Source organism: Dendropsophus ebraccatus, chromosome 5 (genome assembly GCF_027789765.1).
Source record: "Dendropsophus ebraccatus isolate aDenEbr1 chromosome 5, aDenEbr1.pat, whole genome shotgun sequence".
NCBI lineage: Eukaryota > Metazoa > Chordata > Amphibia > Anura > Hylidae > Dendropsophus > Dendropsophus ebraccatus.
Window position 1 is genome coordinate 137679844 of NC_091458.1, and position 72089 is coordinate 137751932.

Sequence of the window (72089 nt, forward strand, 5' to 3'; positions counted from 1 at the left end):
GTAGCTAGATTGCGCATATACGACTTTTTGATCGCTTTTTATTAAATTTTTTCAGGATATGATGCGACCAAAAATGCTCAATTTTGCGCTTTGGGATTTTTTGGCGCTTACGCCGTTTACCGAGTGAGATCAGGAATGTGATTAATTAATAGTTCGGGAGATTACGTACACGGCGATAGCAAACATGTTTATTTATTTACTTTATTTATTTACTAGTATATACACTTTGATCTCTCATTGAGATCTTTGCTGTATAGTTGTATAGCAGAGATCAATGAGATCGGCACTCGTTTGCTTTCGGCTGCTGCAGCCGAAAACAAACGAGTGCCGAGCCGGGGTCGGCGCCATCTTGGAGCGGTCCCTGGCCGGCAGCAGTAACGGAGATCGCTCCTCCGGGACAACGTCCTGGAGGAGCGATCTCCCCCACTAGACACCAGGGAAGTGCTGCAGCAGATTACCTGATTAGCAGGCACAGCGATCACACCGTGCCCGCTAATAGCCGCGGTCTCGGGCTACACGTGGCACCCGGGATCGCAGGGGTTCAGAGTGGGGTCGCCGCGCCACACTTCAGCTACCAGGGGGATGGTGGGGACTGTAGTCATGTAACACACACTTCAGCTACCAGGGGGATGGTGGGGGCTGTAGTCATGTAACACACACTTCAGCTACCAGGGGGATGGTGGGGGCTGTAGTCATGTAGCACACACTTCAGCTACCAGGGGGATGGTGGGGGCTGTAGTCATGTAGCACACTTCAGCTACCAGGGGGATGGTGGGGGCTGTAGTCATGTAGCACACTTCAGTTATTGGGATGATGAGGGTTGTAGTTGCACTTTTCCTTCTTTCACCTGTTCATCCCCCACTTATGTCTGCCCCGGCCGGGAGTTATCTGAGTAATCTTTGTATTTTACATTTTTTGTAGCTTCCATCTCAGCAAATTGCTCAGCTTTTATGTCCTTGCTAGTAAGTATCATAGCACCATTCAGATCCATGCTGCATGCGGATGCCATCAATAGCGCTGCTCAGACAAGATTCCGCTCACCTGGGCTGTCTAGCGTTTCTTTACTCTTCATATAGGTAAGTTATAATCAGGGTACGTTCACACTATGAAATTTGAGCAAAGAACTGCCCGCAGATTCCACTGTTTGCCTCGTACGCTCCTGCTTGAATCTCCGCCTGTCCCATAGACTCCATTCTATGCTTAGGCAGATTCTGATGTCTGCCCAAAGAATTAACATGTCAATTCTTTGAGCAGAGGGCGACGGAAGCGCAGGCGGGTGAGTCTTCCCATAGAGACACTGTGTGACAATGAGGCAGGGAATCCACGGCAGAATTTCGCTAGTTTTACTCATTGTTTACAGGCCTCATACACCTTCCTCCCTCTGCCCCCCCCAATAAACCTTCCTCCCTCTGCCCCCCCCCCCATAAACCTTCCTCACTCAGCCCCCCCTCATACACCTTCCTCCCTCTGCCCTCCCCCTCATACACCTTCCTCCCTCTGCCCCCCCTTCATACACCTTCCTCCCTCTGCCCCCCCTTCATACACCTTCCTCCCTCTACCCCCCTTCATACACCTTCCTCCCTCTGCCCCCCATAACCCTTCCTCCCTCTGCCCCCACATACACCTTCCTCCCTCTGCCCTCCCCCATACACCTTCCTCCCTCTGCCCCCCCCCCTCATACACCTTCCTCCCTCTGCCCTACCCCATACACCTTCCTCCCTCTGCCCCCCATACACCTTCCTCCCTCTGCCCTACCCCATACACCTTCCTCCCTCTGCCCCCCCCATACACCTTCCTCCCTCTGCCCTACCCCATACACCTTCCTCCCTCTGCCCCCCCCATACACCTTCCTCCCTCTGCCCCCCCCCCATACACCTTCCTCCCTCTGCCCTACCCCATACACCTTCCTCACTCTGCCCCCCCCCTCATACACCTTCCTCCCTCTGCCCTCCCCATACACCTTCCTCCCTCTGCCCTACCCCATACACCTTCCTCCCTCTGCCCCCCCCATACACCTTCCTCCCTCTGCCCTACCCCATACACCTTCCTCCCTCTGCCCCCCCCATACACCTTCCTCCCTCTGCCCCCCCCATACACCTTCCTCCCTCTGCCCTACCCCATACACCTTCCTCCCTCTGCCCTACCCCATACACCTTCCTCCCTCTGCCCCCCCCATACACCTTCCTCCCTCTGCCCCCCCATACACCTGCCTCCCTCTGCCCCCCCCATACACCTGCCTCCCTCTGCCCTACCCCATACACCTTCCTCCCTCTGCCCCCCCCATACACCTTCCTCCCTCTGCCCCCCCATACACCTGCCTCCCTCTGCCCCCCCCATACACCTGCCTCCCTCTGCCCCCCCCATACACCTGCCTCCCTCTGCCCCCCTTCCCCCTATACACCTGCCTCCCTCTGCCTCCCCCCCCCCTATACACCTGCCTCCCCCCCCCTATACACCTTCCTCCCTCTGCCCCCCATCATACACCTTCCTCCCTCTGCCCTCCCCCATACACCTGCCTCCCCCCCCATACACCTGCTTCCCCCCTCATACACCAGCTGTAGCTGAGGCTTCTCCCCGGCTGGAGCACACTGCTCAGCACTTCCCGCCGTTCCCTTCCTGACCAGGAAGTCTCCTCCCTCCCGCGGCCTCTATGGACTTTGCTTCTTGCGGTTCTTCCTCCTGTGGCCGCAGAGTATGGGCGGCGCGGTGTCTCTCAGGCTCCCCCGTGCGGCCGGGGCGCATCCTGTGGGCAGCACAGACATCCTGGTGGGAGCCGGAACTGAGGTGACAGTGAGGGGTAATGGCGCAGGAGATGACGGCCCCGGGATATGGCGCATAGACCTGTAGGAGTTTATGCTTCTCTTCTCTCTTCCTCTCAGGGCTGCTTCTTCCGCCTCTTCTACCCCTGCAGTCCGTCAGCCGCTCAGAAAACGCATCCTCCGTGGTTTCCTCGTCCTCAGTATCTGTCCGGTCTGCTCGGGATCCGGGGCTGGGAGGGCAGAGCCGCTCAGTACGGAGCCGCATTACTATTAGGTATTCACAATTATACCTGAATGTTACCAGCAGGTGGCGCTGTGGCCTCATTACTACTAAGTACTCAATATTCCCACTCACAGTCATTCTGAATGTTACCAGCAGGTGGCGCTGTGGCCTCATTACTACTAGGTACTCAATATTCCCACTCACAGTCATTCTGAATGTTACCAGCAGGTGGCGCTGTGGAGATTCGGAAGATTATCCTGTGATGCTCTGTACTACAAAGCTTCCCCATAGTTCCCTGGTATCTGCAGTAAGGCTGCGTTTACAGTGTCTGGTATCTGTGACTATTATATCTTGAAGGGGTTTTTCACAAAAAAATTGTCCTTCAAATCAACTGGTATTAGAAAGTAGCAAAGATTTGTAATTTACTGCTATTAAAAAAATCTCAAGTCTTCCAGTACTTATCAGCTACTGCATGTCCAAAGTGGTATATTCTTTTCAGTCTGCCACAGTGCTCTCTGGTGCCACCTCTGTCCATGTCAGGAACTGTACAGGGCAGCAACAAATCCCCATAGAAAACCTCTTCTGCTCTGGACAGTTCCTGACATGGACAGGGGTTCCTGCGCTGATTCCTACCGAACATGTTAATTAGCCATTTAAATGCAACTGTCAGAACTGCTGTATTTAAATGCTATGAAAAAAACCATTTCTGGTCTTTAGTGGATGAATCAACTGGCCCCTCCCGCTGATCCCGACATAGCACTCCATTGCTATGGGCTCCAGCAATCCATTGTATTAAAGCTCTTATCTCATGGATCAATGCAGTATGTATATATTGCATTGATCTTTATAAGAGATCAGTGTAGTAATAATAGTAGTGTCTCAGGGGGACTACGAATTAAAGGGGTAGTACTGCATACATAATGTGTGTTATGTATGTGAATGGCCCCCTTCCCTGTGTCCCCCACCCCCACCCTGGAAGTGTGGTGCATTATACTCAACGCATTCGTGTCGACCCCCGGCCGCCATCTTGTGACAATGACAACATCTTCAGGAGGCCGGCCAAACCACTCATGCTGGTCCCCCTTTGCCACGTCATCAGCTGCTACAGTTATGCTCAGCCAATCGCGTCTGAGCAGCTGATGACACGGCAAAGGGGGACCGGCATGGGGGGCGGCTGGAGCGGGGTCGACACGAATGCAGTCAGTATAATGCACCACACTTCCAGGGTGGGGGGGAACACGGGGAAGGGGGCCATTAACATACATAACACACATTACAAAGAAAAGTCATGTCTCGATCCCCTCAAAATACCTGTAGTGTCTAGCAGGGGGAGCAGTGTATGTAGACATTACATGGTAAAAATAACTGGGGCCTTTCCTGTGCTTTAGGTACAAAATTCAGCTACTGTGTATATATCCATATAATGATGTGCGGTGTGAATACACATATAATAATGTGCGTTGTATATATCCATATAATGATGTGCGGTGTATGTATCCATATAAGAATGTGCGGTGTATATAATATAGAGGTAAAACTCCGTTATAAACAGCGCCCGCAGTAACCTTCCAACCTTCCAGGGAGTCCCCAGATTCCTGTATCATGGAATGAAGACTTCTCGCCAGGTGTAGAGCGGAGGCCGCTTATCATCTTCTCTCATGGACTCGGGGTTTTTAGGTAAGATGGGTAATATACAGAGCTGTATATATGATGGACGGGTAACATACACAGCTGTATATATGATGAGGGGGTAACATACAGAATAGAAATAAGGCTTTCTGTATTTTTTCCACCTGGGTCGGGTATGTAGATATTACATGGTACGTCTGGTATTCTCATCTCAGCTGATATAGTTATACCTGCACATACAGACATCTAGTCTTAGGGTCCTATTACATGGAGCGATGATTAACGACTAACCAGGGCCGGATTAAGGATGGTGGAGGCCCCGGGCGACAACCCCCCCTCCGCAAAAAAAAACGATACCACGATCTATACAGATGGCTGCTTACTGTAGGCGACTTAGCACAGACCCCTCCTCACTCCTGGCTGTATGGCTCAGCATCCTCCTATGTTATGCAAATGGTCACTAGAGGCTGCAGTGCAGGGGAAGATGCAAGGCCCTAGAGACAGAAGCGGGGGGGGGGGGGGGGGTAAGTATCAGAGTGTATTCCCACATTGTGTTTGTTTTAATAACGCAATGTGAGAACACAGCACTTTCTCTGCGCTCTTACCCACTGTATCAGGGCCCTATTACATGGCCTGATATCCTGGGTAAGCAACACTGTTCTGCTAGGGTTCAGGCTGGTGGGGGCCCCGGGTGCCCTCCCTTTAATCCAGCCCTACGACTAACGATAAACGATTGTTTATCGTTAGCCTAAAATCGTTCTCCATATTACACAGAACTATGGTCGTTAGTTATGATCGTTACTACCATCGTTATTGCGATTGTTACTATGATCGTTTAGGGCCCTTTTACACAGAAAGATTATCTGACAGATTATCTGCCAAAGATTTGAAGCCAAAGCCAGGAATGGAATTGAAAAGAGGAGAAATCTGAGGCTTTCCTATATGACTTGATCTCTGTTTATAGTCTGTTCCCGGTTTTGGCTTCAAATCTTTGGCAGATAATCTGTCAGATAATCTTTCTGTGTAAAAGGGCCCTTACTCCTTCTGATCCCAGCAACACAATGGGCAATGTGCAATTACACTGAACGATTAGTAAAAAAAAAATGCGGAACTTGAGCGAACGAATGTGCAATTACAGCGGACGATTAATGATAACTTTAGGTTCAGATCTAAATCAACGACATACGAATGATTTTCTTATCATTGCCTGCAATTACACAGATTGATTATCGTTTAAATTCAAACGATATATTGATTTTTATGCAGGATAATCATCCCGTGTAACACGGAACGATTATCGTGCGAATTTGCACGATAACGGTCGAATTCGAACGATAATCGTACGTGTAAACGAAGCGAACAATCAAGCGACGAGCGAGAAATCGTTCATTTTCGTTACAATATTGTTAAGACTGCGGTACTCCCGGTTGCTTGTGCACCTTTTTCTACCACACTTTTTCCTTCCACTTAAACTTTCCATTAATATACTTTGATACAGCACTCTGAGAACAGCCAGCTTCTTTAGCAATGAACTTTTGCGGCTTACCCTCCTTGTGGAGTGTGTGAATGACTGCCATCTGGACATCTGTCAAGTCCCTATGATTGTGTTGCATACTGAACCAGACTAATGCTGCTTTTACACGGAACGAGTATTGCTCGAATTTTCGCAATAACGATCGCATTTGAGCGATAATCGCTCCGTGTAAACACAGCAGACGATCAAGCGATGAGCGAAAAATCGTTCATTTTGATCTTTCAACGTGTTCTCAAATCGTCGTTCGCTAAAAATTTGCAGATCGCTTCGTGTAAACAGCCTTTCAAAGATTCACCCTATGTAAAAGATGGGCTTAAGCGATCTTAAAAACGATCGCAATAACGATTTTTCTTACGAATCTTCTAACGATTTTTCTCCATCTAAATGCTGATCGTTATCAGTTCGCAGAGCCCCGATGGACACCGGAGAGACGATTCTCCCTTTTTAGAGGGAAAATTGTCTCTCCGAAGCCCTGTAGATACTGCGGTCTTGCTGACCGCAGTATCTATAGGGTTGACTCTCAGCACCGGAGCGCGGCTATCACTGATAGCCGGGACCCGCTGGGGATGACACAGGCGTAGCTCCTACGCCTGTGTCATCCTCTGCAGTAAATTAACGTCGCTGCAACACCAGGCATAGGCTGCAGCGATGTTAATTTACTGTGCAGCGGCAGGAGAGGGTGAACAGAAATAAACGCTAGAAAAAGTTCACTCTGTATGTTATGGAATGGAACTCTATAGAATATATGAGGTCCCTTTTTGAATTGAAATACTGCAAAAAAAATTTTTTTTGTTGATATTCTAATCTATTGCAAACCACTGTATATATTAGTGTAGATGAATACAGCTATATAAACTGTATAATATAGATACCTATGTATATAAAAGCAGGGCAGTGGTCAGTAATCTATATAGCCCGGAACTGCATTCCCATAATGGTTTCCTGATACGTTATTTTCAGATGAGGCCTAAATATATGGGGTGCACGTCTCTGGGGAATCCAATGGTCAGCATCTCCTGCAGCGGCAGAAGTTGGATGCCAACTTCTGCAGCCACTGGAATTCAAGTGATGAGTGTTCAAGTTTGGATAATGTTGCTGAACACGGACAATTTGTGATATCCGCTCAGCGTGAGCCGTAAGCCCTGAAGTATCAGCTGTCAGTTTGGTCGGACAGGAACTCACAGTAGTAATGTGGCTGCTCAGATGCGGTTGCATTACTCACATGCGCCTCTGAACTTTGATATGCAGGATGCAGTGTAATATGTGACATCTGGGACTCTCACCAGTATATATGCTTTTATTACCCTTCCCTCAGGACTGTATACTCCTCCCTCTGTATGGAACTGGCATCCAATGGTTTTCTGGTAGCTGCCCTTGAACACAGGTCAGTAGGAGTATCTACATTATTAATAAATATATATATATAATATGTGTGTGTGTGTGTGTGTGTATATAGGTTCTGACTGATAATTCAGTGATATGGTGGCAGGTAAAGGCAGCGTGCTGTGGATTTGGGTTTAATTTCTCATATATATATATATACATCCTCTGCTCATTATATTTTTCCTCAGCCCCCTTATTGTTATCGCTTATATTACTCCCTGTCCCTCTAATATTCCACATAATGTTCCTTCAGTCTGTGAAGGAAACTAAAGGAACCCCATGTGGAGGGTATGCACCGAGATGATATCCTGGCCTCCCTTCACATACTCCCAACAGGCTACGGGCTGCTTAGCTGACGCTTTGGCATAGTCTCATCAAGATCAGCGGTTCTATCTAACGTGGCTCGCACAGCCCTGTGGCTCAAGCTATGTTCCATCCCCTTCCAAGGAGAATATGTCTTTGGTCCAGTGCTTTATCAGATCCTTCAGAAGGCTTCAGACAAGAAGAAAACTCTGCCAGTACCTACGGTACGGCAAGGGTTCAAGATAGAATTCACCTCTTTCTTTCCTAAAAAGTATGTTGTAACAAAACTTCAGAATTCTTCGCTTCAGAAGTCCCTCTGGCAGAACATTGTCAAGCTGCAAGAGATGGGTGTGGTAGCCCTTTTACCCCAGAAGGATAAAGGAAGAGATCACTATTCCTTCCTATTCTTGGTGAAGAAACTGAACGGTTCATATTAAACCATAATCAACCTGAAGCCACTCAACTTCCCATCGTTTCAAGATCAGATGAGTCCACCATCACCATGATAGGGGTAAACCAGGTGATGGCAATCGATTTACAGGATGCTTACTACCACATCCCAGTTCGTCCAGTATATCAGAAATGTCTTCATTTCCCAGTCTTATTCAACTGGACCATCTATCACTTCCAGTTTTTGTCTACCTTCCTTCAAGATTCTGCTCAGCAGATGTCATATCTTCCACAGGACAAGGTAAAAGCTTTAACTGAGAAAATCTGTTTCAGGAGAAAGAATCGAGTCTCCATGAGGACAGCCATGTTGGTACTGGGTTCCATGACTGACTGAATTCCGGGGGTGGCCTGGGCTCAGGCACACACGAGAACTCTGCAGCTTTACATCTTGTTGATATGGAATCACAGCCCCCTTATTCTGGACAGAACAATGAGCCTTCCCGGTTCAGTGAGAAGATCCCTCTCCTGGGTGGTTCGAGGAGAAGATTCCAAGGAGGGGCATCCAATGGCATCAATTTCAATTTCTGATGCAAGCAAACAGTGCTGGGATGCCTGTGTCCAACAGCACTTGTTCCTGGGCAGTTGGCCCGGAAAATTGAGTCATTATTCTTCAAATCACTGAGAGCCTCGAGCTGAGATGAAGGCCTGTCTTCATCTTACTCAGTCATCACATATTTGGGTGTACTCCGACAACACGACCACGGTGGCATTAATTCGACATCATAGGTCGGCCAAGCACGGAACTCTACAAACTAGTGGAGAAGATCTCTAGATGGTCCATCTAAAGCAGGGGTAGGGAACCTTTTTGGATGAGCCATGAACGGCAATTATTTGTTTTTTTCAAAAGTAATACTGTGAAAGCCATACAATATGCTTATAATTAATTTAAAAGAAATTGTGCACATTTTATGTAAGACCAAGACTTTTAAAGTACAATAAGTCTATGAAAGCTATTATATACTGCCTAAGCATTGTTATATATACTGTCTAAGCATTGTTATATATACTGCCTAAGCATTGCTATATTATATATATTCTAATGATAAGTCTGTCTGTGAGTACTGGTGTTATATAAAGACTCCTCTGTCACAGAGACGGTTCGGCCTGTGCTACACCCCAGTATTCAGGAGGAGATGCCAACACATCGCTACATGAGGTCTGGGTCCCATTTAGAAAAGTTCAACCAGGAATGAAAGAGTTTTATCTCCGTAACTATCAGGTATGTCAGATCACTCATTCTACCAATCTTTTCTCAGCTGATCACATGGGTGAGAATGATGTGTGACAGTCGGTGTGACAACTGCTGCATTTATGACAACTTAATTATAGCAAGAATTTTTGCATACCTGTAATTTTGCTTTACACGAGTCAAAGGCAGCACAGAAGGGATATTCAGCTCCTCCTAGTTCCTCCCAGGACCGCCCACCTAATAGAGTAATAAAATGATTAACCAATGAACACATCCTCCTATAAAGGTACATCACACGCCAACCACACTGTGTTAAATAACTAGACTCCTGTGATGCAAAAGTGATAATTTATTGGGAGGGTCATACATGTGCTGCCTTTGACTCGTGTAAAGCAAAATTACAGGTATGCAAAAATTCTTGCTTTACACTTCGTCTACAGGCAGCACAGAAGGGATGTGCATAGCATAACAATGAAAAAAAGGGGGGGAGTGAATGCTGATCGGTATATGGAGATACGCGTCCATAAGATCTAATGAAACCATCAGATCGTCTTGTTGGATTAGATTTATGGCTGATTTGATTGTCCCCATCTTGAACTTTTCTTTTTTGAGGTGTTGATTTACGTATCTGAGATCTATGATGAGACGCCATTTTCCCCCAGGTTTTGGCACAGGGAATACTCGAGAGTAAACACCTCTCCCTTCTTCTCCTTTCGGACCATATATAATCCCGGCTTGTAGAGGGCGCAGGTGTCCAAGGTACCACAGATAGCGGTAGTTATTGCATAGGAAGAGTATTTATTTAAAAACTTTTTTTAAATAAATACTCTTCCTATGCAATAACTACCGCTATCTGTGGTACCTTGGACACCTGCGCCCTCTACAAGCCGGGATTATATATGGTCCTAAAGCCTGCAGCAGCTGGCTACCTACACTATCCATTGTACGACTCCCTTGAACGTACCCCGGCAGGAGCTGCGGTGTCCTACTCTTTATGCCTGCCATAGAGTTGTGCCTATAATTTAGCACAACTCCCCTAGGTGAGTGCAACACCCCCCCTTTTGTGTTTGACACTCTTTTATCATTATTTATTGCACCAGGTGGCGCCCCCGTTTCTTTTCCTTCTTTTCTTCCTATATTCTTCTCCTTTCGGTACTCTTTCTAATGCTCCTTTGCCGACAAAGTCTTGCAGTAAGGACGGAATGATGTCGTTTTCTGGCTGGTTTAGGTAAAAACTTTCTTTTGGACGCTTCATAAAGTTTAAGGTGTACCCTTGGCAAATGATGCTCAGCACCCATTTGTCCGATGTAATCTGAAGCCATGCCTGATAGAAAAGGCTGAGTCTTCCTCCAACTGCCTGAGAGGATTTGGCGTCAGAATTCAGGTTTTGATGAATTATTTCCACCTTGCTTGTTCCTATCTTGGCCTTGGTTTTTCTTTTGAAACCTTTTTTCAGATTTGGCTTGGTAAGGTCTCTTGCGAAAGGAACTTCTTTTGTTGCGAAAAAATTGAAAGGGTTTCTTCCTAAAGGATTGGGGAAAGGCCTTGCTTTTTCCCCCACTGTCCAAGATAGGCTCTAGTTGCGAGCCAAAAATATGTCCAGGTTCATAGGGAAGGCCACAAAAATTATTCTTTGAAGATGTATCTCCCGTCCAGGGCTTCAGCCAAATCGCACGTCTCACTGAATTCATCAATGCGAGATCTTTGGATGCAATTTTTAACACATCAATGGGAAAGTCACATAAATAGTCAGCGACTAGTTTTAGGTTAGCTACTTGATCCTTCAATTCCTCTCTGTGGACACCATCTTCTATATCATTCCCCAGCTTGCTAAGCCATACTCTTAAGGCCCTGGATACTGGGACCGCTGAAAGAGATGCTTTACTAAGGTTAGCAGAATTGGAATGGAGACGTTTGAGCAACACATCTGCCTTTCTGTCCATGGGTTCTTTTAAGATGGATGAATCTTCAGAAGGAAAGACTGTGCTTTTAGACAGCTTCGTTACTGCTGGGTCAATTTTTCCAGGTGCTTCCCACTGTTCTGATTCTGCTGGGTCTAATTTATAGACCGCACGAAACCTGGAACCTAATTCCATTCTTTTATCAGGTTTTTTCCATTCATGCTCCATAATGGATTTGAGCACCTGGTGACCTGGCAGAATCTTGACTTTTTCTTTGGAAAGTAGTACAAACTCTCCTTATCCTGGGAAGAAGGTTTATCCTTCTTTATTTCCATAATGTCCATGACTGACTTTATTAGCCTGTCTGCCTGATCTTTCTTGAACAGGTAATAATCCTCAGCAATTGGATCTTCTGATTCTGAGGAAGACGATGAAGATGAGGAAAAAGAAGATGATGATGACGATGCTGATGAAGGAGTCTTGGCTTTCTTATGGTGTGATCTTTCCTTTTTGTTTTTCTTTACAGGCTGTTTGGAAGTGGAGGGCATGTTTTCCTTGAACCAGGAAAAAAAGGATCTGGCTTCAGACAAGAATGTAGATGATTCCTTATCTGCTGCAGGAGTACAGGCATCACATACATTGGATGTGGAATGAGAGTGGAGACTCTTTTGACAGAGAACACATAGTCTTCTGCTTTGCCTCCTCCTCATCAGTTCACGGTCTGTGCAGAAATCACAAATAGAGCCTGACATATCATCCGGAATAGGTTGTTCACATTCTGAACATAATCTGTGTTTAGACTTGCTTCTCCTTTTGGTAGAAGAGCGGCTTGACATCTGTAATAACAGAGTATATAATCACTAACAATAGTGACAAGGTAAGTATAAAACAGGCAAATCTGTTATAATTATGGGCATAGATATTGCAAAGAGAATGGAAGAGCTCCCAAATATAATATATGCCGTAATAAAAAAAAAAAAAATTCCTTACAAGGGCTATATAGTGGCAGACTGAAGAATATCTTAGGCCCCAATATATACCTTACATATATATAAATATATATATATATATATATATATATATATATATATATACACCCACAGTCTGGAATAGGTACATGGTGCTGCTGGTAACAATGCGTTTCCCCCCTGCACAATAACACCGATACTGCCGGTTTTACCTTAGTAGAGCAAGGAATCCGGCTGCCTGGCACAATAGGCATGCCGGCGCCATGATTCCTTGCTTTAAATACTTTCAGGGGAACGCCAGCAAGCTGTGGCGTGCGCGGCCCCACCGGAAATGACGCTACTGACGTACTTCCGGTGTTTGGAACGCAAAAAAACGGAAGAAGATGGCGGCCGCCTCCAAGACCTCTGACGCACTTCCGGTAGTGTCACGTGACTGGAAGATGATGGCGGCCGCCGCATCCAGCGTGCACCATCACCGACAGAACGGAGATCTCATGTTCCCCAGACAGCCAGACAACATTTTCATTAGGTAAGAACACCTCTTACCTTAACCATCTGGGGCCGGAAGTAACTTGGCCAGGAGAATACTGGCCGATACTCTTACTAAGGTTCTGTAAGCGACACCTTAGTCATACCCTTAACATGGTATATGCTGGGGCCAGGGTTACCCACATTGGTCTAAGTCATCAGCGCTAAGGGTCCGTTAGGACATCTTGGTTATACCATTAAGGGTATATGTTGAGGCCAGGGTTTCCCACATTGGCCTAACTGTAAGAATAAAGAGAAAGAATAAAATTAGTAAAAAATAAAAAAATATAATGGTGGGCAACAAGTGAGTATACACTTGTCTTCCTAGGAACAGGAGGACAGATAAAAACACAGTGTGGTTGGCGTGTGATGTACCTTTATAGGAGGATGTGTTCATTGGTTAATCATTTTATTACTCTATTAGGTGGGCGGTCCTGGGAGGAACTAGGAGGAGCTGAATATCCCTTCTGTGCTGCCTGTAGACGAAGTGTAAAAGCAGATTAGTTTAGGGTAGACGTATGTGGAATATGCACAGGTCATGGTGGTGGCATCTCCCAAGGCTCTAAAGTCATTTCTTTCCTCCAAGCTCAGAGGATGCCCCTGTGATATAGATCTAGTACTAGGTATATCAGACCTTGATACAGCCCCCGATATATTTATACCTTGCTATTAGGTCACCCCTTTGTGTCGTCTTCTACGCTGAATAACCCTAATTGCGATCGTCTTTCTGTAGTCCTCCCATCCCATTTATTACTCTGGTTGCTTTGGACTCTCTCTAGCTCCTCGGTGTCCGGTTTCCTGTATACAATATTCCATGTTATTTGTATGGTGATAGAACTATGCTGGGCCCTAACCTCTAGGGCTCGGGCGCTGACAGTGAAGGGAAGTTGCCATCTTCTGTGTCGCTTCTGAGATATTCAGTTTAAGCCTTATGCAAATAGGGGCTACAAATCCCGCTGTACTGGAGGCAGGGCTACAAATCCTGGTGTACTGGAGGGGGCGCTACCACTCCTGGTGTACTGATCTAACCCCGGCCGGACTGTCCCTGCTATTGGATATCAGAGGAGCGGGCCATCCGGGGGAGATAAATTAAGTCAGAGAAGACGTCCCTATGAGAACAGATGATGCTACCGGTAAGTGACTGGATATAACTGCAATATAGTCTACCTATATTGTCAATGTATGAGGTGATATAGGTCTTTGTAGAGGGTTATTTTTTTCTGTAGCAGAATTTGGCATTAGTCAGTATGTGGTGGTATTATTTGTCCCTTGTAAACTGGTACAGTTTGTATTATTGGTTTAATATACTGGATTTAGTAAATAACAGTATGTTGGTGATGGTAGTGGTTGTAGTGTGGCGGTAATATTTGTCCCTTCTATACTGGTATTTTTGGTAATCTCGGGCTCGGTTTGCTGGACTTGGCAGGTTGGGGGGCCCAGGTTAGATGGACAGCCCAGGGTACATTTATTCCGCCACTGGTTCAGACCAATGTTCGCTTACAGTCTTCATTTGCATTTTAGGTTCACCAAAGGGCAAGTGAATGCATCAAGGCTGTGAGGATCCTGGAGGACATAAATGCAGGGCGACCAGTGTCTAACATCATGGACTCCGGCTTCAGCCTGGATGCTTTAAAGGTATTCTGTAAAAATAACGATATATAAGAACATGTGCACAACCAACTTCTAAGAACCTCTTCATCCTCTTCAGACATTTTGAACTATTCCAAAGTTTAACCCTTAGAGGACGGGGCCAATTTCAATTTTTGCGTTTTCGTTTTTCCCTCCTTGTGCTTAAAAGGCCATAGCACTTGCATTTTTCCACCTAGAAACCCACATGAGCCCTTATTTTTTGCACCACTAATTACTTTGCAATGACTGGCTGAATTTTTTCATAAAGTACACTGCGAAACCAGAAAAAAATTCAAAGTGTGGTGAAATTGAAAAAAAAACCCCGCATTCTGTTTATTTGGAGTTTTTTTTTTCGTTTTTACGCCATTCGCCCTGGGGTCAAACAGACTTGTTATATATGTTCCTCAAGTTGTTACGATTACAACGATATATAACATGTATAACTTTCATTGTATCTGATGGCCTGTAAAAAATTCAAACCATTGTTAACAAATATGTTCCTTAAAATCGCTCCATTCCCAGGCTTATAGCGCTTTTATCCTTTGGTCTATGGTGCTGTTGCAGCCGGAAGCAATCGAGTGCCGAGCCGGGATCAGCGCCATTACGGCGCTAACCCCGGACAGGGTAAGATGTGTGGATCGCTCGGAGGAGCGATCCTCCCCACTAGACACCAGGGAACGGCTGCATCCAGTAATTGGATGCAGCTGTCAACTTTGACAGCTGCATCCGATTACTTTATTAGCGGTAGATGAAGTGTCGGATCCTCGGGGTAGGCGGGGACCACAGGAGCCAGAATGACGGCGCTTCACGGCTTCAGGTTTAATGAAGTAATACAATGAATTTTAATGGTCTCATAAACAATGCGTTTCGAGGCATAAATTGCCCCTTTGTCAAGTAGGAGAGACATAGTGTATCATAGGCAGAGGGTCCTTTATATATATGCCAAAGTATCTGTTTGGCAGGAAATTGTAAAAAAGGTGCCGCCCCCTGGGGTCAGAGGTGACTGAAACAGATCAAATCAAATGATAACAATATACACTTGAATACAACATGATTACATTTGTTAAAAGTATAAAAGACTTATGTGCATACAATCACGATTTCTATTATTTAAAATAAAACAAAATAAAAGTGACATCACAGAGGTCCGTATCACATGTTAATTTTTTTGGTGGTGATTTTGAATAAACTTTATTGTGTGCACTTTTTTCTTTGTTGGTAGAGACAACTTTATTTATAAGACAAATGATAAAAAATACTTGATCAGTTTTGTTTTTTTTTTTTATTTTTTTTCCCCTCCTCACTATCCACCAGACCTCACCTGCTGACCATTTACCTTCAGTCCCTGGATTAGATACAGGAGTACATATATTATCGGATACCTATCCCGACATCAATTCCGCTAACAATCCTACATTTAGCAATCCCTCAGTATCTTTTTTACCGCTACCCTCAACCATCACTCCGGGGATCTGTCACCCTATAAAGAAAAGTCCACCTGCCACCAAAATTACAAATTTTTTCCTACCAATAAAAGGAAAAAGGAAAAAACAAGGAGTGCGAAAACGAAAAGGACTACCCACTAGACTCTCAAATCCAAAAGAAGAACAGAATGTAAAGGTGAAAATCTTCAATCTTTCAGATCATCTTCTAGCAAAAGATGAAATCTCTTTACTCAGTAAAGGGTTATCCTTTTGCCCTACAGGCAAATTCGATGACTTCCAACTATTTTTAGATCTCAATTCCTTCATCCGAAAATTGACCCTAAAAAGACACTTCCAAATGGTAGACCCTCCTCCCAAAGCATCCACCCCAGCACCTAGCCCCATCCCTCCATCACAATCTCCCCCACCCATACACACCAGTCTACGTCCTGATTCCACTTTTTATCCTCTACACCATAAGGGTAACTATATAGAAACGTTTACATCAATGGTCATGTCAGACCTTCGTAAGATAAATATGGCTCCTGATAACATCCATAATCTCAATGCTAAAGAAAAAAGAGCCAAAAAAATCCCTAATGGACAAGAGATATTGTTATAAGATGTGCGGATAAAGGGGGGGGGGAATTGTCATCCAAAACCGCTGTGATTACCTGAATGAAGCATCCAATATTTTATCGGATACAGGGTACTATGAAATACTAGACACAGACCCTACCCATACTTATCTCATGGAGTTAAAGTCTTTGGTCAATACAGCCTTTGAAGCCGGTATTCTCACTGAAAAAGAGAAAAAATACATTATTCCGGATAATCCATCATTAGCGACCTTCTACCACCTACCAAAGGTACATAAGAACGAGAAAAATCCTCCAGGAAGACCCATCATTTCAGGTGTGATGTCAGTCAGCAGCAACCTGTCCCATTATGTAGATCTCTTACTTCAAAAATACGTGATCTCTCTCAAATCTTATTTAAAGGATTCTACATCCCTTATTAACACATTATATAATATTCCATGGCACTCAAATTATATTTGGGTGACTTTAGATGTATCTGCCCTTTACTCAAATATCCCCCACACTAAGGGTATTGAGTGCATTGCGGAGATCCTAGATAGAGATCCCACTATTCCCAAAAAACAAAGACAGTTTATTCTAGACAGCATTTTATACATTTTGATGCACAACAGTTTTCACTTTGAAGGGTTAATCTACAGGCAAACCCGAGGCACGGCCATGGGCACACGTTTCGCCCCAAGCTATGCTAACTTATACATGGGCCTCTTTGAAGAAGTCTTTATTGATTCCAGTCTTTATTGATTCCAATCCCATCTGGCTTCCGAAAATACATTTGTTCAAACGGTATATTGATGACCTCATCCTTATATGGAATGGTACAATCGATGAAGCAAAAAAATTTCGTATCTTACCTAAACGAGAACTCCTAGGGACTCACCTTCACGGCCACGTACTCCCGCGACCAAGTAGAATATTTGGATCTAGAACTCAGCACAGAAAAAGTGAAAGTCATCACAAAAACACATTTCAAAAAAGTAGACAGTAATAGTTATTTGGATTATCATAGTTCTCACCTGAAGAAATGGAAGGACAACATCCCCTTCAGTCAATTTAAGAGAATTCGAAAAAATTGCACTAAAGATAGTGATTATGAAACGCAATGTGGTACTTTGAGGAATAGATTCGCAGCGAAAGGCTACCCTACAAAAGTAGTCGACTCAGCTCGAAGAACTAATAATCTTACGCAAGAAGAGTGTTTACAACTATCACGACAGAAAACAACTGTAGAACAAGATAATCAAGTCAAAAAGTTAAATTTAGCTTTTGTTACTACCTTCAATTCGAACCATAAAAGAATGGAAGACCTCTTCAAGAAACATTGGAAGATTCTACTGTGTGATCCTATCCTCAAAAAAGAGATCCCACGTACTCCAAGGTTCATTTACCGTAGGGCAAAAACCCTTAAAAATTGTTTGGCCCCCAGTAACCTACGTCCAACCAAAATACCTACTAAAAATACTAACATCATAAATGAAACCAACAAATGCGATTACCCTAGATGTAAGTGCTGTGAGAACATCATATTTACAAACCAATTCTCCAGTAAAATCACTAAAGAAAAATTTCCTATAAAACATCACTTAACTTGTGCAACAGATTTTGTAGTATACTTACTCACCTGCCCCTGTGGACTTCAGTATATAGGGAGAACTATAATGCCCCTGAGAACAAGAATCAATAAACATCGTCATAATGTAAACACAGGGTTTATGAAACATAGCGTATCAAGACACGCTTCCATACACCACAGCAATGACTTCTCTGGCTTCAAAATCTGCCCAATTGATCATATACCCGCAGATGCTTCGAATCGATTCCAGAAATTAAAGAGATGCGAGATGTTTTGGATCTTTAAACTGGATACATTGTCTCCTAATGGTCTGAATGAAGCTTTCGAAATTAACCTTTAATATATTCTCTCAGCCATAATATCCTTTCACCTTCCACCACCTTCCACCTATCCATAATAAAGTTTTAACTCAGTCCTATCCAGCTCATTTAGCCTATTTAGCTTAATCTATGGTTACCCATTATCATAGGCACACATGTACCTCATGTATATGTATATTAATTAGACATGTTTTAATCCCCATTCCTTATGTCATTTTTTTTATTTTTTATAAAGTTATGCCACTACAAACAAATAAAAAAGTGCACACAATAAAGTTTATTCAACCCCCCCCCCCCCCCCAAAAAAAGGGGAAAAAATGATCATTTTTATCATTTGTTTTATAAGTAAAGTTATGCCCCTACAAACAAAGAAAAAAGTGCACACAATAAAGTTTATTCAAAACCACTATAAAAAAAAAAAACTGATCAAGTAATTTTTATCATTTGTCTTATAAATAAAGTTATGTCTCTACCAACAAAGAAAAAAGTGCACACAATAAAGTTTATTCAAAATCACCACCAAAAAAATTAACATGTGATACGGACCTCTGTGATGTCACTTTTATTTTATTTTAAATAATAGAAATCATGATTGTATGCACATAAGAGTCTTTTATACTTTTAACAAATGTAATCATGCTGTATTCAAGTGTATATGGTTATCATTTGATTTGATCTGTTTCAGTCACCTCTGACCCCAGGGGGCGGCACCTTTTTTATAATTTCCTGCCAAACAGATACTTTGGCATATATATAAAGGACCCTCTGCCTATGATACACTCTGCTACTTGACAAAGGGGCAATTTATGCCTCGAAACGCGTTGTTTATGAGACCATTAAAATTCATTGTTTTACTTCATTAAACCTGAAGCGCCGTCATTCTGGCTCCTGTGGTCCCCGCCTACCCCGAGGATCCGACACTTCATCTACCATTCTCCATTCCCTGATCTCCTGGCTTGGGATCTCGGCATCTACCCTTGGAGCCTGGCTGCTACGGCTACTACCTCTCTCCTCACTGTTCTTAGCACAACACCATCAGGTGAGCAGTTTTATTATCAGCTTGTTCGACCTACAATCTGTTGTTTACGTTATCACCCTATGGCGCCCTTTCCACTTTTTTAGCCCTACTCATTACTTTATTAGCGGGCACTGCGATCGGACCTTGCCCACTAATAGCCGCGGTCCCGGGCTACGAGCGGCACCCGGGACCACGGCGGTTCAGAGCGCGGCCCCACTCTAAACACATGGAGGCAGCCCTGGACGTACGGGTACATCCAGGTCGCCTAGGGGTTAAACTTTAGGTGACAAGAAATAATAGTATTAATATGCAGGCAGGACTTGACAAAGAGCAGAAGTTTTCTATGGGGATTTGTTACTGCTCTTGACAGTTCCTGACATGGACAGAGCTGTCAGCAGAGAGCACTGTGTCAGACTTGAAAGAATACACCACTTCCTGCAGGACATACAGCAGCTTATAAATACTGGAAGACTGGAGATTTTTATATAGAAGTAAATTACAAATCTCTGGCACTTGCCGGGACCAGTTGATTTGAAAGAAATTTTTTTTGATGAACAACCCCTTTAATGTAGCAGCTGATCAGTTTATAGTGCACGCTACCTCCTGATAACACCTTAGCTGTGACAGCAGACAAGACTAGAGATAAATCTGTCATCCTTACCAGCCTTACAACGTTTGTGTTTCACCCCGTTGTTGCTGCAGCTGCTGCAGGAAATGCACCACCTCGTCTTCATCTCTTTTTCCTGTTCTCATCACATCTGATTGTATCTCCACTCTTCGTATAACGTCTTCTTGCCTGTAGTTATTTACAGGTGTCATAACATATTATAGCGTCTCCACGTTCACTAACCTGCTGAAATAACGCATGCCTAGTAATAATTGTTATACATGCAATGTATATTATATTACAGTCTTTACATTCTTGTTTTTAGGATAGAATAGACTTCAGCAGGGTCGCTGTTATGGGTCATTCATTTGGCGGTGCAGCTGCCTTGCTTAGTTTGGCAAAGGACAATATATTCCGGTAAGTGCTCTCCGTATATCACCTACTTTTGACATGAAATAAATGACTTTGACATGTGTCAGTGGTTATCCTTAACCTTAGCGACCCATGACGTATCTTGATACATCACGGTGCCGTGGGGGGTGTTCAGAGCGGGTCCCGCCGGGACCCCGCTCTGAACGGCGCTGATCCCGGCTGACATGTGCAGCCGGGCATTGCCTCTATTAGCTGGCGCGGGTCCCGTTGCCGTGCCGGCTAATTAAGCCTCTAAGTGCAGCTGTCAAGCCTGACAGCTGCACTTAGATGCTTAGATCCACACATCCCTGGTGTCTAGTGGGACGGATCTCCCCCCGCGATGCAATCGCTGGGGGGAGATCCGTTCTTCTGCCCGTGCTGGGCCTCAGCGTCGGAATGACGCCTGCAGCAGGCCATAGCAATCTATGACCGATCTGATCGATCTTTGCTGTGTATATACACAGCATTGATCTATCTCTATGAGAGATCAGTGCTGTCTATATACAAGTCCCCCAGGGGGACTTCTAGTTAAAGTAAAAATAAAAGTAAAAATGTTTTTTTATTAATAAAAAATCCCCTCCCCCCTCCGGGGGGTGGCGTGGCGAACCGCCTATGAGTCCGGCCGCAGGTTAGAAGGGCTCCCGGCCACACAGGTCAGATAACTGACCCAGACTGGCTACTCTTTCCCCCAACACCCCAGCATATGTGGAGGACAAGGCAGGGACCCCCTAGAACGCAGCCGTCTGCAGCTGGTCCGGCTCCCAGAGCTCCGTCGGCGCACCCGTACCTCACACGGGGTGCCGCCGCCTGCACGGCTCAGCCGCGGCCATCTTCTCCAGCATCCTCCCCGGGCCTGGTGTTACCTCCTCGTCCGGTTCCCTACACACAGAGTCCTACGCCGAACGGGCTGCCCATCGGACGGCGGCTCCCTGCCCTGAACTCTTGGAGTCGGGATCCGGCCCCAGCAGGCCCCTCTCTGCAGCATTCACAAGCTGAGGCGCCATCTTGCCTCCCTGTACACGCGCCGGCCTCGTGGGTGAGTTAACCCCTTCCCTGCCTCCTGCCAGCAGCCAGCTCACTACCTCCCCACACTCCGCTATAGAACCCTGGGACTCTGATACCCTGGACCCTCAACTCTCTCCCTGCTCCCCCAGTGTCTCTGCAGCAAAGTCACACTGTCTCTTAAAGGGCCAGCGGCACATTTATTCTTATATGATGGCAGACACACCAAAACCGCCTAAGAAAGATAAAAATAAAGCCAACGACGACAATATGGCAGCCGCTCTCTCCAAAACCTCTCAACCCGCCAAGTCTGGTGCTCCTCGCAACCCTGGAGGCAGATACTCAGACTCTGAAGCCTTTCTAATGGGACCATCCTCCCCCCAGGGTGTTCGAGACATGCTCTCAAAACTCCCCACAAAGAGTGACCTACAGACCCTTATCTCAGAGGTGAAGGATGTATTTAAAGTTGAAATTGCGGCGGTCCGCAAAGATATCCAACATATTGCCCTTAGGGTGGAAACCCTGGAAGAGGACCACAATTCTACACAGGATTACATCTCTAGTCTGCAGTCCGCAGTGTCTACTCAAGCAGCAGCCTTAGATGACATGCAGCGCCACATTGAAGATCTTGATAATAGAGGCAGGCGCAATAACATCAGGGTGCGGGGTCTCCCGGAGGCGACGCAGGACACTGACTTGGAGTCCACTCTAGAAGGCCTTTTTAACATGCTTCTAGGTGAACCGCCTACCCATACGATTAAATTTGATAGAGCTCCGTGCCCTGCGGCCCAAGCCTACGTCTGGTCCCCCCAGAGACGTTATCTGCTGCCTACACGACTACACGCTGAAGGAAAGCATCATGGCCAAGGCTCGCTTACTGAGAGACCTGGACTTCTATGGTGCCCAAATACAACTCTTCCCGGACCTCTCCTGGATCACCTTGCAAAAACACCGGATCCTGCGACCCCTGCTATCCACCCTCAGAGATCACGATGCATAGATCACTGCTGTTCTCGGAAATTTAGCTGACCTGCCTGGTTTCTGTGATGCTCTGGACCTCCCGATCCCGAAGATTACTGACTGGACGGTTGCTCCCCCTCCTCCCCCCCCCCCCCCCCCCCATCGGTCTGGCGTTCTGTTAGCCAGAAGAGGCGCCTCCCTCGATCAGAGAGTTCACGGTCTTCTCATGGATGCGGGACCCCCCTCCTCCATTCCCCATACTACTGTTGACCCTCCTTCCTTGCTGATGTTCTGGGTCTCATTGTATTAGCTTATTCTTTATTCTATAGCTGTGTGGTTTCTCCTGGTACTCCTTTCTTTTTGGGTTCTTTTTTTTTTTTTTCTATGTTCTCGGTTCTCCCCCCATGGGGCCGCCAGTTGACAACTATGGAGTTGTTTTGGTATAGTTCCTGCCTCGTTATGGGCTGAAATGGCCTAGGTGTTGGGCCTAGCGCCCTTATCCCTTCGGGATTACTTGTTCTTTCTATGTTCGTTGTTGATATGTGTTTGTCCTCTCCCCTTTCCCTCCTTCCCCCTCCCTCTTTCTCTAGGAATGTGCGTCGCCTGCTGATGCCTTGGAGACTGGTCCCCTCTGGCTCCCGAGAAGGGGTGAGTAACCACATTCTAGTAGTTGCTTTTTCCTCCCCCCCCCCCCCCATGGCTAAGTGTGTTTCCATGAATGTCAAGGGCCTTAACTCCAATGTAAAGAAGCGCCTTCTCCTGAGGGAGCTCCGCAACCTCCATGCAGATGTGGCGTTCCTTCAGAAAACACACTTTGACCAAGACGCCTCCTTTAGATTCGCCCGTCATTCTTACCCCACAGCCATTTTGGCCTCTAGGGGCAACAAAACGGCAGGTGTTGCCATTCTATTTTCCCGTACTTGCCCCATACAGATTTCCTCCTCCTTCTCGGATCCCGGCGGACGGTTTGTTATTGTGGACGGGAACCTGCAGGGTCGCCAATTTATTTTTTGTAACGTTTATGCACCTAACGGGTCCCAAATACCCTTCCTCAGTAGGGTCCTCAATAGACTTGCTAGGTACCCCCCGGCCCCTCGGATCCTAGGTGGGGATTTCAACCTACCATTCTCAGAATTAATAGACAGGCACTCAGTTGAGGGCCGGCCCACTCCGCCAGAGCAGGCTAAACTTTCTTCAGAATTCCGCAAGCTCATACGGACTCATAAGTTGAATGACCTTTGGCGGCTTGATCACCCTACGGAGCGGGGGTATACTTTCTTCTCTCACCCTCACAAACTCCACTCCCGCATAGATTATTTTTTTGGCAACATACCTAAAAGGACAAGAGGGCATTGCCTCCGCCTGGAGAAAAAAAGGTTCAATCTCCGGAGGCGACAAGTCTTCTTTACCATGAGAACTGTGAATCTGTGGAACAGTCTACCACAGGATCTGGTCACAGCAACAACAGTAGAGGGCTTCAAAACCGGCCTAGACAAGTTCTTAGAGCAAAATAATATAAATGCATGTGTATAGAACCTATCACCCCTCCCCCTTCCCTGTATCCATCCCCTCCTTGGTTGAACTTGATGGACATGTGTCTTTTTTCAACCGTATTAACTATGTAACTATACCAACAGTGCGACTCCTGCAGAGAGCGACTCTTGACCCAATCTCCTGGTCCGACCATGGCCCTGTGATAGTCCAACTTAAGGCAGTTGAATCCCCTAAACGTCAATGTCATTGGCGCCTGAATGACACTCTCCTAAAAAAACAGGCCACCAGGGACTCTTAAATTGAGCATTTCGAATTATTTCCTGGTAAATGGAGGGTCTGTCTCCTCTGAGGGGATTCTATGGGAAGCTCACAAGGCTGTAGTTTGAGGCCATTGCATAGCGGTCAGTTCTCGCCAGAAAAAAGATTCCCTGCTAGCTATACAGACTGCCAAAAACTCCATAGCTTCCTTAGAACAGCCTTTGGCTCGCCGGCCATCTCTGGGAGTCCTGCGGAGGCTCACGGCGGCTCGTGAAAAACTCAAAGGAACTTTCACTCTTTAAGGTGGAAAAGCTCCTCCTCTACTCTAAGCAGCGTTTTTATGAGAGGGGTAATAAGGCCCATACTCTCCTAGCCAGGATGCTTAATGATCGAGCTGCCGCTCAGTCTCCCCAGGCCCTTAGGGTTTCGACAGGAGCCTTACGATACAACCCTAAAGACATCTCTTCTATCTTTCTCCAATATTACTCCAAACTCTACTCTCTCCCCTCAACTTTGCCAGCTGACCCAGAGGCCCGCGCCCGTTGCCTTTCTAAGTTCCTTAGTGAATGTAATTTGCCTTCTTTGACTCCAAGTGTTCTTGAAGAGTTAAATGCACCAATTACTCCTGAGGGAATTGCAGAGGTTCTCAAATCCCTCCCAGCGGGGCGAGCCCCTGGACCAGATGGGTTTTCCTATCTTTACTATAAAACCTTCTCCTCCGAACTATCCCCCAAATTACTTTCCCTCTACAACTCCTTTCTTCAGGGCTCTCCCATCCCTCCCTCTATGTCCCACTCTTTCATCACACTTATCCCCAAGCCTGGCAAGGACCCCATGGATTGCGCAAACTACCGGCCCATAGCCCTCCTGAATTCGGACTTTAAGATCTTTACAAAATTATTGGCCACTCGGTTGCGTTATTGGCTCCCTTCCCTCATTGACGCAGATCAAGTGGGGTTTGTTCCTGGAAGACAGGGTGGGGATAACACAAGGAGAGCTATTGATCTTATTGACGTTGTAAACCAGCAGGAGGGGAGTGCATTTGTATTGAGCTTGGACGCCGAAAAGGCCTTTGACCGCCTTGGGTGGTCATTCATGTTTGAGGCACTGAAGTCTTTTGCTTTCACTGGCCCTTTCCTTACGGCGGTCCATGCCCTATACTCTGGCCCCACAGCGGCACTAAAATTTCCCCACATGCATTATGAGACCTTCTCTCTTTCCAATGGCACTCGCCAGGGGTTCCCTCTATCACCCTTGCTTTTTGTCCTTTGTATTGAGCCCCTGGCGGCTGCGATTCGAAACTGTCATGATATTAAGGGGGTCTCAGTGAGGGGGTAAAAGTTTAAAATTATGCTCTTTGCCGACAATATCCTCCTTACCCTGTCTGATCCACATACATCCCTACCGAATCTTTGGGCCTTACTTAGTAAATATGGTCGCCTGTCGGGCTACAAAGTTAACCCTTCCAAGTCTGAGGCTATGCCCTTAAACCTCCCCGGACCCCTGGTTGCCCAGCTCAGTTCTAATTTCAAATTTAAGTGGACCACGTCTTCCATAAAGTACTTAGGTGTCCGTCTTACCCCCTCCTAATTTCTCTCTACTCGGCTAATTACCCTGCTCTCTTTCAAGATGTCCAGACTCTTATGTCCTTTATACTGTTTTGAAACTCTTCCGGTTCGTATCCCCTCTCAGAACTACGTAGACTTCAAAGGGCGATTTTCCAGTTTATTTGGGCATCCAGGAGACATCGTATACGTGACTCTGTCATGATGGGCAGCAAATCCCAAGGAGGGCTGGCCGTCCCCAATCTCCTCCATTATTATTGGGCGACCCACCTACGCCAAATCACGGCATGGTCCAAATATCTGGCCTACAAAAAATAGACTGAAATAGAGAAGATATGGCTGGCCCTGGGCCCTATTCGTTTCACTCTCCATGTTTGTTCCTCTTGCTCAGCCAGGTTTGGGCTCGCCTCTCGTGCCTCTCCTCTACATTCCTTCCTTCTCTTTCCGAATTTCCAGCCTGGTCTCCAATCCCAAACGGTAAAACTCTGGGGTTCTAGGAAACTCTTTCAATTTGCGGACATAGTAGACCCCCTCACTCGCACGCTGCTCCCTTTCAACAAATTAGTTGATAAACATGATCTTCCGTCCTCGGAGCACTTTGCCTACCTCCAGCTTCGCCACTTTATGATGTCTCGTCTGGGCGCCCTCACAGTCTCTAAGCCTTCAGCCTTCGAACAGCTGGTCAGGATGGGGACTTCGACCTCTGGCCTTATCTCTGATATCTATCGCATTCTAGGCTCACCTGATGGGGATACATGACTAAATGGGAAACATTGATAGGAAGAACACTTCACAAACTCAATGCCTCCATATCCCCGCTATGCTGGAGGTGCTCCAGAGCGTTGGGTTCCCAATTCCACATTTTTTGGGAATGTGAGCTTGTGTGGCCTTTCTAGTCGGATATTTGTGAGATCTCATCTAATGTACTAGGGACCAGAATTGATAAAGACCCGAGCCTTTGCCTCCTCAACCTCTTTCCTAAAACTCAGGCTAAACTCTTGTTAGTCCTCCTGACCTCAGCAAAGTCCCTAATTGCTAAGTGCTGGAAGCACACCGCCCCTCCTTCCATCCAACACTTTAAAAGCAGGGTCTGGGAGCTGCGCTCCCTTGAGCGTCTCACGGCATCCCTAAACAACAAACTGGACGCCTTTGTCACTGTTTGGGCCCCATGGGACTCGTACAGTTCTACCTCGGCATCCACCAGCGGCACATCCTAGACTCCCCTTCCCATCCTCCCCTCCTCAAGTCCCCTTGTTTTGTCGTTCCCCCCGTTCCCTGCTCTTTTGTCTACATTTCCTACCCACCGTTGTTCTGTGTCTTTGTCTTGTCTACTGTTTTAGGCTGGGTTCACACTATGTATATTTGAGGCTGTATTTGTGAGGCTGTATAGCAACCAAAACCAGGAGTGGATTGAAAACACAGAAAGGCTCTGTTCACATAATGTTGTAATTGAGTGGATGGCCATCATTTAATGGCAAATATTTGCTGTTATTTTAAAACAACGGCTGTGGTATTGAAATAATGGCCGTTATTTACTGTTATATGGCGGCCATCCACTCAATTTCAACATTGTGTGAACAGATCCTTTCTGTGTTTTCAATCCACTCCTGGTTTTGGTTGCTATGAGGACCTGACATGAGGACCAAATACTGCCTGAAATATACATAGTGTGAACCCAGCCTAAAAGTGACTGGCATGTTGCAACCTGTTGGCCTACCCTGGGCGGATGTGGGGGACGTGTGCCCTGATCGAGGTTCTAGAAGTTAATCTTGTTTTATTGAATCGTGTCTTTTACCCACCCCGCGATACCAATTTGGCTGTTTCCCTGCCTCTTGTTGTGGGACAATGCTCTGTTGAGCCTGTATGTATGTAGCCCAGTCTGTACTTTCATTTGTTCTTTTATATTGTAAAACTTGTAAATTAATAAAAATTACAATTATAAAAAAAAAAATCCCCTCCCCCATTAAAAGTCCAAATCATCCCCCTTTTCCCATTTCTATAACTATAAATAAAAAACAAATAAATAAACATATTTAATATCGCCGCACGCGTAATCGCCCGAACTATTTAATTATAAACGGCGTCAGCGCCAAAAATTCCAAAGTGCAAAATTGCGCATTTTTGGTCGCATCAAATCCAGAAATTTTTTTTATAAAAAGTGATCAAAAAGTCGCATATGCGCAATCAAGGTACCGATAGAAAGTACATGTCATGGCGCAAAAAATGACACCTCACACAGCCCTATAGACCAAAGGATAAAAGCATGGGAATAGAGCGATTTTAAGGAACATATATTTGTTAACAATGGTTTGAATTTTTTACAAGCCATCAGATACAAGAAAAGTTATACATGTTACATATCGTTGTAATCGTAACGACTTGAGGAACATGCATAACAGTTTTACCATAGGGCGAACGGCGTAAATGCAAAACTCCCCGAAATCAAAACAAATTCCTTCTTTTTTTTCCCATTTGACAGCGCAAATGATTTTTTTCCAGTTTCGCAGCATATGTTATGGAAAAATAATGCCTGTCATTGCAAAGTACAATTAGTTTCGCAAAAAATAAGGACTCATGTGGGTCTCTAGGTGAAATAATGCAAGCGCTATGGCCTTTTAAACATAAAGTGGAAAAAGCAAAAGTGCAAAAACGAAAATGGGCTTTGACCTTAAGGGGTTAAAGGAGTTTTCTTTGAAAATATGAAACTATTTATACTGCCTCCCTGTTCAGGTGAACAATAAATAAGCCCATACTTACCCCCTGCTGCTCCTGCTGTGATATCTTGAAGTCCCAGCTGTGTACTTATGCCGTCTTCTGATGATGTCACATGCCCCTATGTCACATGCCCCTGAACAGAGTTGGACAACATCAGAACCGAAACAAAAATGGTGTCCATAAACCATACCCAAAGGTCTCACAGGGGGAGCTGGGAGGGTAAGTATGGGCTCTAGGAAAGCAGTACGTAAAGGTTTATGTTTCCCTGGTAGACCCCTTTAAGTTTTGTTTTGCAGTCCTTATCCATTTTAGGACTTCCTGACATGTTTACTTCTAGACTGAGACTTTCTCATGTTGTCCCTCTCAGTAATAAATGCTGGAAGTGAGATGTGTTCAAGATGCTGCTCTTTATTCCTGTACTGCTCTCTCCTTCAGCAGCCCATAGATGCACATTTAGATCAGCTGGTGATTGGGAATGAGTGCTCATTCGCTGATCGTTGTCCCATCTACACATGCCCCGGGCAAACACTCATATGTAGGTTGATTCAGGCATTAGAATGCTCATTGCTCGGCAGAACATTCAAATGTAAACAGGTAATGTGTTACCGACATAATCACATGACTAAGTGCTTTAGTTAGAAAAGCATTTACAGGGAATGTGTCGTCAAATGATTTATTGTATAAATAATGTTTTTATGTTAAACATATTATTTAAAAAAATTTGGTGACATTTTTCCTAATTTTCAATTTTTCTATCTATATTATAAAATAATCCTGAGATCTTGCAGTTCTCATTCTCACCCCTGGGGCTGAAACTAATCTGAGGCTTCCTGTTGTGTCTGTGGTGATAAGAGGAGGCTGCTGTAAAGTTATCTGTACAGCATTGCAGCATCATGTGACACCCGTAGATAGAGTAGACAATAGCAGCTTCCTTGGGAATGACCTCTTTACAGGTCACAGAGCGCGCTCAGCAATATTTCACATTCTTTTCAAGGGGAAAGACTTTGTCTATCGTCGTCTATGTCCATGAGGCTTGCTGTAAAGCATGTCACTAAGTGCTGTTAAAAACAACTCAAGCAGAATGGCAGCCCCCATAAAGATGTACAAAAGTGAAATTTACAAAATTGCAGAAAATCTAGATGATACATTCCCTTTAAGGTAAATCATCAGTTACATTGTAATTCTGGTTAATACAGCCTTTAAGACATTACTCTGTCTGCTGCCAGACACAGATAATAAGGTGTATGTGCTTTCCCATTCCTTTCCACTGTAGGGATGCGCTCCACACAGCGCTCCAGAACTTCCCCTTCTCCACATTCTGATCTGCTGTCAACTACCACCTCCTTCCATTCGAGCCGCTATGTGTTCTGCAAATCTGTGACACATGTGAAATAAAATCCAGACGTTCACAGTATAGTGAAATCTGTGGTGAAAATTCCCATGTCCTAAAATCTGAACCACGCGTCAATTTCATTGTAAGAAAAAATCTGAAGTGTTCGGTGACACTATGTCTATGATCAGAATCTGCAGTGAATCCACCGCATGTAAACTGAGCATTAGAGAAAAAGTGCCCCGAAACTAAAAAACAAAGGCAGGAGGTGTAGGAAAATATTAAACAAAATAAATTGACCCATCCTCCTGCCTGTATTGCTTTTCCCAGGTCCAGCTGGCAGCCGGCAATGTCCTGCAGCTCCTCCAGCTGTAATGTCTTGTACTCGGCTGATTATTCTCAGCCAATCAGTGACTGGCAAGAAAGGGGACCCCATTTCTTGCTGGGACAGGCACAGTGTGTGTGGGGGGTTGGTCTATACTCACCATAGAAGTCTTCTTTATTCACCAGACCCGGCATTATGTGTGTCGGGCTCCTGAATTGTCAGCTCAGGCTCCGCGACGGAAGAAGATGCTGGACACCGGAAGAATAAGTTTACCATCCCGTTGCCAACAGCCCCCCCCCCCCTACCCCTGTGCCTTCCTGAATGGAGCACAGTCTGGCCCCCAGGGGGTTAACTCATTCCCTTGGGAACCAGACTGACTTTCTGGGCTCAAAAAACGCCATACACATAAGCTATGTCGTTTTTTAGTGGAGCAGAAACACTTCCATTAAAGTCTATGGTAGAGAAACACCAAGCGCTCTGCAGGCTACGTTTTGGGAAAAAAAATTTTGTCCGGCTGTCATTTGGTGCTCAAAGAATGCCCATTATTTCAAAACAACGGCTGTTATTCCATAAATAGCCACCGTCGATTTTAAATAAGTCGTTATTTGGGCGTAAATTGATGGCTGTACAAAGAAACGTCCCAAAAAAGACATTGTGTGGTCAGAGCCTTCAGGTGGGATTTAAGAGGGATTCGAGAGTGATATTAGCAGGGATTAGCTGGATCCCGCATGTCTCATGTGTAGGCTTATTAGCCCAGGAGAGGCCAGTGTACATGTAGTGTCTATCCCGTGTCTGGGGTCACCTTATCATGGTGGCCAGACCGAAGCTAAGAACCAGGGATGGAACAAGATCCAAACGGGTGGCATGTCGTTAGGAAGCAAGGAAATGTCTGCCACGGAGCACAGACATGGTTGCTGACTGAAACACATGTGCCCTTATCCCATATTTTACCTTATGTTGTATTTCTAAATATCTCGATCAACCACATGTCTTGGCACTTACAGCAAGCTGTACTGTTCTGTTTTTGTGTCTATATTTCAGCCATTTCAGTATGCACCTGCATACTGTGAATAGTGCTATTAGATGTGTTGACCATTTTCTTGTTTGCATGGCCGTCATTTTTATCAACCCCCACCACCTCTTTTTTTGACATGTCAGTACATTTTAGTGAAAAAAAACCCCTTAAAACAAGGGTGAAATTTTAAAAATGTTTTTTTGTTTTTTTTTTAAATGCAGAAATTTTCTTTTCTTTTATTTTCTTAATTTACAGAAATTGGTTGTAGTATATCCTGCTCCATGCATCCAGTCTGTAGCAGCCCCTTACACTAGCCCCACTAGACCCTACACCAGGCCCTTTATGTATTCCCCACCTGACGGTGCAGCTTGTTTCCTTCTCCTAGGTGCGCAGTCGTTTTGGATGCCTGGATGTTTCCTCTGGAAGAGACCTGTTATCCGAACATTCAGAAGCCAATTTTGTTAATCAATACTGAAACCTTTCAGACAAGAGAAAGTATAGTAAAAATCAAGAAACTGAATTCAGATGGAGCGGATCTGAAATACATGACTGTAAAGTAAGTGATGACCTCATTACAGTAATTATATTATGTATTGACATCATTACAGTAGACTCATTAGGCAAATTTTTCGTGGGATTTGGTCTCAGTATTGTAAACTGCGTCAACAGTTCTGTGCTTTTCGGTTTTCTTTTATTTTTACACAGCAAATATAGTGGATTACATATCACACATCTTGTACCCTTATATTACACATCTTGTACCCTTGTATCACATATGCTATACCCTTATATCACACATCTTGGACCCTTATATCAGACATCTTATATAACATATCACACATCTTGTACCTTTATATCACACATCTTTTACCCTTATATCAGACATTTTATGTAACATGTGTTACACCCTATCATTCTGTCTGGGTTAAAATAATATGATGATACTTGAAGGGGTTCATAGTGGCTGTACCAATACCTAGCCAGAATCCTGCTCCACACTGATGAGGGGCAACAGCCCAAAACAGCTGTATGTGGATGAATACCTAACCTTGGTTTATCCCTTGTCATTACATTGACTTATAGGGCCACTTAATATGGTAGTTTTGGTGGTTTCCTAACAAGAGCTGCCCCTTGGCTGGGTCCTTCCCAAAGTGATATCTGGCTAGTCCTGTGTTTTGAGACTCTTCAATGAGGCTCCACGGGCTCTTCTTTGGCATATTCTTGTTTCCAAGGGGGCAATGCACCTAGGACTTCACTGCATTTAGCGTTTTCACTAACAGCCGGCAGTGTTGTCGTTTGGCTGGTCTCCCTGAGATCTGTGATCTGTTTCTCTTATGTACCAATACCAGACAGGGATACAGATTTACACCTCACCCTCCTCGCATCCTTCCCCAACATTTCTAGTCTATGAATATTCTCTGTATAATTCACATTCCTATAAATAATTTACAATTTGACAAACCTAGTTATAAAAGTATTTGTGCCGAGGCTCCAGGCAACTTCTCAGGCTTTAGCGTTGATCATACAGTACTTTACTAAATAATTGTAATATATGGATGCTGTTTGTGCTACATTTCAGACACACACACTATGTACATAAACATATATAGGGGCTCAAGTATTAACATGTTTCTGTGCTGAATGCACTTTTCACAAATTTTTTTTTGCCCAGAAGCAGAATTTTTTGCCACATCCTTTGCCCAAACCTTCTTTTTCTGTCTGGCAAACCCTGTGGCAGTAAGCACAAAAAACACTGAAAGGGTAAGTACAGTAGGGAAAATGTATAATTTGCGCCCCTTGCAAACAACCTGATCCGCGGAAAAAGCTGAGCTCCTTTTCCCCAACATACACACTGTTAACCTGTTCAGCGGGCAGGGGTTGCAGCAATGCGGGGAGAAGGCTTGGCCTCCTACCACATCTGATTTATCACGATTTACGCTTGCTAGCTTGGCAGAAATGTACATCTGCTCTGGAGCCTTAGCGTTAGCCTGTAAACCAATTTATACTACCCCCCCCCCACCCCAAAAAAAATCTCAGTACCCACAGCCTAATAGTAACAGCCTGTTACCACTCCAGACACAGACCACCATTTTGATGGTCCTTGCCTGATGATTCCTGGCTCTTTCCTGTCACCCTATGAGGAAAGATACAGCTGTAATAGGGGGGGGGGGGGTCAACATTATTTACTAAGCATTATTGATAATGCTTAGCCCCAGCTCAGTAATGGACACTGTCAGATGGCTTCTACTACTAAGTAGACACCATCTGATTTAAAAAAAAAGTTTACTCCTGAAGTCCCCCTTTAAGAACCAAGGCCCATTTTGCAGATATGACTCTTTATCTGGTCATAACTTTGGGATGCGTTTACTTTTTCATGTGATTCTGAGATATCACATGCATATATCATATATCTGTGCTGTCAGTGTCTAGCAGCTTATTTCACAGCCTTATGTAGATACTTTTACATTTTAGATCTTAGGCTTCGTTCCCACTGAGGAAAACTAGCGGAATTCCGCGGCTGAATTGTCCGCCGCGGAATGCCGTTAGCCTCCCTCTCATAATGGGAGTCTATGGGAAGAGCGCGCTCCTGCTCTGTCCACGCTGAAGAATGAACATGTTCATTCCCATAGACTCCCATTATGACAGGGAGGCTAACGGCATTCCGCGGCGGACAATTCAGACGCGGAATTCCGCTAGTTTTCCTCAGTGGGAACGAAGCCTTATGCTGCACAATTAAACAATATTTATTTGTGGGGGACAGTGTCACAGAGGTGGGTCTGTTACACTCTCTAGGCCTGCTCTGACATTAGCTCTCCATCATCCTGCTGCCCTCGCCCTAAAACCAGCCCTCTATCATCTTGCTGCCTCCACCCTGAGATCAGCCCTCCATCATCCTGCCGCCCCCACCCTGAGATCAGCCCTGCTGCCTTTACACTGACACAAGCCCCCTATTATCCTGCCACCCCCTACCGCCCTGAGACCAGTCCTCCATCAGACTGCTGCCCCCGCCCTGAGATCTCCATCGTCCTCCCCCCCTGCCCTGAAACCAACCCTCCATCATCCGTCCGTCCCCGCCATTTACAGCAACAGGGAATACCGCATTAATGATAGTAATGAATATCTGTACTGCCTGTTTGGAGATAGAGAACCCTGCTATGTGTGATGTGATGTCGCCTTGTCCTCTGTGATTAGGGGCTGCGTCCATCAGAGTCAGACTGATTTTGCTTTTGTGACCGGGTACCTGGTAGACAAGATTGCAGAAGCTCAAGGAACAATGGATCCACATCACTGCCTGAGGATCCATATTGCTTCATCACTAGATTTTCTGCAGAAGCATCTGGGTGAGGATATTTCCATATACTTTCACTTATGTTATGTGTTATCCTTGTGTGCTGCGCTTTTTGTATATAACAGTAACGGATGTGAAAAAAAAATTCAGATTTTAACCTATATCGAACTCTGTTCAAAAGGATTATGGGGGCAGTCACACATTGCATAAGATACAGACGTAATGGAGAGTGAAGCTGTGAGCCGGCATCGGGAACTCTCTGTCATGCATCATTATGATGCCGGGAGCACCAAACCTGTTATCTTCCCGCTTCCATACTGACACAGCCGTGCGCCAGGAGACATGTGCTCCTGTGCGGGCCCATTGGCTACACATATGCAGTGTGGCTTAGGCCGAGCCCATAGTAGTAAGTGGTGATGCTATTGCACTCCCTGTGCTGGGTTCTCTGCACTCAACCATGTAACCGGTAAACTTACAGCTTTGTTGCCAGTTTTGCCATTCAAATCAATGGGCAGCAAATCTGCAGTGGATTTCAGGCAGCATCCACTGTTCATGTACATGAAATAATTCCTTTATTCGGTATAATTTTTTTTTGTCTCATGTTAAAGGGAACATGTCACCCTGGCGCCTGAGGCAGAACCCACCCTGCCTCTGGATAAAGGATCATATACTTACCCCCTTCTTCCAGTCCTGCTGTGGAAAAATCGCTGTCCGCTCATCTGTGTGTTCAATATGCAAATGGACAGAGATGAGTCCAAGCCGTGATTTCCTATGGACATCGGACTCATCTCTGTTCATTTGCATATTGAGGGCGCATATGAGCAGGTGGCAACAGGCAGGAGGGGGTCAGTATATGTCCTTTATCCAGGGGTAGGGTGGATTCTGCCCCAGGTGACAGGTTTCCTTTAAGTATGTGAAATGCCTTTGTGATGTAAGCGCCGACATTATGTGCAGTACCCTGACACAGCCTCTAGGGGCATCACTGTAAGTTTCGGCTCCGCTCTTAACTGAAGCTGCCACTAACAGTTGAGTATTTTTTCTGTTTTCTTGTCAGATCTGGATATATCTGTGCCCAAGGTAGAAGATCTGAGGGAAATGATCCAGTCTGAAGTAATTTGTGGATTTCCTGTAATAAACGACAGTAAACTCTGAGACACAAACCTGTGACCCATCAGGACAGAAGCTGAATCCCTAACCACTACACTATGCTGCCTGCTTTAAAACCAAGGGCATCTTTTTTCTATGCTAAAGTTTAATTATTTAAGCACCAATTAAGACTGAAGATCACAAGACTCGGAATTGATTTATTTGAATCTTTTTAATGCAGTGTTTTATTGGTTTTTATTTTGCAAACCTGTTTATAAAATGTTTCTAATACACATGACATTAATTAAGTTTCATTATACTTACTGCTTGCGACCAATTAACCATCATCCTTGATAAGGGTACAATGTGTGGAGTTGCCAGCACCTAGATGTCCCAGGATTCCTGCCAGCAGGGACCTTGCCACTGCTCCACTATCTGATTCTCCAGCCCGATCTGTAGAACCGCGCATGCGCATGAAACAGCTGTTACCCGATCCGGCGGGTGTCTGGCGTCCACGCTAAAGCCCAGTATGCCCTGTACTATTCGTGCACGCAAAGAGATGAATTGAAATAAAAAGATCACATAAGCAGTGAGTGCCCTCATTTTTTTTTCTTATGAAATTATTATCTTTTGAAAATATTATCTATAATTTTTTTTTTTAGACTTCAATATTCACCATTACAGGGTCTAAACAGAAAAAAGGTCACAAATGCAGTGAAGGAGCAGCAGTAGTCATTGGAGGCCAGTGAAGGTCCAGCAATAGTCATTTATGGCCAGTACAGGAGCAGCAGTAGTCATTGAACGCCAGTGAAGGACCAGCAGTGGTATCGTAGGGATCAGCTCAGCCGTGAGCAGTGATACTGTGGGGATGAGCAGTGGTTTCATGGGGATAAGCAGGGCTAGCGTGGGGATCAACAGTGGTATCGTGGGGATCAGCAGTGGTATGTCAGCGATAAGCATATACACTCTTGCAAGGGTGCCACTATAGTACTTGGATATCTGTATAGCACTTTTTTTTGTAGTTTTATTCTACAGACATGCACGAGAGTTTGTGTCTCAGAAAACCATGTATGTCATATACACTCTCGCAAGGGTGCCACTATAGTACTTGGATATCTGTAAAGCAGGTTTTTTTTTTACTATTATACAGACATGCACTAGAGGTATATTTGACACTAAGGTTGAGAAAACTCTTTTCTGGTTTCTATTTTCTTTCTGGTGTTTTTGTTCTGTGCACCCTTTGCTCTCCTATGCCTTATCGATCTATCTATTGCCCTCTTTATTTTTCTCTCTCAATCACTATGTTTCTCCTCTCCGCTTTCCTAATAATCTTTTTGTCTTTGCGTTTGTTGAATATCTTCTAAGAACAGCAGCACGAGCAATTGCCAGCGTTTTGTCACTGACGAGCTGTGTGGAGTTGTAACACTCTCCTTACTCTCTCTCAGCAGACTGCGTCATGCGGTCACGTGAGCGCTCCTCTTAAAGCTATACAGATGTCACAGGGGGTTGGGCTAGTTCAACATCCCTGCTGATTGGATGTGTTTCGGGCATCATGGGAAAGCGCATTTCCTGCCCTGGCTGCCATTTTAGAAAGCAAGTGGAAAAAAAAAATCGAAGTGGACTTCCATAAATCCAAATTCGATGGGACTCAGACTTTTTGGAAAATCCGACCCGGATCCCATACCGGGCAAACTGGTTTGCTCATCTCTAATAAGCATATTTACATCCCCGACTGACAGTGAGATAAGCCATTGGCTCCTCATACTATTGTGGTGCCCACCCCCGGTGTGAAGGTGGGACAGCCGGTCACTTTTTAGATGGTAAGGTGTAGCCGAGATACAGCCAGGCCCAGTGATGTTATGTTGTGACGCCAGTGCCGGTTCGGCACACAGGTATGGTGGCACACCTGCTTTTAGTTTAAAGGGCTGGTTGTACCTTGTTCCTCTGTGGACAGTGTCCTGCTGGGTTGTTGCGGGGTCCCTTGGGCTATTGTCACGGTGGTCCAGAGTGGAATAGTGACCACCTATTGCCCTACGAGTGTTGGGGGACCCAAGCCCAAGACCTTGTTACCTGGGATCAGCGGAATGCTGAGGGTTTCCTGCTTACCTACCGTGCTGCGAGATAGAGTTCATAGGCTTCTAGCAACTTTGCTCTATCCGGATCAGTTCCTAGCCTTGCTTTGTGGATACTGTCCTGCACTGTGACTCTCCTTGTCCACGGCGTGGGTTGAGATGATCTCTGACTTGTTCTCTCTAGTGAAGAGCTTAAAGGGAACCTGTCACCGGGGACTCATCCCTGGTGACAGGTGCCCTTTAACACTGCATAATGTTCAGTGGAGTTACTTGAGAAAAAAAGGTTAGCTTCATGTGCCTAGGTCTGTTTCTAGGCTGCACACTGAGACTGGGGACCTGGCCAGGGCCCAACTGGACTGCTATAGAGAGCGTTCTTGCTTGTGTCCTTCCTCTACAGAGTCTTAACGACAAAAGAACCCTACACTTCCTCTACCCATGTGACTTCCTATCTACAGCACTTGTAAGGTGTGCTGTGAATGGGTGAAGAGCGCATATAGAAGAAGAAAAAAGAGAAAAGATAGGATAGAAGAAGAAAGTACTCTCATTGGTTTACAGATCCATGTGACATGCAAATGATAACCCTTTCACTACTACAGCTGTGCACTAAGTACACATACGGCATCTTGTGGCGAAACCTTAACACTTCTACATCACCACTTACATACAAAAAGTACAGGCTTTTGCGAAGGGTGTAACCACTAGCAACACCTGTTGGTGGGAGATCACACTATCAATTACCCTTGTCCTCTGGGTACATACAGCCAGTCTGTACCTCTATGCTGCAACACTGACGTCACTGTGCAACAGAGCAGAGGCAGGAATCCGAGTACAAGAAAGGACACCTGAGGAGCCAGCAGAGGCTTAGTGAGGGTTTTTCTTTTTTTTTTTTTTTGCACTGGTGGACCTGAAACTACATAGGGGCGGCATGGGGGGCTGATACTATATGGGGGAGTGGCTTATAGATAGAAAATAGATAGTAGATAGATATCTCATCTTTATCATCTATCTATATATCTAAGGTAGGTAAATGGACCCAATGTACTATAGTTATCTTCCAACTTATCACATACAATGTCAACATAGGAACACAACCAGCTGCTACCTTTTAATGATTAAAAGCTTATTACCTATATGGCCTTTATTTATAGGCAGAGATAGTCAGGTTATAGGCCACTTAACCCCTTCTGATGCCAGCCGCCTCCCGCTCCGTATACATACCTCCTCGCTCCGCGGGGTCCAGGCGTCCTGCTCTCACGCCCGGCCAATTAGTGTGTTGCCCTGCCGCAGCCACTGATTGGCCGGGCGGGAGAGCAGGACGTCAGGACCCCGTGGAGCGAGGAGGTATGTATACAGAGCGGAGCAGGAGGAGGCCGGCATCAGAAGGGGTTAAGCGGCCGGCAGATTTTCAGACGTTCAGACCCCTGCGTGTATGTACTGACAGTGATCTGCCAGGACCTAGCCGACTTGCATCGTTATTAACGCTGTGAGTCGGTAGGTGTGAAGGCACCCTAAGGGTGCAAACACACTTGCCAGATCCCGGCCCTATGCACTCAATGGCAGACAATGTCCGCAGCCCGCCCCATTAACCCCCAGTTGCCGGAGCTTATACGTCACCTGATCCCGGCTCCGGCTTGCTTAGGGGCTCCTGACGTCTTCACAGCCCGCTCAGCCAATCAGTGCGCTGCGGTCGGGCAGTGCACTGATTGGCCGAGCAGGAAGTGCCAGGAATCAGCGAAGCAAGCCAGAGGAAGCCGGGATCAGGTGACGTATAAGCTCAGGCGACTGGGGGGGGTTAACGGAGCGGGCTACGGATAAACTTGCAGCAAGTTTGTCTGCCATTGAGTGCATAGGGCCGGGATCCTCGCTGCGGATCCGCCAAGTGTGTTTGTACCCTAAAGGGGTTATCCAGGCTTAGAAAAACATGGCTTCTTTCTTTCAGAAACAGTGCGTCTCCTGTCCTCAGGTTGGGTGTGGGGGTTTTGCAGCTCAGTTCCATTGACGTGGATAAAGCCTAATTATAATACCACACCCAGCCTAAGGACAGGGGTGGTGCTGTTTTTGCAAGAAAGTAGCTGTACTTTTCCACACTTAACCCCTTAAGGACACATGCTGTACCGGTACCTAATGGGTCCGTTAGGGGGATTCAGAGAGAGTTCATGCCATGACCCAGCTCTGAATCCTGCCGCTCCCAGCTGCTATCAGCAGCCGGGGACCGCAGCTATTAGTGGTGTCAGCTAATTAATAGAGATGAGCGAACCTGGAGCATGCTCGAATTCCATCTGAACCCGAATGTTCGGTATTTGATTAGCAGTGGCTGCTGAAGTTGGATAAAGCTCTAAGGCTATGTGGAAAACATGGATATAGTCATTGGCTGTATCCATGTTTTCCAGACAACCTTAGAGCTTTATCCAAGTTCAGCAGCCACCGCTAATCAAATGCCAAACGATCGGGTTCGGATGGACTCGAACCCGAACCCAGTTCGCTCATCTCTACTAATTAACCATTTAAATGCTGTTAAAAAGCATCATTGGTGGGGCAGTGGGGGTGATCAGGCTTCCCTCAATGATGCCTCACACAGTCCCATAGACCAAAAAATAAATGCTTTATTAGGTTTATGTATATGTTTTTGCGGCCAAAAACTACCATTATTTCGAAACAACGGCCGTTTGGCTGGTTAAATGGCCAAAAAAAACATGATGTGTGGTTGTGGCAATAAAATAAACATATCACTACCAGGTGTTGTTGTACTGTTCCTAATTGAAATCGCTCTCAGGTAAACCGGTTTACGAGAGCGGGCAATGAAACAAAGGAACATGTATAGTGTACAAGCATCATCTAGTTTATTCTTTTTAGCAACTACTTCTTTTTATAAGAAAACAGAATGACGAAACAGTCCGTGCATACTGTATGTGCAGTTTTGGGTGGCAAAAGAAATTTACAATTACAGAAATATGTATAAAAAAGCGAAGCAATTTCTTAAAAATTCACAAAGTTTTTTAACAAAAAAAAAAAACACTAAAAAATATGTAAAAAAAGAGGTCTAAGGATGAAGTCCCACTTGTCAGAAATGCGGCAGATATTACCTGCTAATTTTCAGTGATTCTCAGGAAACATCTGTGAAGGTTCTTCAGTGCTAGTTATCATTCTGCTCGCAGGTTTTGGGACATTTTATGGCTTAAAAACACCCTTTAAAAAAGGCTTTATTTTTACACTAGATTCCCTGAATGAAAAGGTCTCTCTGTGCACACACCCATTCATTTACAGCCATAATTATTACAGCAATGTCACAACAAGTAGTAGTGATAAGTGAACTGTGTCCATGTTTTCCAGGGCTTCCTAGGGCGGCATCCAACTTCTCCAGCTGCCGGGAGTCAAATGACGAGCGCTGGGGTTTAGAGAATGTTGCCAAACCCGAGTAGTTCAGCAAGTCCACTTATAGCGAATGTATCATCAGGTACATTGCTTTGGGTTTTTTACATGAATGGTTTGGCGCCGGTGCGGGGATGTTGGTGGTACCAGCCCCCAGTGTGAAAAAAACCCTCCCCGTTGTAACACAACTCCATTGATTCTAATGGAGCAACCTCACTGAGGCGAGGGGGTTTAGCCACACTGGGGGCTGACGGGCCTGCCCCCCCGTGCTTCATGTCTGTTTGGTGCTCAGGAACCAGATGGTGGTTCAAAAAAAGCTATTCATGTAAAAAAAACAAAGCAATGTACCTGTTGGAACGTTGGCTTAAACACTAGATACAGCCTATGGCCGAAGAAAAAAAGCTGGTGTGGGGCTATTGTTTGCTGTAACAAAAACAGCTGGGGGGGAGAGCTACTTAAAAACAAAAAAAATTTGACCTTTGTAGCCTTAAGGGCGGTTCAGACTGAGGAATTCTCATGGAAAATGTTCGCGGAATTCCGTCAGCTGTCCGCCCGCACGGGCACGCGCTTTTCCGCTGGCCCTATAGACACCATTACGCCGGCCCATAGAATGGTGTCTATGGGGCCGGCGGAAAGGCGCCCATATGTGCGGGCGGACAGCTGAATGAATTCCGCGGACATTGTCCGCGAGAACGCCGTAGTGTGAACCCGCCCTTACAAGGTAGAAGGACCTGATGGTATCACAATATGGCATATCCTGTCAATCAGCATAACATGCAATGATGGAATAACTCAAGGTCCAACATTTTAGATATGTATTGACATTCACCCATTTTTTTTCCAATTGTACTTCTATATGTTTCGTATTAATTAACAAAACTATAAGAAACTATAAATCTTTGGAATTTTCTTTTGGTAACAAAGATGTATAGTTTTAACAGGTGGTTTAAAGGGAACCCAATATTTAGGGGATATTTATCATTGGTACAACTGCAGTAATTGCACCAATGATAATTGTCCCCTAAATCTTGGGTTCCCTTTAAACCACCAGTTAAAACTAGACCTCTTGTTACGAATTGAAAATTCCATGGAGATCACTTTCGGGCAGCCTCCTCCTTATTATCACAAATAGAACAGGAAGCTTCAGTTTAGTTTCAGGCTTTGTGGCGAAATTGAGAACTTGACAAGTTCAGGTTTATTTTAAAATACAGTCAGTAAATGTCAATCTAAAGGAGAAGTCCTGGGTCGGACTTCTCCCGCTCTGGTTCCAGGTCCCACAGCATTCTGCTCTGAGCGGAGACCCTGGTCGTGACGAGTCAGGCCCGCTCAGCCAGTCAGTCGTAGCGGGGTCCTGCCTCTCCTTTAGCAGAAGCCTAAATGCAGTTGTCTTTTTGTGGCTGTATTAGGCCTGTAATTCCAGGTGATCTATGATGATATGAATTTAGGTCTCTATACCAGCATTAAAAAAAACATAGCCGCTTTCTTCCAGAGACAGCACCTCTCTCGTCTCCAGGTTGGATGCAGGTTTTGCAATTCAGTTCCATTGAAGTGTATTACAGACCACACCTGAACCGGAGACAAGAGTGGTGCTGTCTTTGGAGGAAAACGGCCATGTTTTTCTAACGCTGGATAACCCCTTTAAGGCCAGCACTTGTGGCAATAATACAGATGCAAAAAACAAAACCATATAACACTTATGTGCATATATTACAATGTTTCATGTAATATCATGTAATATACTGATCGTTTGTAGCTTTTCCTACATGTCCGTATGATCGCCTGATGATTTTAAAGGCACGCAGTCAAAGCCGTCTGATGTTCTCTGAAAGAAAAGAAAGAAAGCAATAAATACACATCTACCTAAAGATAAAGATTAGGAAAACTAACACAACATTTATCTGGATGGTTTGCTAAAACAGCATCTCTTATACGCCTTGTTCTTCTCAGTTAATATATATTGTTCCCCCAACATACAATGAATTCAACCAATGATGGCTTCTCAGAGGGCATGAGATGAATATGATGCAGGTAGGGCTGGGCGATTAATTTGCCCAGAATTTGAGAATTGATTTGATTTTTTTTTTTTATTGTGAAAAACACAATACAAAACAAAACCCCCCAAAACAAATAGATTTTTGGTAGTTTCAAAGGGTAGTTTTTTAAAGGGGTATTCAACCCAAAATCTTTTTTGCAAAATAGCTCCATTTACTGCTCAAAGCAAATAATTATCTGGCCTGAGTCATTTTGAGTCTATTTCTCCCAACTTTCCTCCCCTTTAAGGGTTTTAAAAACCTTTTTTTACTCAATAATTTTGGCATTTCAAATGAAAATCTAAAAATCACCTTTTCAGAAAAATATTTAAACTTGCGTAATATGGAATGACGGGTGCTATATAACAACTCATCTTCTGCATCCTCTCCTTCCATAATAGCACAGCTGTCAGCTGTTGGAAGTTCGCCCTCCTTCGATGTACCATTCATAATCAGGCGGGAGTATTTGTACTCCAAACTAGGGAACATGGAAAACATGGAATTAATTAGGTGCAAAGTCAGATGCAACTAGATAACATGGTTACTTTAATGTAATAAGTCATAAATTATCATACATAATATAGAAAAAAAGGATTCCACTCTCCTGGAAAGACTTCTTACCAGACATTTTTAGGGGGAATTTAAAAGGGTTATCCAGCGCTACAAAAAAATGGCCACTTTTCCCCCTACTGTTGTCTCCAGTGCAGGTGCGGTTTGCAATTAATCTCCATTTACTTCAATGGAACTGAATTTCAAAACCCCACCCAAACTGGAGACAACAGTAGGGGGAAAATGGCCATGTTTTTGTAGCGCTGGATAATCCCTTTAACCTCTTCACCTAGGAGAGCATTTGTGAGATCTGACACTGATGATGAACGAGAGGTGTTCTACATAGAGATCCCTGCTACTCCTCCCAGGATGCTGGGAAAAGCTGGATACAATCCTGGGAAACTTATTCTGGTATCCCAGGCACCTGGGGTGGAGCAGCAGGGAGCAAAGCAGCACTGAAAGGCCAGCGGCTTGATGAGCAGAGTGCTGACCAAATCTCTAGTTCTAATTCATCCCAAAGGTGTTCAGTGGGGATGAGGTCAAGGCTCTATCGGACAGTCAAGTACTTCTATCCAAACTTACCACCCATGCTCTTATAGACCTGTTACTACTACAGAAAAGTTATGCAGTCATGGGCCTTCCCCTAACTGTTCCCACAAAGTTGGAAACAGACAACCCTTCAAAATATCTTGATTTGCTGAAGCTGTCATTTTTCAAAGAACAAAGGGGCCTAGGCCAAAAATACATAGCATTATCCCATCTCTACTATATCATTAGATATTTTATGAAAATTTTTTGAACACTTACTTTCGATTTTTCCACCAAAAGTAACCAGTGAGGACTGTGAGCACTAGCGCAAAACAAATACCACCAATAACACCAATCTTCATCCAGAAATCTGGACTTTTACAGATATTAATAGTCTGAGCTGGAAGGTCAATCCCTCTAACACACAGTCGTGGGGAATGCCACACAGCAGTTGTTCTCTGAAAAAAAATATTAAAATTGGTAGATAAATAAAGTTAATAAAGGAACCGAGAATCCCCTTTAAATTATAAAAAAAAAAAAAATAATTACCTGGACACCATGTTGGCACACACTTGTGATGATATGGAAGTCATTGGCAGTACAGAGAGGACATGCCTGTTCTGTTTCCCACAGAAAATGAAACACACACCCATCACAGGTTCCTTCTGGGCAATTACTGCAACAAGAAAATAATATTCTTAAAGAGTCACTGTCGTTTTTTTTTTTTTCTTTTTGCAGAAAAAAAATCTGCAAAAAATCTGGAAATTGTGACATCAAACATACCCAGTCTGTTCCTATAGAGAGGGGAGAGGGGAGGAGGAAGGAGGGAGTTAGCCCACAGCAGAAAGCTGATAACAGGATTACAGGCATGAAGCTGGGTGAACTCTGTATTCAGAGGTCAGAGAAGTCAGTGCTGACTGTCAGAGGAGATAAAGGGTGAGGTATTTGTAGATTAACTCTTTGTTGTCCTGTTTTGGTCTTTTATTTAGCTCTCTCCATAGGAGAACAATGAAGGGGGGGGGGGGAGCTTCAAACTGCTTTGTCATGATAAAAATAATAAACCCAATGACAAAGTTTCTTAAAATCGCCTGGACTATTGATTTCTGCAAAAAACAATTTCATGACAGTGACACTTTAAGTGCCTAACCCTTTCTTCCCTATATATGAAGTCATATAGGTGAAGCGACATATTCTCCAATCAACAACAATGATATTTTTTACGTTTAGGAGATGAGTTAACTGGGACGATTAAATCTTAGTTGTACCCATCTTTAGGGTCAAACTAGGACCCGAGTGGAACCAAAACTTTTGCCAGTTTGTGGTGGTAAACTTATGCAAAATGGCGTTGGCTATATTGCAAAGCAGGAAACCATGCAGAAGGGAAGATGGTCTGGCACTGGCGGGAATGCATGAGGGGTGGCCATCTTGGCAGTGGCCATTTTTAGATTACAGTGTGCCCAGCATCAGAGAGTGCAGTACAACAGACCAGGGCCGGCTCGAGGTTTTTGTGGGCCCTTGGGCGGCAGAGTCTCAGCGGGCCCTTCATCCATCCACTATGCATCCATCATCCACACACTATGCACAATCACTTGCACAATCATTTGACACCTGAAAGGATTTCTCCTAATGATCACTTGTCTGAACACTGCACATGTGCTGGATCGTTAAGGCCCATGTGCGGTGTTCAGACAAGTGGTGATTAGGAGAAATCCTGCCTGAGACATTCCTAATGGTGAGGGGAGCGGGAGGAGGGACAGAGAGGCGGTGCAGGCACACACACTCTAGGCCATGCTAATTTCACACAGGGCTGCAAGTTTAAAAGTTGTTTTTATGACAACTGCATCACTTGCCGAACGGACCCCAGGACAGATCTTGGATTAAAAGCAGCTATCTGTCGGTCCAAGCGGTGGTTTGGTGGGGGGGGCAGATTGTGGGTACAGAGTCGCTTTAAGCTTACTATAAAGATGTAGCTTGTGTTAATAGAGGATGGTTTACCTTGGTACAGACACGGTGCCAACACCAGTTTTCTGTAGATTACAGCGCAGGCGTATAGTAGTAGCACGGCCAAAAACACAAGGCTGAGTAACTTCTTTGGACCTGTAAGATAAGGAAGGATATCTTTATCAATCTAATGATAACCTGGTATGCAACCACCATAGAAAACATTGCCAGCAGGGCCGGATTAAGGTTGGTGGAGGCCCAGGGCAAAATTTCTGGTGGGGGCCTCCTGCCATATTACAGTAATGCTGCGTTTACACGGAGCGATAATTCGCCCGATCGTATGATTAACAATGTAAAGTAACGTAAGTAAAGTAACAGATGTTTTTTTTATAACGATCAGCGTTTAGAAGGAGCGATATATCGTACGGAAAAATCTTTTTGCGATCGCTTAAGCCTATCTCGCACATAGGTTAAATCGGTGAACGACTGTTTACACGGAACGATCTGCAAATTTTTTGCAAACGACGAACAACGATTTAAGAACATGTTGTTAGATCAAAATGAACGATTTCTCGCTCGTCGTTTAATCGTTCGCTGCATTAACACGTACGATTATCGTTCGAATTTGATCGTTATCGTGCAAATTCGAACAATAATCGTTCCGTGTAAACGCAGCATTACTCTTGTCCACTATAGTCATCAGTGCCAGCAGCTGTATTCCTACTTCATTTATTTAACAGGACAACTTTATGATGGTTGGATGAAGAAGAAGAAAAGGAAAAGCAAACTCCAAATCAGAGAAGGTGTCACCTGTGAGTCACACATGCAGTCCATCTATCTATCTATCTATCTATCTATCTATCTATCTATCTATCTATCTATCTATCTATCTGTCTATAGTCTTAGTGTTGTGGAGTTATTATATGTCTGGTCATAGTTTGGTGGAGTTATACGTCTGTTGTTAGTTCACGGGGTTTGGTCAGTAACAGTATAATGTTAATATGCATGGTGATAATATTATTTGTATACTGATGTTGTTTGGTGACTATGACTTACTTAGAGATACAGAGAAAATTGTCTTCCCTGTTTTAACAGTTATATTATTTATATAATATTAAATTAAATAAAAAATATTATATTTATCCTCAGCATCATTTCCATGCTATTCGCTATGCTAATTAGGCATTTTGGTGCAGTGAGGGCAGGACTACCACCCCCAGTGCACCCATATGGCCTGCGCCTTTAGAAAGAACTGCGAATCGAAGAGTAAAGGAGAGGGTTTAGCTGAACCCCAAACCCCCCACTCATTGATTCAGACAGCTTTTTCTTCTTCAATACTAAATAATGAATATTAGTGCCCCAGAATGCCTAACTAGCATAACGATTAAACTCCTAAAAGCAAGGAAACGGTGCCAAGGATGAAGGTGCGTTATAGGAACATATCGGCATACTTCCCTTTAGTTTCTCTTTAAGTACACACAATTAATATAACAAGGACAATTGTGATTTCGTACCTGTAATAGAATATGATATCTTTCATGTCTGCATGTTCTCCTGGAAACAAGTCCACGGGAGAATTTATTTTTTCCAATGTTGTTTCTGTAGTCACTCCTAGATCAGATAGAAGAACATAGTGATGTCCAATTTTTTCCATTGATCTGGTACTAACCCAGTAGTAATACAATATTGTGGCATAAATATGGATGCAGTGTCCCAGCACAGGTGTGCCACTAAGTTCTTTATGCATCTGGGCAAAGTAACTCCCTAAAGTTCTCACAGTTTGATGAAGTAAACTGTATTGTGTGTTTTTCCCACTAGGTGTCACTACTGTATTTCTTATATGCCTTGTATTACGCACACCTGAAGGAAGCAATGGGTTAACTGTGTTATGTCACATGTTGTGTTTTCTCCAGTCACAGGTGCAGGCCTGTTTCCTTCTTCTTCTGCCCTATCACACCTCCTCTCTCTTTCACACACACAGCCCCACCAATCCTACACTAGCTAAGGGAACCCTATAAAAAGGAGCTAGTTCCTGGTGAGAGGGTCTTGCTAGTTGAGTCAAGGGTGTTGGAGAGAGCAAGACACAGAGTGAGAGCTGTCTTTTATGGAAGTAACCACCGCTAGCATGCAGTGCAAGACCCCTCAGGAGGAAAGACGTCCTCTGAGGATCACCTTGTCCATGCCAGGGATACCTACACAGGGCAGTATACCTGGGGCCAGGTACTGAACCCAGTAGGACAAAGCTGCAGTTACCACCTACGTATCCTACTGCAATGCATGGCTATTCTGGGAAGTTTGCTTAACCCGGTGCAGGGACCTGGTATATTGTACTACCCTAGCAGGACTGGTATCCCGACACTATAGGGCATAATAAGAAAAGGTATCTATATGTGAGTAAGACTATCTTCTTCCTCTTCTCCTTCTTGTATCTTCTGCTATCCCAGCAGAGTACACATTGGACAGGGCCCTTAAGACGCTCTGCCACTCCACTCTAAGCTTGCTTACACAGTCTACTTCTGCTACCTCTTGCCTGCACCTGCAGTTACCAAAGTATTCTTATTGTATTGCACAAAGATTTTAAGTAAACGGACGTTATCCTGTTAAGCTACTGGACTCTTGTCTATCACTCCGCACCTGCACCTACACCTACACACCAGGTTACACTTGGGCTACCCAAAACCTTGAATGCAAAGCCCGTTTGCCCAGGGTTGGGTCCCAGCAGCCGCGCAGCTGCCACACCACCACACAAGCTACCCCCGGAATACGACATGTACAATGTCCTTATTTATGGAAACTCACCTATCAATTGGTCACCAAGGGCTATGGGCTGTGAAGACATAAAAATGTTTTGACCAGATGCATCTGATGGCATAATAACAGACTGACATACATAGGAATTTATAGATGGTCTGGTCTCATTTTCTAATCCTCGAGTATCTGAGACATTCTGAGTACATGTAGCCAATTTCTTCCCCTGTAAAAATAAAGATATAATCTTAAGGCTATGTTCCCACACAGTATTTTTCCTCAGTATTTTGCAGCTAAAAGGACTGAATTAAAAAAAACAGAAAGGCTATGTTCACACACAGCCATTTAACGGCAATCCACTCGCTGCCAATTGCATGACATAAACGCAATAATGCAAAACCCAAATGCAACGCAATTTATGCATAACACAAACTAATGCAAAAACACAATACATTTCTAAAAAGCATTAATTGGACAGTGTATGCCCAGAGTATAGACTTATTATTAGCCCAGAAGAGGCACAGTTAGTGAGGGTTTCATCCCATGTATGAGGCCACCTGACCGGCGTAAAGATTCCCTGATGGTTTGATGCAGCAGCCCTGGAGCAACATGTAAATGCACTATTGGGGTGATTTTTGGGGGGAGTGACCAAAGCGAGGGTGGGAAGGTCACTCCCATACCCCTTCCCTGTTTATTTAAGCTGGAGGCAACTTAAGAACCCCAAGAGATGCATGCATGGGTTGTGTCCTGCACTTTGTTGAATCAATAATCCGGTGTTGATATGTATGAATGTTTTTGGAAAAGCCTGAAGCCCAGATTCAGCAAGGTTTTTGAACATTACATTATATCCGCCATATATATATTTTTTGAAAAGGCAAAAAAACAAACAGTACAGTGGGAAAATTCTCCAACTTAACGTTGGTGGAAAATTAGCAATTCTTTTATTTACTAAAATGAATGTTAAGCCTTCTTGAATCCATTCTCCATGACATGGTATGCGCTTCTGCGGGTGAGGTTTTGGGGTCTATTTAGGTGCATAGCAATTGACTTGGTATTCATCTTCATTTTTTGGCAGTTGGATGCCCCATTCAGCTCAACTGTTGGATTACAGTAATTTTACTTGACGTGTTAAAAAAAAAAAAGTTCTGTATGTGGGCCTTTGGGGGCCTTTTTTCTTTTCTCGTGTATTTTAAAGAAAAAAATGAAAGTCCCTGTCTGTTCTAGGCCCCTCAGGGTTGAAGATAGTCAGACCACTGCTGCTGCTGCCACCTCCCGGTGTCTGTTCTAGGCCCCTCAGTGTTGCGGCTGGTGCCGTTTTGAACTGTCTTTGTCAAAACGGCACTAGCCACAAAACTACAGTCACCCAACTCCTCTCCCCCGCTACCTTCACCCACCTAATAAAGCCGGATTGTCTGTGCACACATATGGTGAGTGCCATTTTCAATTCTGACTAAGATGTAGCTACTTTAGATTGGCTATTGTAATGAGATTCAACACAAAATTTGGGAAGCTCAGGAAACAAATTTTTAACTGTAGTTCCTAGGCCGCATTCTGTACAAGCTTCTTTTCCAAAAAATAGCTGCAAGTATATAGAAAACAATAAAGAGCCTATGCTTACCTCTCCATCCTGGCCCGGTTTCCTCCTGTGGTGTCTCCCGATTCCCAACTGACTGCAGCCACTTCCAAGATGAACTTGTCTCAGGACAGACAGCCCACTCATGGTAATATTGACATGATCCACAAGAAATACTGGTAATCCGGCACTTGCAAAAGGGAATTCTTTTTTTGTAGAAATACAATACATACAAGAACACCTTAGTGCAGTGACCCCACAGAATACAGAGCTTGAAGCGCGTCTAAATTCTGTGGGGTCACTGCATTAAGGTGTTCTTTTATGTTTTGCATTTCTACAAATAAAGCATTCTTTTTTGCAAGTGCCGGATTGCCAGTATTTCTTGTAGATCGTATGCACGCACTGGCCAGATGCGAATCCAGGCACCAAAGGACTGTTTAAATCGGTGAGCTGACAGGGTTTCTTTTTTCATTATAATTGACATGTATCATGTCAATTATAATGAAAATTCTAAAAACCGACTCATTTATCCAGCTTCATCAATGTCTACATAAAATACAGACTTAGGAAAATTTCTTACATTCCTAGATGGAAACAATGCCCCCCATGCATTCACTAAAAGCCTTGTTATTACATGGGGGGACGTGGCTTTGGCTATGTCACAAGACATCTTTATAAACCAGCAAAATTGTGACTAAAAAACATTGGAACAAACCTGGTTCCCACAAAGGCTGATACTAAACTGGTTGTAAAACTTCACCCCTTTGCTGGTGAAGCTGGGCTTCCCAGCAAATGTTGTTATATTCTGAAGAAGTGAGAAATCATATTCCAGCTTTCTTCTTCCCTCTGATGTTGTAAAGTGGCAATCATTAAAGCACAATGAATGAGGCTGAATGAGGAAAGAAACAAAAGGTCATTTATGGGGGAAAAAAGCTAATAACATAGAAAAAAAATACATCTAATAGTGTTCTAGAAACTGCGAACAATGCAAGACAGTCTTCTCTATGTCGCCACATGAAATAGGGGCTTCACATAGTGTAAACATTGCCCTAATATCACAGGTTCCCTTTAAAGATTTGGCTAATTTTATAGTACAAATGTGCACCCATTTGCTAGACGCTTCCATTCTAAGGCTATGTTCACACAACGTATTTCTACAGCCGTTGTTGCCAATTGCAACAACGGCCGTAGTGTATACGAAAAACTACGTTGCCTATTTGTTTATGGGATCCTGGCCGTAGCGTATACACATAGATACGCTCCAGTCGGGATCCCTCACGGTGCCGCAAACAACTGACATGTCAGTTTTCTGCAGCCGCTATTTAGTGAATAGCGGCCACAGAAAACCCTGTCAGTGCACACTATGAAGCGAGCGGCTCCGGTCGCATGCTTCATAGTGTGCAGTGGGAAGTTCTGATGTGGGTGCGCAAGGATGCTCCACGGTCATAAAGATCATCCGGCCGGTAACGCAGTACCGGCCGGGATGATCTTTTCAGAGATCAGCCGCTCTGTGACCCGGCCGGGTCACGGAACGGCCAGTCTCTTACGCCGATTTCACAAACTGGCTTGTGGTAAAGGTGATATGCTATGACGATGGCACGTTTTAAGTGACTGGGCTCTACTGTATGGCCCATACTACAACTGTTACTACATAGCTGTCAGGGCTTATTGAGGTGGGGGGGAGGCACATGTTTTGTGTTGCTTTTAGCATTAAGAGTTTAGATTTAAATGTTACTTACAACATTGTTTGTAGTTCCTGGGCCGCATTCTGTACAAGCTTCTTTTCCAAAAACTAAATGAGATGGCAGGTAAGTATTCATTGGGCAAGAAATGCAGCTGCTTGTCGCCTTATCTATGTAATGACCAGAAGGACAGGAAATACATTGAGAGTCTTCACCCAGGGCACAAGGCTGACACCAAGATGCAACTCCATCTTTTATGTTAGTAATATTAATAGAATAAATTTTTGCCATGTCTGCTGTGTATTTGCGGCCCTGAATTAAAAAAACAAACAAAAAACCAATTATTTCAGTTTAATTCACATCATGGTTATCCAAACTATTAGCTAGTGTAGCAACACCTCCACCCAATGAGGCAGATAATTTTTAGGGGTCAGTCACACGTCCGTAGATGTACAAGGGGCGTTGTTCTGCGGACTGGACCTGGGTGCTCCCAGCATCATGATAAATTATGATGTCGGGAGCTCCTAAACAGTTTAAATGTTTTCTTACTTTTTACCAAAATATACCACATCCTGTTTCAGTGAAGCCATGTCCACGTCCGGGAAGTCTGCAGAACGGCAGCTGTTCAAGCTCTATGATACGCCCCTCTATGATACGGCTCCATTGATTCTAATGGAGCTGTGTCACAGAGGGGTGGGGGTTTCCTCCCACTGGGGGTAGGTCGGCCCACCTCCAGTGCTTCAGCCCGGGCCTGATGGTAAATTCACTTTATTCAGGCCGTACATTTCTCAGCTGGTTATAGATTTCCAAATTAATATAACAGAGGAAGACTGCAAAGATAGTATATGTGGAATGGCTATTCGCTCTCTTTGGTCTTTAAGATGGCGGTCCATGTGGCCTCTATGGTTGAACATCAGCAGTAGTTGTACAATTAAAAATGACAACAATATGGTAGAGTAATGTAGACATCTTACTTACACCACCCGTGTGAACACTGGTTCTTTGGAATGCCCAAGTAAAAGTAGTGTTTGCATTTTTCTTCACATGATATGTATATGATTGTTTATCCCTAGTGCCATTCCAGCTTTCTATTAATGAGCTTGTTTCAAAGTTTACAGCCTAAGAGGAAAAAAAATAGATGAATAAAAAATGTTCACAAAAATATCATTGAACAGTAACTCTGGTTCAGGTGACTTTTCAGAATAGTTATTCCCTTTGCTCAGCCAGTGGATGTACTGTCATGATGCCAATGCCAGTTGGGCACACAGGTATGGAGGCACACCTGCTTTTAGTTTAAGGTGGCGAGCTATACACTTTTCCCTGTGGTCGGTGACCTGACGGGCTGTGAGGGGGTCCCTTGGGTACTTATGGTGGCTTGGAGCGGAGTCGTGACCCAAGCCCCAGACCCTGACCCAGACCTGGTTACACCCACTCTGCGAGATAGAGTACGTAGGCTTCTAGCAACTTCAGTCTATCCGGATCAGTTCCTCTTGTTTCGGGATACTGTCCTGCTCTGTTTAGAAGTGTTCACAGCATGGGTTGGGGTGTTCTCTGACTTGTCCTCTCCCGAGTAACTTAGCACTGCATACTAGGAATAGGTGTATCTTTTGAATAAAAAGTCTCTGTGTCTCCCATGTGCGTCTATCCACAACCACACACTAGTATACACTGGACTGACTGAGTGTAGGCGTGCACTTCCTCTTCCCATGTGACAACTTCCTACAGGAGGTGTAATGTTCCCTGTGAGTGGTGTACAAGAAAGTGTAAAGAGAAAGAAGGATAGAGATAGGTAAAAGGAAAGAATAGCTCTCACTGGTGCGCAGATTACAACAAACAATAACCCCTTATTTACTACAGCTGTGCAATACATAAAAGCATATACAGATAACAGCGACATCTTGTGGTACTACTTCATTACCACGTTTACTTGAAGTACAGACTTTTGCGAGGGGTGTAAAAACTAATAAAACCCGTGGTTCCACACCACAATAGGGCACTGGCATTACCCAACTGGCACTCAGGTCTATGCTCCACTGTAATGCTAAAGTCCTGCAATGACTTGGTTAGAAATAAGTTTGAATGTTCTCCCTATCTGGTAGTTTTACTGGAACCATTTTGGGAGACCATACACATTTGCCTTGCCATCCGTGGTATCGATACAGTGGAAACCCGCTAAAAGTGACCCCATTGGACTCTACAGGTGTCCTTTCTTCCACATGTAAAAAGGTAATTCTGTCAGATGTCACACTCTGGGATGATGGGTGCCTTTCTGCACCATCCCCACTTGGTGTCTCACTTTCCCCTGTCTGATGGCATAGCTGAAGGTATGCTAAGAGTTAACTTGTATTGTTTACTGTTTGGTTTTAGCCAATCGCCAGCTTAGGTGCCACACACTGTTCTTACTTATCACACTTGTACACCTCACACTTTCTAGCACTTTCCCCTATGTAGGACAGTTAGTTCCTGGTAAGAGGGTCTTCTTTAGTAGATGGAAGAGAGAGACACAAAGAAAGAGTTCCTGCTGAAGCCAAAATATGAGCCTGGCCTATGGCCAGGGCCCTTGTCATGAGCAACCATTTACAGATTTCTTATAAGAGACTCTGAGAAAACTACTATGTAGTGCTAAATCCAAAGGTGGGGTAACTGTCACCTGAGTTTAACCTTGCCTACGCCAGTGATTCCTATACTAGTCAGGACAATCAAAAGCCAGGATTTGTCTGCAGTGGAGAAAAAAGTATAAGCTGAAGTATTCCATTGGATCTTGTTTGGCCTACCCAGGTAATCTTGAGAGGTTAGCTTCACCCAGTTGTTTAAGCCTAGGGCTCGTACTGCCAAACCTGACACTCACTGGACTTGTTTGGCATAAGGCGGTCTTCTTCTCCTATGTTGTTATTCTAACTGTGAGTACGAGAGTCTTCTTTCTACACAAAGTCACGACAGAACATCTTAGCAGAGTACTGCACTACGAACCTAAATGCTCTGTGTTGTCCATCAAGAGAAAGGACATTGTATTGCTGTGATGATTTTTGGCAGACTTTCTACTGAAAATTATTAAAGTGTACCTGTTGTAACTTTCAAAACCTTAATCAACAGTAGATGTGATATAAAGTAAGTTTGCAATTTACATTTTTTTTTTATTATTATTATTATTATCTTGGAAAACATGTCACTTCCTGTGTTCTGAGTTTTTTTTCTAAGAGTCTAAACACAGCAAGTCCCATGTTTCCCAGGTTATCTGTGCTCAGAGAGAAGGCAGTCATTTGATTCATGAACACATTGAGCCGTGACACTCTGGTACAGGTCAGACTTCATCTGTTTAATCTCTTTTTTCAACCAGCACAAGACTAACAATCTGCCTTCAGGAGACTGAACCTGGAATTCTGGTAGGTATAGCTTTGTTTTACATCATGATAACTAAGAAAAAAACCCCATAATGAATGTATACTGCAAACTTACTTTATTTCACATATACTGTTGATTTAGACTTTGAGCGATCGGGGCTGTGGGGGGGTTTGATCAGATGGCCGGGGCTGCGGGTGGGCGATCGGGGCTGCGGGGGGGGGGGGGGGGGGGGGGGATCAGACGGCCGGGGCTGCGGGCGGGCGATCGGGGCTGCGGGGGGGTGATCAGACGGCCGGGGCTGCGGGGGGGGTGATCAGACGGCCGGGGCTGTGGGCGGGCACTGGAGCGAGTATACTTTACCTGATCCCGGCTCCGGCTTGCTGAAGACTCCGGGAACCGCCGAAGCAAGCCGGAGCCGGGATCAGGTAAAGTATATGCTCCGGCGGACGGGAGGTTAACGGGGCGGGCTGGGGACAAACTCGCAGCAGGGATGTACATCCCTGCTGCGATTTTGTCTAACATTGAAAGTATAGGGCCGGGATCTACAGCGAGTCTCGCTGCAAATACGCAGCAAGGAGACTCGCTGCAGACCCGCCAAGTGTGTTTGTAACCTGAAAGTTATAATGACAGTGACACTTTAAGATGTATTACATTGAAGAGTATTTAAGTAAAGTGTTATCCTTGTTTAAGTGCTGGACTCTGTGCTCATTACTACCCATCGCTACTGCACCTACACACCTGGTTTTATGATTACGAAGCCCAGTTGTTGCCTGTATACCCAGGGGTGGGCATCACCCCTCATGGCAACTGTGACAAGTGGCTAGTTGACACCACTGTAGTGTCCCAGCACAAGGTGCTGTTCCTTGGCACCTGTATAAAGTTGTAACTCAGGTTAACCAGTGGGAGATGTAGTACCTAATAAAATAGGTGTCACTACTATTTTTATTTTTTCTGTGCACAGCTGTAGAGTCAAAGGGTTAACTGTTTTATGCTATGCTGACTAGTCACAGGTGTTCTTATTTCCTGTCTTATCCTGTCCATCCTTTCTCTCACATACACTCAGCCCCACAAGTCACAGGAGGGTTTAGATTTACCCCTGTAGGAGGAGTTCACCTGGTGGAGGAAGTGAATCAGTCTCTAGTTAGTTTTCCAGAGAGGATAGACGTGTGAGAACCTAGCTCTGAGAGAGACTTTTCATATACAAACAACTACCATAGTTATGCAGTGCTAAGCTTACCTTAGGGCAGAGAAGCCACCTAGGATAACCCTAGCCCATGCCAGTAGCCCTTCTTAAATGTCCAGAGAGGTCTCCTGAAACAAGAGGAACTGAACCCAGTGGGACAAAGCAACCAAGAATAGGTCTGCGTATCCTACTGAACCCAGATAACCGACGACTTGGGCTCGTTCTACCAACCTAGGACGGGTTCTATGCAACAAGGGGGCAGAAGGTGGTCAGACTATAGTGTATATGTGAGTACGAGTATCACTTATTTCTTCTTACCTCCACTTCATTTCCGGCAGAGTACATATTCTACATTGGGCAGCGCTCCTCTGGCAACCCCTCTACTGTTCCTTCTCTTCACAAAGTACTTACTACTACAAGCACCTAATTCTACAAAGAACTGGTCTTACTCTACTGTCAGCAACTACGTTTGCCAAGATTTTTACTACCTGTATTAAGTGTACTGTTCACATTCAACGTTGTTCAGTAAAGTGTTAAATTTTTCTACTAAATGCACGGGACTGTACTTCCCTGCAACCACGCACACCAGTGTTTACCTTGGGTTATTTTTCCCCTTTCTGTGGGTGGCGGTAGATCCCGGGTGGGTCTACTACCACTCCAGGTTGCCATAACAAGTGCCCAAGGGACCCACAACACTCCCGGAGATTACCGACCATTTGGGGACAACAAACTGTCCAAACAGGTACCAACATCACACCTTTACAATACCACAGGATTGGCGTCACGAGTAACATCACAGCACTTGCCGAGTCCACCACACCACCACACCTACCACCACTTTTTAAAAGTCTTAACTGTATTGCACTGAAGATTCTAAGTAAAAGTTATATTCTGTTTAAAAGCTGGACTCTGTGTTTCTTTCTACTGGCCGCACCTGCATCCGCACATATTGTGCTACCTTTACAAAGCCCAGTGCCAGTGTGTCTGGGGGTGGGTATCACCACTCCTGGACAAGTGCCCCAGTAAAACACCAACAAGCACCCTGTGGTTACAACCTAGCAACCCCGGGCCACAGCAGGTGCAGCACTGAGGAGAGCTTTGTGGGTTGGCTTTTAAGATAAAAGGTGATACAAGATGAAAGAATATCCATAATGCTATTACTGAAGGCATGTTTTTTGGAGGCAGTGCTAGATCCTTTAAATTGCAATGATTTATTCTTAATAGGATACATTACATACCTGCATGAAGAAAAGTTGGCAGTTCACAGAACATTTCATATCAAATACAAATGTAATACGGGATATCTCATTGCTTTCTCCTTCTTCAGTTAAATGCTGTGGGGAGCTAAAGAAAGAAAGAAAATTTAAAGGGAATGGTTTGCCCAAATTTTTTTTTCTTTACAGATTAGAGCCACGCACTGAAACATATTCTGTTTCTATTTTGTCATTGTAATCTTTTTTAGTTTATTTATTGGTCATTATTAGAGATGAGCGAACCGGGTTTGGGTTTGAGTCGATACGAACCCGAACGTTCGGTATTTGATTAGCTGGGGCTGCTGAACTTGGATAAAGCTCTAAGGTTGTCTGGAAAACATGGATACAGCCAATGACTATATCCATGTTTTCCACACAGCCTTTGGGCTTTATCCAACTTCAGCAGCCACCGCTAATCAAATGCCGAAAGTTCGGGTTCGGATCGACTCGAGCATGCTCCAGGTTCGCTCACCTCTAGTCATTATTATAGTGGCTGCCATCTTGTCTGAGTTGTTTTTTTTTATAGCACTTCAAGATATGCTTTAAAGCAGGTCCTATGGTTATGAAGCAGTCTTTCTGACATGAATAGGAAACATTTTTTGGGCATACTTTGTCAACGTTGATTCAACAGAGAGGGGAAGGCTGAGCTGTGAGCTTCATCTATCATAGATCAAAACAGGAAGTCTCTGTTTAGTTTTAGGTTTCGTGGTGAGAAACTGCAAGATTTCAGATTATTTTTTTAAAATAGACAGCAAAATGACAAAGTAAAAAAAAAAATCTTATAAAATGTGATTAACAATCCAAAAATGAATGCACCAAAATTATGTAAATCTTCTCTTTGTTGTCGAATTTATCAGTTTATAGATATTCAAATAAAATCTCAATATACAATACGGATACAATATAAATATTTCACCCTAAAATACACCTTGTCTTCACACTATTTAATTGGGTACTAAACTGACCACCCCCACATATAACAAGTGTAACCATGACAACCCGTCACTTAAAATGAGTTAATAATTTGGCCTGCGTAGACTTTATTGGGGCCTTAATGTCGGCCCTTATAAACACACTGGCAATAGATGTACCTTTGAGAAAACATTGGCTTGGCTCCGTAAATAGTTTATCCAATTAGAGTCATATCTACTCGATTACGCTGTTATTGGTGTCTATAGTGGAGTTGAGGTTTTAGGTACGTATTAAAGTGGTTATTCAGCAAATATCTTTTTCTTTCAAATCAACTAGCTTAAAAAAGTTATATAGATTTGTAATTTACCTCTATTTAAAAATCTCAAGTCTTCCCATACTTAACTGCTGCTGTATGTCCTGCAGGAAATGTTGTTTTCTTTTCAATCTGACACACTGCTCTCATGTCAGGAACTGTCAAGAGCAGGAGAGGTTTTCTCTGGGGATTTGCTGCTGCTCTGGACAGTTCCTGACATTAACAGCAGAGAGCACTGTATCAGACTGGAAAGAATTCAATACTTCTTGCAGGGCATACAGCAGCTGATAGGTACTAGAAGACTGGAGATTTTTAAACAGAAGTAAATTACAAATCTGCATAACTTTTTTACACCAGTTGGTTTGAAAGATTTTTTTTTTTCCACTGGAGTACCCCTTTTACTAAAGTTGTGGCCCACCTCCACTTCCACAGAAAAGCTGTGTGTTTTGCCCTATTTCAGTTATTGGGATGTTAAAAGTTACAATTTAATTAAGTCGCACTAAGGGACTGGTTGCAGTTAATGCTCACAGTTTTAAGCTCCTATTGCACAGGGCGATTCAAAGGAACGATGTCAGATCAGCGCTCACTTGTTCCTCGTTCCCTGCTCACTGCCATTGCTATTACATGTGCTGGCAGCGAGTGGGTAAGTGTGTGGGCAGGGGGGGATGGGAGCTGCGGGGGGGCTGCTCGGCTGATCGTCTGATCATCCGGGCAGCCCATAGAAGATAGTGGCAGGCTACTGCCGCTGTCCCTATTCCGCGGAGTGACTGCAGCATATCGCAGCTATCCTGGCCGTACATGTTTTCAGGTCTGTATCGGCCGAATATGGCTGATAATCACTTTGTGTAATAGGGCCTTTAGAGATTCATTTTCCCCAGGAGCATTAGTTTACTAATTAGTTATAAATGTGGTCTAACTTTGTTTTTACCTGAAAGCGGGGATTTTCATTGTAAGTATCATATAATCACTATCTGAAGATCCCGCAGATGTGTAAATGTAATCTCCAGCCACTTCCCACCCTGTAAAACAAGCAAAACAATTTGAATGGCTGCCTTCATATAGAAATACATTACTGTACATGTCCATCAAAGGACAAGGGAGCTCCCATACACTTCATTACTAATATAGCCCAAAAGATAGTGTGGCACGCAACGCCAAAATGCATTATAATAAACAATTACATATAGAAACATAGAAGATTGTCGGCAGAAAAAGACCACTGGGTCGATCTAGTCTGCCCTTTTAGTATTTTCTTTCTTATTATCTTAGGATAGATATATGTTTATCCCAGGCGTGTTTCAATTCTGTTATTGTAGATTTACCAACCACCTCTGCTGGAAGATATATTCTCCATGTACTTCACTAACAAGGCTCTATGAGATTTATCAAACTGGTGTAAAGTCGAATTGTCTTAGTTGCCCCTAGCAACCAATCAGATTCTACCTTTAATTTTTCAAAGCATTTGTGAGGAATGAAAGGTGGAATCTGATTGGTTGCTAGGGACAACTAAGGGCCCTATTCCACAGGAACGATAATCGGCCGAATCGGCCCCATTCGGCCCGATTTGGCCGATTATCGCTCGGTGGAATAGAGAGAACGATCAGCCGATGATCGTGTCATCGGCTGATCATTCATTTAGGGCCAGACCTAAAATCATCGTTCCCCCACCGCGCATCGCTATGGTGGAATAGCGGTGCGCGGCGGCCAACCAACGATTCGAGAAGCAGCAGCATACATTACCTGCAGGGCTTCTCCTCTGCTCTGTCTTTAGCTTCAGAATGGCCTGTCAGCTGACGGAGCGCTTAGCCAATCACAGGCCGGGTCCGCCGCGGCCTGTGATTGGCTGAGTGGCTTGTCAGCTGACAGGCCATTCTGAAGATAGAGCGCGCGGGACCCGGGGAGGAAGACAGAGCGGAGGAGAAGACCTGACAAGTAATGTATGCTGCTGCTGCAAGGGCTGCAAGGACATCGGTAAGGATGTCCCTGCAGCCCTCGCTCAACGATCGGGCCGTGGAATAGGCCCAGTAAACGAGCGGCGATCTAGCAGATCGGCGCTCGTTTACATCGTTGATCGGGCCCTGCTCGGCCCGTGGAATAAGACCCTAAGACAATTCTACTTTACACCAGTTTGATAAATCTCCCCCTATATTCTTAGGGTATGTTCACACTGAATAAATGTGGCAGATTTCCCAGCTGCCTAAGTGTGCCATAGCCTGTCTAAGAAATGGCTCGCGCCTCCACTCCAGGTGCTCTCCGCGCAAAGAATTGACAGGTTTGCCGCAGAATTCCGCAACATTTACTCAGTGTGAACATACCCTTGGGGCCAATTGATACTGATCAAAAGTGGCGGAATTTCAAGCAGAGCTCACGCTGCGGACGCGGCTTGAAATTCTGCTTGTCCTATTGATTCAATGGTATTTCTTGCGCACCTCCACTTCCACAAGAAGAATTGAGCAGAGAGCTGAGGTGCACGAGAAATCCCATTGAATCAATGGGACAGGCGGAATTTCAAGTAGCGTCTGCAGCACGGGCTCTGCTTGAAATTTTGCTCAGTGTGAACGAGCCTTTATGGGTATCCCAGGCTGACTGATTATTCATGTTTTTTTTGTTTTTTTTTAAAACACATATTCTGACTTTAACTCACCGGCCTCTTGCTGATATTCAAAGTTCAGCCCACTCATGACAGCGCTTTGCATGTTTGATGGCAGGGTATTCCACCATTTGTACTCAAAACCTTGTGCAGCTTCTGTTCCAACCGGGCACTCCCTGCAGACTACAACAGAAAGAAAATGTTATTGTTAGCTAGAACTAGGGCTGCGCGGCTACTTGATTGTATTGTTGTTTGTCTGCAATGCAGCTACTTTAAGTAAGGCTAGAGTTAGGGCACTATTACACGGAACGATTATCGTGTGAAAAATCGTTATATCGTTTGAATTTAAACGATAATCGTTCGGTGTAACTGCAGGCAACGATCGAAAAATCATTTGTGTGTCGTTGATCGTTGATTTAGATCTGAACCTAAAATTATCGCTAATCGTTCGCTTTAATTCCGCATTCGTTCGCTAAAGTTTTGCATTCGTTCAGTGTAATTTCACATTGTCCATTGTTTTGCTGGGATCAGAAGGAGTAAACGATCATAGTAACAATCGCAATAACGATCATAGTAACAATCGTGACTAACGACTATCGTTCTGTGTAATATGGTAAACGATTTTAGGTTAATGTTTGCGATCGTTTATCGTTAGTTGTTAAAAAGCGCTACGTGTAATAGGATCCTTAGTATACTTACTTGTACCATTTGAATACATGCCATGAGGGCAAGGCTGACAGACTGTACTGTTGGACTGATGGAAGCCAGGATTACACGGTGGACACTTTATTTTGGTGTTAGATACTGGCAGGTCTATAGCGCCTTCCATAGAGCTATTGCATATTTTAGGCTCAATCCATTTGTATACTAGTTGTGTCTGAATATTAAAAACAAAACAGCCGCCGGTTAGGTTCTTATAGAGTGAAATTAACAAAAATGTAAATGTAGGAGAATAATGAAATATTACCTCTCCATTGGCATCACATGGCGTATGAGTGTAAAAATAATCTTTATCTGTGCATGGGGGTCTAGGTGTACAAGATGCAGAACCAGCAACTATAATAGAACAAAATATATATATAGTACACACATTGCTATTAATAAAACTAATATTCTGTTTATCAAACCCAATGCATCGCATGTATTTACTTTGTATACCCATCATCCCTGCTCTAGAAATTTAAAGAGACAGTAGGTTTATGCAGCCCTCTATAAGAGTAGAGACAGAGAAGCTGAACAGAATGATGGATCACTTATATTTTTCTGTGCATATCTTTCTGACTAACATGGACAATAAGTAGTCCTCTCCATTATGTGCATGAGCTCAGTAGTCCTCAATATTCATGAGAAGCAGAAAACTCCACCCACCAGCTTCTGATTGGCAGTTATCTATCCATGCTGTGTGTACGCAATCACCTGTCAATCAGCAGCTGGGGGAAGGGGTGTGGCAAGAATCCTATTCTCCTACCTATTAGGAGAACTGCTGAACAGAATGATGTCAGTAATACACTGATCTGTTCAGCATTTCTGTCACTAGTTTGCGCTGCCCTCATATTTGGGCAAATCTGTTTTTATTGAAAGCTTGTGCAAAAAGTTGTACAGACATGCGCCAACTTGGCACTAAGAAGGCAAATGGCGCCTACAAGATAAGTTTTTACAACACGCCTCAGAGAAACTGTGCGAAAAAGGGTCGGGGGAGAAATGGGAGGGGTAAGTAGTAATGAGCATGTACTTCAAGAAGGTAGTAACATAGCAATAAAGAGGTTGTGAAGCAATCATAAAGTCCAGGTACAATTACGTTCCATGTATGAAAACAGTCCATGTTCAGCTCTTGGGTTCTTGCAACAACAGTGCTCAATGCCAGCACAAACCTAGTAACAGGTTCCCTTTAAACTGGTGGACTTCAATGTTTTTAGGGTGGCGCTGCATTTATTGTTGGGTTGAGTAGTTGAGATTTATTGGAGGATTTACATTATCCTTACTCATGTCATCTATCATAGGGTTTTCCTGTATAAATACAGTAGAGAAGAAGGTATTGAGGAGATTGGCCCCCCCCTCCCCATCATTACACACAGATTATTTTTTAGGGGACCAACATTATGAGGGAATTGAGATTCTTTATAAATTTTGGGAAAAGACTGGTTCGGCACTGTGTCAGACTGGAGAGAATACCCAAAGCTATACCTATACTTTCTGCAGGACATCCAGCAGCTGATAAGTACTGGAAGACTACTAGAATTTTAAATAGAACTCTCTGGCACCAGTTGGTTTGAAAGAAAGAAAAATTGTGAGCCAACCCCTTTAAGCAAAGTGGTGTCATTATTTCACTTAACTAGGGGTCTTAGAACATCGACTGGGGATGAATGCCAAGCCAAACAAACTCTCCAGAAGGAAACTCTTTACATCATTATTAGTCACATGATTTGTTGAGCCACATACATGACCCAATGGCCTCAATCTTATAAGAAAAACATTTATTTGTGGTAACAAAGTTGAAGCTTTTTATTTCTACAAATCAACGTATAGCTTACCTGAATACGTATTCGCCTCGCATAGCGTGCAAGAGCTGGCCCCGCGATATGAAAGTGTGTTTTTGGGGCATAGCTGGCAGAACGAAGCTCCACTACTAGGGGCAAATGTACCCGGGTTGCATGGGAAGCATTCTGAAGTATATGCAACACCTGAGAAAGAGAGAAAAAACTGCATTGTCTACCAGCAGAATTTCTCTTTATATAGTAAGAACATATAAACATATAGAACACATACCTGTAATGGCAATATTCCTTAACAACACAGGCTTAAGTGTGCTAAATCCCATAGAAAAAGCTGTTGTTCTCCAGTATAGCACATTAGTTCCATGTGTAAGTTTTACCTAAAAAAAAAAGTTATCATGAATGTATTGAATCACATGTAATGAGCCCAAAAACAAATGGGCGACTTGTGATAGATTGGATTAAAGGGGTTGGCCACTTTATAGTAAAATTGCTCAGTGTACAGTATTAGTAAGTGTACCCACTGTATATAATGACAGCAGCTCCCTGTGTACCTCATAGAGCTAAAATTGCACTCCCCTCCTCCAGGCTGTACTGTCCTGCTCTGTGGTGAGTCTGTCCATAGGATGGCCGACATGGAGGAGCATGTGACTATGCCCCGTCCCCCAGTGTCCACCATAGGCATATACAGGCTCAGTGGTTTACACTGGGGGGTGGGCATGGTCACATGCTCCTCCATATTGGCCATCTTACAGACAGATTCCCCACAGAGCAGAACAGCACAGCCTGGAGTGTGCAGTGGTGTCTCACCCCAGTCATTGACTGGCTGAGTGGGGCATCCGTCAGCCGGGTCGTGACGTAGCTTCAGGGGAACTAGGAAGACTGCAGGAGCAAGACGTGGAACCAGGAAAGGTAAGTATGCCTTCTTTATTATGTTCCCCTAGTCCAAAATAGTAACACCACCCGGACTTCTCCTTTAATCCCAGCTCATGTTCTAAGGCCTCTAGAAATTGTGATCTTCGAAAAATGGCACCAGAGTGCAAGAATTTGTCTTTCTAAAAGCGAGTTTCTTTGCATACACCATGGTCTATCAGTTTAAATTGTTAATTTATTGTATCTTGAGACCATAAATCTAGGAGAAACCAATCACACTGGATAAGGAGGGTTTTGCTGTCTGGAAACCTATTTCTATGTAATCGGAGCTGCTGATTACGAAAATCCCCTTGAATTTTTCCTATCATGTACTGTCTTTCTAAAATTGTCTGTTTGAATGCTTTTTTTCAGGCATGTTAACCTAAACACATACTGGAAACTTTCCGGAATGGAGGGAGGAGCTTAATCTTGTCCAGCCTCTCCACTGAGAAGAAGGTAGAACTTAGTTGCGTTTTAGCAACTAACAGGACAGGAGGTCTAAAGCAGCCATTTTGGATTGTTTAAGCATCAACAACTTTCTTCTTTGTCTCTCTTAAACTACAGGGTCTAACAGTGGAACTGCATAGATGGCTGTGCCATTAGCAACCTATATGGTGTTAGCAAGAAGAGGTTAATAGGTAGTTAAGAAGACTGAAAACTGCAGAATGTGTTAATTACCTGATGATAACCCCATTCCCTTTCAGTGGTTGTCATCCATCTTGAATTTTCCTCTCTTGGCTGGCACTGGTTATTTTGAACCTGAAAAAACAAAGTGGAAAAGTTAAAACAGAAATCATCTAAGACCTGCCTTACTTACAGTCAAAATATATAAAGCAATCAGCCATATCATTAGGGAGAGAAAATCCTCTTGTAAAAATCCCTTTAGGAAGTTCTCCACTTCAGACAAGTGATAAATAGGGGCATTCCTAAGGATGAAGAGGGCATGAAGAGGAGGGATGGAGGGGCGTCTCAGGCCTAGGGCACAGACAATCTGGGCCACACCAGTTTGACACAGGGCTGCAAGTTTAAAAGTAGTTTTTTAGGACAATAACTGCATCACCTGCCGAACAGACCCCAGGACAGATTGGATGAAAGCAGCTATCCGAAGGTACAAGCAGTTGGGAGAGGGGGAGGGGCAGATTGTGGGAACAAAATCGCTTTAATCTACAGCTGATCCCTGCACCTGTGCTTTGGATGACAAAAGTGGTGCATGCAAAGTAAGATTAAAGGTGAAGTCCAGCGAAAATTGTTATTAAAGTATTGTATTGTCCTCCAAAAGTTATACAAATCACCAATATACACTTATTACGGGAAATGCTTATAAAGTGCTTTTTTTCCCTACACGTACTACTGCATCAAGGCTTCACTTTCTGGACAAAATGATGATGTCACGACCCGACTCCTAGAGCTGTGGTGGCTGTGGCTGCTGGAGAGGATGATGGCTGAGGGATGCTCAGTGTCCCTCCAGTGCCCTGTGTCCTCAGTGTCCCCCTGCCATCATCCTCTCCAGCAGCCACAGCCCGCACAGCTCTGGGAGTCGGGTCGTGACATCACCATTTTATCCAGGAAGTGAAGCCTTGATGCAGTAGTACGTGTAGGGAAAAAAGCACTTTATAAGCATTTTCCGTAATAAGTGTATATTGGGGATTTGTATAACTTTTGGGGGGCAATACAATACTCAAATAAAATTTTTTGCCGGACTTCTCCTTTAATGACATGTAACCCACTGTGTCTTTACCACTATTATCATCCACAACACAGACTTTGGATTTGCAGAAGGGGCTTGGCTATAAGCCCTGTATGTATATCGAGGGGGGGTGGTAGCAATTTGGAATGCCAAGCTGTGGCACATCAGCAGCTTGGAACTACCTCCTTGTGGCAAATTTTCAAACCACATGCAAAGGAACAGTGGAGTAGTCACCCATTGCAACCAATCAGATTCAGATTGCTTCTTTAATTTTAGAAAGCTTTAGAAATGGATACTTACAAAGAATTCAAAGGCTATGTTGTTATCCGGATAAAGAAATTCAAAGCTGACAGTTCCCTCCTGTTTCAAGTTCACGGAATACATTAAAGTGGCTGTACATTCATCAGTATTTGATGCCACGTATTTCCCACGGGGCTCCCACTGTGACCTAGAAGTAGAAGAAGTATTAGTATCCAGTATCCATGAAGCTGTTCATATAAAATGGGGTAGTTCAGCAACAAAAAAAATCCCTGGTATCCCTGACCATTGTAACATTTGTAATGGGGAGGAGTCTTAAAACATTTTTTTTCTCCATAGTACCCCATTAACACTCTGCGATCACCTGGTCTGAAGGCAGAGATTGACCTCTCTGCATTTTTATGACCTACAATTACATGCTCCACCTAAAAACTCATATATAAAGATAGCAAAAACATGTATAAAGTGCCCATGATGAAGGAGAACAAATCCTCAGAAACGTGTAGGAAACTTTTTTTTTTTTTTAAACCGCTAGCCATAGTACTATAGATAAGAGTACAAAGTATCAGACATCTAGTTACTAAGCCACTGGCTGGAACCTTGAAAGCAGGAGGAGTTTTCTATGGGGATTTGCTACTGCTCTGGACAGTTCCTGACATGGACAGAGGTGGCAGCAGAGAGCACTGTGTTAGGCTGAAAGAATACACCACTTCCTGCAGAACATATAGCAGCTCATAAGTACTGGAAGACTTGAGATAGAAGTAAATTACAAATCTATGGCACTTTGATTTGAATAAGATTTTTTCTTTTTGCGTTACTACCTTATTTATATATACCTGTCAATTCTTTGAGCGGAGAGTGGATACATGCAAAGCATCCCATTGACACACTGATACAGTCGCAGATCTGTTTGCTATGCTCCCTCCCCCTGGGTATTTTTATTGTTAAGTTTTTGGAAATAAAGAAGACCACACGTTGATGGGTGAGTGCCTGTTTCTTTATCTGTTTTGGATTTACACTGAGACAGGCGCAGAATTCCGCCTGTGTGAACATACCCTTAGTTTGCATCCCTACAGAGGATATATATAATAGTAGTAGTTGTACTTACATGTTACAGTTCCCATATTCTGTTCCATACACGTTGTTTGAAAAGCTTGTGAAACCATGTGGAAGTTCTGTCCACTCCTCAAATTGAATGCCTGTCCCCAAAGAGTATGTTCCTTTTCCACATGGGGTACATTCTTGCACTTCCATGTCCAGGTATTGCCCTGCAGAGCAGGAGAAGGCTAGGGGAGAAGAAACAGTTATCATACCAATAAAGCATTAGATCGCAGCTTTAACCCTTTTAGGACCGATGCCTTGAGGACCAGAGCCCATTTTTGATATCTGACCAGTCTCACTTTATGTGGTTATACCTCTGTGATGCTAAAACTTATCCCAGCAATTTTGAGATTGTTTTCTTGTGACATATTGTACTTTAGGTTGGTGGTAAAATTTGGCCGATATCCGTACAATTTTCATGTGAAAAATCCCCACATTTCATGAAAAAATGACAAAATTAGCTGTTTTCTGTTTTTTTGTTTTGTTTTCCCCCTGCGGTCACTGTGCAGGTTTAGTTACGTAATCATTTTATTGCCAGCATCCTTACGCACGCAACAATACTGAATATTATTTATTTATTTAATTTGTGTGTGTGTGTGTGTTGCGTATACTGTTGTACTTTACTTTACTGTCCCACCATGAAGACATCACTATTTGATTGCCTGATTACAGGCACATTACATTGCAATGCAGATCTGCATTGCATTGTAATGTGCCTGTAAAATAGGCAAAGCTGACCAGGCTCAGCCACCGTAGTTATGACACAGGAAGCTTCAGGGAAGTCTCTTGATGTCATAGCAACCATTGGGGCCATGTGATCACTTCTGCAGGGCCCCGATGGGAATAGAGGGAAGTTTCTCCCTCTATTCTACACTATAGGTGCTTCGATCGGCCTAATTGCAGCACCTATAGGGTTAACTGCCCCGATCTGCGCGGGTCGCGGCAGATGCGGAAGGTGCCCAGCAATCAGACAGCCGGTACCTGCCACGGGATGGCACGGGTGCAGCTCCTGCGCCCGTTTCATCCCAGGACGTAACTGAGCGATAACTCACCGCAAAAAAGGACATACAGTTACGTCCTTTGTCCTGAAAGGGTTAAATGAGGCAGCTTGCTGCACTATTTGGTGGGCGGGACAATTGCCCCCACTGCAACAATCCTACTGGACTGCCCCTTGTCCTAATATTCATCTAGCACTCTGCAGTGATAAATGTGGTAGTGCCCCGGTTGTAATCCAGGGCTCAAACACCGTGATGATGTTATGTCGGTGGTTGAAATATAGCTCAGCCAGTTATAGTTCTGTTGTGACGCCAGTGCTGACTGGTATACTGGCTTTTAGTGTGTGGCTGGCTATATTGATCCCTAAAGGTCAGTGACCTGCTGGGCTGTGAGGGGTCCCTTGGGCTCTTATCATGGTGGTCTGGAGTGGAGGGATGACCCACCCGGACTGTCGGTACAGCCAGCCACAGAAAGGAGAAAATGACCCAAGGATGGTGTAGCCTGTGTGTATGGGTGTTGTGGTAATTATCACTGAGTCCCAGTAGAATAAATAACGTGATCTTTACTGACAAATAATACAGGATAATAGGATGACAAGCGACTTTTGAGATACAGACTCGTGTTAAATGAATCTGTGCTAAGAGATGCTGAAGTGGTGACGTAGAATAGCAGTGCTGGTTTAGTTAAGTACAGTAGAGAGTTAGGAAGAGTGGAGAGGAGTTTGTCGGGAGAGCCCCAACCCAGTTTATTAACGTGTTCCGCCGTAAGAAGACATACTTAAAGATACTTGAGAAGAGAACAATACTTGTGCCCATGTTTTGACCTTTGTTACTATAAACCACCTTCTGCCCTGCAGTGTCGGGGTATCCGTCCTAGGAGGGTGACACAAGCCCCAGTCTTGGTTACCTGAGTTAAGCAAAGTGTCCAAACATGTGCCGGTGTCACCTGCACTATGAGATGGAGTATGTAGGCCTTGGCTATGGCTGCTTTTCTCTATCCGGGTCAGTTCCTCTGCCTTAGGATACCGCCTTGCAATGTATAGAGAGATTCACAGCGTGGGTTGAGGTGTTCTCTGACTTGTCCTCCTTAAGGGTTTAGCACTGCATCTTGGCTGTAAGTGTAGCCTTGAGAAAGAAAGTTTCTGCGTTCTGCATACGTGTGTCCACTACTACAGCTGGTCTGTCCCGGACAGGGAACTTGGCAGAGCCAGGCTCCTGGCAAAGTTCAGCAGGGATGCCTGATCTGTGTGTTTTGCTACACTGTGAATCAGAGAAGAACTAACTAAAAGTGGTCCTACACTTCCTCTCCCCATGTGACTACTTCCTACAGGGTGTGTGTAACAGCCTCTGTGAGTGGTGAAGAAGAGAGTGTATAGAAGAGAAGAGGATAGTCATAGGTACACTGTGATAATGCAACAAGCAGACAAAGACATATAAAAAAGCCACAGCAAAATCCAGAATGACCAGACTTTTCATATACTTCATCTGTCTCTAACTGCTAACTCAAAAATTACTTTTTGTCAAAAAGAGCTTCAAAAGTTAGGGGTACTCTGGGGAAAAAATGTTTTTTATATCAACAGGTGCCAGAAAGTTTTGTAATTGACTTCTATTTAAAAATTTCCTTTACTTATCAGCTGCTGTATGCCTTGGGGTCTATTCTTCCCAGTCTGATACAGTGCTCTCTGCTGCCACCTCTGTCCATGTGGGGAATACAGCAGCTAGAAGACTCAAGTTTGTTTGTCTTTTTAAATAGAAGTCATCTACAAATTTGTATAACTTTCTGACACCAGTTGTTTAAAAAGAATAAAATAATTTCCCCCCCAGAGTAGTCATTTAAAGGCATAACCAAATGAAAACTTATTTCCACAATGAACTAACCACATTCTGTTCCTTTGACTGGGTCTGGTAGTCCTGTGCACAGTCCGGGGGTATGAGGAACAGCCACTCGCCATCTGGTTCCTTTGCTGTCGCATTCAGTATATTCATAATGGTATTCTGACTGGACAACAGAGAAGAAAAATATAAATCAATTAAAAAGATTAATTTAAAAATTGTAATTTTAAAAATACCATTATATATTAAGATACACATTACTACTCTGTTTTTTCTTACTTGTTTCTTGTTTTTTCTTCTACTAATGTGCTGAGAAAAATAAATTAAAAGTAATGTACATGTCAGTTTACGGTGAAGTCAGGTGTTCTTTTTTATTTTTTTTAATAGTTTAACTATTGTGTATTAACTGCATCCTGCTCCACCAGTGGGGACACATCAGGAACCTCCTATGTAAGCAGCTGCCACTCACTGCTACCAGCAGTAGCCTTCCTTTTCCTCTGTCATAAGTTTCAGACGGCTGACAGGCTCAACCTCCCCCACTGCTGAAATTCTCCGGAGGACTACTCTTTCATGGGGCCTCTGACTGCTGCCTGTTAGGGCGATGGTGTGTGGAGGTGCATACGAGCGTGGACAGGCTGGATCCCACAGGTGGTAGCCGAACCTCTGAAGTGTTTGGTAATGCATGCTAAGTAGGCTCAGAAACTGAAACAAAGAATAGTCTATTCCTCCACACCATACCAGACTAAACTGAGCAGTGGCTGGCCAGTGGGAGAGATGGTGGTCCTGACAGGCTTGGAAAAAAGGTTGCAGCTTCCAGTAGCACCCAGTGCCAACACCAATCCATGCCAAGAGCGGGACGTTTCTTTGGCTCTAAGAGAAGCAGATCGCTGATCTCAGGGAGACCAGCCAAACGATAACAGGCTAGTCCTGTGTTTTAAGACTCTTCAATGAGGATCCACAGGCGTTTCTTCTGTCCTGTCTCCTGTCATGTCTTGGACGCAAGTCAGCTTTGGAGGACCATCAGCAAGAGCTTCTGTCAAGCCTAGCACTCCCCCAGAGTCTCAGCCAATGTACTCTGAAGATGTCAGAACAGTCAGCGTTTGGAAGGCAGCATTAAGACTTCAAGAGTTTGTAGGCCACAAAGCAGGTAGGAGGGGAGGGCAGCCTATCAGAAAAGTAAGGGATCGTACCGCATGCCACTAGAAGAAGAGAGCTTAGAAGAGGAAAACTTTGTCCCAA

The 72089-nt window shown here is 44.3% G+C and overlaps 2 protein-coding genes across 3 annotated transcripts in view; one reads left to right on the forward strand and one right to left on the reverse strand.

Moving 5' to 3' along the window:
- Positions 1-2630: 2630 nt before the first annotated feature.
- PAFAH2 (platelet activating factor acetylhydrolase 2) lies at positions 2631-36080 on the forward strand. Of its 2 annotated transcripts, XM_069971425.1 has the most exons (10): positions 2632-2784; positions 2880-3033; positions 4563-4659; positions 7461-7529; positions 9374-9500; positions 14389-14502; positions 20363-20454; positions 31498-31668; positions 34305-34453; positions 35456-36080. In XM_069971425.1, the coding sequence occupies exons 1-10, from the start codon at positions 2695-2697 to the stop codon at positions 35551-35553; spliced, it is 1161 nt and encodes a 386-aa protein (XP_069827526.1). In that variant the 5' UTR covers positions 2632-2694; the 3' UTR covers positions 35554-36080. The 2 variants fall into 2 exon arrangements, with proteins under 2 accessions (XP_069827527.1, XP_069827526.1); XM_069971426.1 differs by lacking the exon at positions 14389-14502 and having other exon boundaries at positions 2631-2784.
- Positions 36081-42105: 6025 nt separating this feature from the next.
- Positions 42106-72089, reverse strand: part of ELAPOR1 (endosome-lysosome associated apoptosis and autophagy regulator 1) — a 37322-nt gene continuing 7338 nt past the window's right edge. The window contains exons 2-22 of the mRNA XM_069971427.1: positions 70896-71016; positions 68030-68207; positions 66964-67111; positions 65655-65735; positions 64339-64444; positions 64104-64253; positions 62540-62628; positions 62272-62449; positions 61627-61755; positions 59911-60001; positions 57743-57848; positions 52958-53098; positions 52037-52291; positions 51013-51186; positions 48776-48950; positions 47491-47587; positions 46031-46132; positions 44585-44711; positions 44315-44493; positions 43271-43436; positions 42106-42750 (exon numbers count right to left, since the gene is read on the reverse strand). Of these exons, the coding sequence (XP_069827528.1) occupies positions 42688-42750; positions 43271-43436; positions 44315-44493; positions 44585-44711; positions 46031-46132; positions 47491-47587; positions 48776-48950; positions 51013-51186; positions 52037-52291; positions 52958-53098; positions 57743-57848; positions 59911-60001; positions 61627-61755; positions 62272-62449; positions 62540-62628; positions 64104-64253; positions 64339-64444; positions 65655-65735; positions 66964-67111; positions 68030-68207; positions 70896-71016 (2856 nt within the window). The 3' untranslated portion in view covers positions 42106-42687. The remainder of the gene's footprint in view (positions 42751-43270; positions 43437-44314; positions 44494-44584; positions 44712-46030; positions 46133-47490; positions 47588-48775; positions 48951-51012; positions 51187-52036; positions 52292-52957; positions 53099-57742; positions 57849-59910; positions 60002-61626; positions 61756-62271; positions 62450-62539; positions 62629-64103; positions 64254-64338; positions 64445-65654; positions 65736-66963; positions 67112-68029; positions 68208-70895; positions 71017-72089) is intronic.

What these genes read in the sequence shown, in the direction of transcription:
- PAFAH2 (XM_069971425.1), top strand. Translation starts at nt 2,695, where the DNA reads ATGGGCGGCGCGGTGTCTCTCAGGCTCCCCCGTGCGGCCGGGGCGCAT. An exon ending in TCAGCCTGGATGCTTTAAAG is followed by an intron (nt 14,503 to 20,362) that starts GTATTCTGTAAA and finishes TCTTGTTTTTAG; the next exon opens with GATAGAATAGACTTCAGCAG. An exon ending in GCAAAGGACAATATATTCCG is followed by an intron (nt 20,455 to 31,497) that starts GTAAGTGCTCTC and finishes TCCTTCTCCTAG; the next exon opens with GTGCGCAGTCGTTTTGGATG.